General features: G+C 42.8%; 1 long non-coding RNA gene across 1 annotated transcript; it reads left to right on the top strand.

Annotated features, from left to right (window-relative positions):
* Positions 1 to 23695: 23695 nt before the first annotated feature.
* LOC135525267 (uncharacterized) lies at positions 23696 to 40800 on the top strand. The gene is made up of 3 exons (XR_010453107.1): positions 23696 to 23761; positions 23865 to 23971; positions 39974 to 40800. It is a non-coding gene; the product is annotated as an uncharacterized LOC135525267 (long non-coding RNA).
* Positions 40801 to 72089: the final 31289 nt, after the last annotated feature.

Below are 72089 nucleotides of genomic sequence, written 5' to 3'. Positions count from 1 at the left end.
TCTCCACTGGTTTCAAAAACAATGATTGATAGGCAGCTTAAACTTTGAACTCAACCATTATTGGGTCCAAATACACAGTTAGATTTGTGAACAGCCATCCACAACAACCACAATCTGTAAGGCGCAAATAGCTAAATGAGAGAGCAGCAGTGTGATTCCATCAGTGCACTATGTAAATATCAATAAGTGATATCAGTATTGCTGTAGATTACACCACTGCTGTTGGATGCCGACAGCAGTTGCACCATTGGAACACAAAGCTTGGACTGTAGCCTACAAAAGCCTTTTCCTGCTCTTTTCCCATGATTCATCAAACACATTTGGTGTGTCATCATAGTGGTCTCAGACTTCTGGTCAGACTCGCCCAGGTGGAAGAAACTTAAACTTGCAATTTTGAATGCCATTGAGAAAAATCTGACACTTCTCTGTTTTCTCTCGCAGACATCCTTTCTGAATTTAAAAGTCATCTTCAAAGTAATCATCCAAATCATCAGTAATCTGATTACAATATTTTTACTGGTAAAATGTGTCCGTTTCTCTCCAACATTGCCAGGCGGTGAAGCAAACAATCAGGATGCTCTTGATGGGGCAGCTGTAGGACTTTTTCCTGTAGTCTACAATCAGCTCCTTTGTCTTGCTCACATTGCTCTGTACTGGTATTAGTGGTTAGCATATTATATTTTTTTGCCTATGCTTTTTTTGCCTATGCTCCCCGGTTCACCCTGCCAGCTGTTCTAATAGCTCAAATCAAATTTGCAATGACAGTGTTGACCTCTCTCTCTCTCTCTCTCTCTCTCTCTCTCTCTCTCTCTCTCTCTCTCTCTTCATCTTTCAGGGTTGATTTAGCACTGAACAAGCATGAAGTCAAACGCTTAGTAATAAAGCCTCTCCACTCCACATGCTCAACCTGTTAACATTCTCTTTCTCTCATTCTGCTCTCTCCCCACTCTGTCTTTCTTGTTTTCTCTCTCTCCCTCTCTGTCTCTCCTACCCTCTGTATTCAATGGCCTGAGGCATGGTCACTCAATGCATGCCTGACTAGGATCAGTAATGTTAAGTGAGTGTGTAGATGTTGGCCCTGAAGATGCTCTGCTTAGGCCCATCTTACACTGCACACATTTGACATGAGCATTGATCCATGTTACACATTTAGCTCAGCGTTTAATTAAAGCTAATCTGTATTACTTACATTGTCAAATTGATGATTGCATTGACTGTGTGTGTTCAATATTTCACATAATCCTCGGGCTTGATCTGATAGCTTGTAATTGATTCCTTTGTTCTCACCTAAGGATGATATATATTCAGATCAATGGATCAAGGGTTTTAGTAGGTTTCAGGAGTCAACTTGTAGTTCAGTGAAACCCAGTACAACTCTGTCCTCCCATTCATCTTTAGTTAATCCCAGGGGGAGGTATCAGGCCTTTTTAAGATGGCCACCAGCGACTAGGTTATGGACTTCCTCTGGGTAGGGCCTGTTCTGTTCTACACCAGACCCAGCTGTTGTCGTGGTGATTTGAACACAATGTTTTCTATCAAGAAATTTGTCCGCACAGAGTGTACCTGTGCATGCACGTTTCTGTGTGCATCTGTGTTTCTGTTCGGCACATTGACATTGGGACTCTATTGAGAAAAGCTCTTCCAAAATGTTGGCATGTGACTTTAAATAAATAATTTATCAGAGAAAGATTGTGCATCTAGAATTCTTCTCTAAATCCCTTGAGAATAGACCAGGAGTGGGAATACTGTGTACCTAGGCTTCAGTCATTTGGGTCCATGTTTTCCTTGATGAGAACACAATCTTTCTTCATGAACACTTTCAATTTGAAGGGAGGTAACTCGCCAGTCATCACACAACATTTTTATCAAGCTAGCTAAAATCTTATTGATTGAAGAATTGTTCCAACTTCAAATGCACTTTAACACAATCATGTTCGATTTACTGTATGACTAAAGCTTTCTGCTTTAGTTTCCGAGATGATTGATCTCTGTCAAGGGAGGAGCTGTTTTATACATATTGAGTATATTTATTTATTCTGATCACAATTTTGTTTGTTTGCAATGCCAATTCTTTCCCCATAAAATGTAAATACTTACTTTTATGTTTGCTAGCTGGACAGGCAAGCGCAGCAGAGTACTAAACTGTAATCCAATCAAAACATGTCTACTATCCATGTTACAATCTCTGCTAATCACGTCTGACAAACATGTTATCCCTATCTAAGGTAGAAGACAGCTGGTGACATCTCGAGAGAGATCTCTGTCCGACAAATTCTATTTGTAATGTAAATGTAGAAATGTGATACCATTAATGCAAGCTGTAAAATGACTCCCAACATAGAACACACCGTCCTTAGTAAATATAGCTAGCATGCTAGTTAGTTAGATAGTTACAACAGTAAATATGTTGCTAGCTAGCAGTAGTAGATAGCTTTATCACAAGCTAGCATGTCCTCCTGGGATGAGAGGCGTTTCAAGTAATAATTTTAAGTCTACAAAAATCCTTTGCTGTGACAATGGTCTATTCAGCTCTCCTGTGTCCTGCTCCCAGAGATCAACCAGATGCTATTAAGCAAGCATGGACTGATTCACTGACCTGCGAGTAGAGCCATTCTACTGCAGTTTGAATGAGTCTTACCATCACTATTTAGACATTGAGACCACAAAATGATATTAATTTTGTCTGTTGTCTTTTCTTTGTGGGTTTTGTCATATACAGTCAAGTGCATTTTAGACTTGAAGAACTCCAACTACAGATACACAAGCTTGTTTGAGCATCTTGAAGACTACATTCTATGTAGAATCAGTTTACCAGGGGCCAAACATATTATTTTACCATTGTAACGTGCAGTTGGGAGAATTCCAAATGCTCCTAGAAAGAAGGGGGAATACTGAAGCATGCGTTAATGACAGTTCTACAGTCTCCATCAGAGGCCCAGGCAATTGGCATAGATGGTAAAGCTCTCACTTCTGGACTGCAACATTGTAAGATTGTGACCTTCATGGCACTTGATATACATTGAGTGTACAAAACATTAAGAACACCTGCTCTTTCCTTGACAGACTGACCAGGTGAATCCAGGTGAAAGCAATGAAGGATTTTTAAGCCATGAGACAATTGAGACATGATTTATGTATGTGTGCCATTCAAAGGGTGAATGGGCAAGACAAAATATTTAAGTGCCTTTAACGGAGTATGCTAGGTTTTTCATGCTCAACAGTTTTCTGTGTGTATCAAGAATGATCCACCACCCAAAGGACATCCAGCCAACTTGACACAACTGTGGGAAGCATTGGAGTCAACACGGACCATCATTCCTGTGGAACGCTTTCGATACCTTGTAGAGTCCATGGCCCAACAAATTGAGGATGTTCTGAGGGCAAATGGGGGTGTAACTCAATAACAGGAAGTTGTTCCTAATGTTTTTTACACTCAGACATTGATTGATTTGTAGTTTACACTATATTTAGATACTTCAAATACTGCCTAAGACACCTTTTGATATTTCTCTCCGTACTCAATAAATGGTGAAACACTATTTGTGATGGTGTTCTTTGTTAGAATGCATATGCATAAAATGTACATTATGGAAAACATGTCTCACACTCATAGTTAGTAGAATAATTAATAGATTGGCAAGTTTGGCACCATCAACTTTTTGGTTAGTAGGAAAGTTTATAATTTAAACCACCGGAATATACTCACATTCACTGAACACTTAGTATTTCAAACTTAAACATTCCATTTCCCAAATGCCTTTTCCATAATCCTACAGCCTCTTTATCGTTCTCCATGCCGTAAATGCAAGCCCACCATGGTATTGGGCAGTTGCTATTTGAGAAATCAAACTCTGGCTATCTTATGTATGCATTTGCAGCTATTGTTTTTAAACCTCCATTCTAGCATACAGTACACGACACACACCTTTCTATCTACATGCTTTTATTTGTGTTTCTATGCAAAATATGTCATTTAATGTTTCTCTAAGCCTGCAGCTGGTTACATGAAATGAGACACAGTGTATGATCGTGCCAAAACCTTATTCAAAACATTATATTCACTGAAGAGAGCTGGCTAATGAAAAGCAAATGGACATTTACAGTAGCTGGCTAGGCTAGTCTAACTGTAACATTGTCAAGCTTTCAATAAATTGTCTAATTGGTCAACAGAGTTGCCTCTTCATAAGATCAAGACAATGGGTATTGCATTGCATGCTGCATATTTCAAGTGCACTCGAAAACAGATATGTATCTTATTTCAGTTTTTGGGAGTAAGCTATATATGTTCCTCTTCACCAGACAGCAGCTTGTGTTTTCACAAGAGGCCGTGTTTGCATCATAGATAGAAGCAGGCCATTGGCTGCCTTTATCCCGAGGGGTATGTATGGGAGTTCTGATTGGTTCCATGTTTAGCAATTTGGCAAATATGCTTGAGCAGTGTTGAAATATACTATTATGAGAAAAAGGTGGCAACACATTTTATAGTCATAGGAATGTTTTACTGTTATATACAAAAAATCTGCACCACCCTCGACAGGGATCGATCACGTTTTTTTCTGATTCGACCCACCACTTACTCCCAGATTCTGATTTCCCACGAGCATGTGAAGCCAGCAACAGTCTCAAGTCGAGAGTTTCTTGTACCACAAAAGCTGGTCAAGTTCTTGACAATCTTAGTTATTGTGTTGATTCATTATCACAAACCCCCTCTGATCCCAGCAGGGTTCCACTCTTAGGTACCAGCCCCAGTATAATAACAAAGAATCGCAGAAACCGCAATGGAGGTTTTGAGCCGTCAAAGAGCTGATGGTGCAGCCAGTCGCAGGGTTAACCTGCTGGTTTGCATGCAAAGAGGAGTCAATAGCTGCACTGCGGTGAGGCTGGGAGCAGAAAGGTCCAGCCTGACATTGATTGAGGAGTTGCTATTTACATGCTGGAGAGAACAGGAGGAAAGGTTCCTGTCTGTATCTCTCAGCCAACTGACTCCTATGTTTTTATAGTAATACAAATAGATTGTCTTCTGCATGCAGACAGTGACAGGCAAACAGGTATACAGGCAGGCAGGAAGACAGACACACAGGTCATACATAGACAAAATTATATCTAACTATGGGGGGGGGGGGGGCAGAAATAAAGGCATGGTTGTTACAGTTACAAAATAAACAATTCCTTAGCATCACGAATGGAAAATAACGATGGAGATAATGCATTTTAGATTACCCTCCAATCCTCTCTATACAAGTTAATGGAACTACTGATTGAATTTTTGTTGAATTTTAATATAAGAAGGCTCTCGTCCTAATGACCAAGATGCTGCTGCTGCGAGGCTCAGGCTTTGTCTTTGAAGTTTAGGCTGTCCCTCTTAAACAATTTTGGAAAATGTTTCATGAAACGAGTCATCTTGAAAACATTTAATTTCCTACAATGTGTTCTCTTAGTACGCTGTCTCTGTATTTGGCTGACATCGTAAAGCAGTGATTCTGCTGTAAACCACAAAACAAAGAAAGCTTAGCAAATCATAACTGCAGTAACACTGACGACCTTCTAGTCAGGTTAGCAGAATAATGGAGCGAGGGAGATTGAAATGTGAGAAACTGTGTGTGTGTGTGTGTGTGTGTGTGTGGATCGATGAAGATACTGTACAATAGCCCCCTCCCATCTTTGTTTAGCATGGAGGGGCAGACCTCCTTGTCAATTTGTGAGAATGTGCAAGTTTTTGTGTGAGCATCTGATTATGCTCAAAACCAGTGGAGGCTCCTCAGAGGAGGAAGGGGAGGACCATCCCCCTCAGTGAATTTCCCAAAAATTACAATTGTAAAAAATGTAAAAAGTTATTGTTTTTAAATTAAACTACACAAAATATAAGCATGTCAACAAATAATTAATTAACACACTATTTTGCAAAGAATATTTGAGTATCATGTGGAAGCCTAAACCTATCGCTGTTACATTGAACTTGGGTGAATGGAACATGAATGAGAGTCATCCAGCATGCTGTAATAGAAATAAGGCCATGCTTATGAAAAGAAAAATCATCCTCCTTCATCTTCAACAGCACTGACCGCCACTGTTCAAAACACTATTTAATCCATACATTTTCATGAGCTAATGTTGTATCCACTATGCTAATCTTTAAAATGGGCAACAGAAACACACAGTGGTCCCAGTGGCTCCTGCCGTAGCCCTTTCCTCATATCTCTATCTCTGAAGCTCTCTAGTATAGTTAACAGTGTTGTGTCACTGAGGAGTCCGCACAGCCTGCCACTGTGTGTGCGTCTGCTATTGAAAGGGCCAAAGTAATTGCTCCATCTGCAATGTGTTTGTCCCTCCTGCCTCTGGCTGCTGGTGAGTCCCCAACACAGGCATCAGCAGCACAGGGGGTTGGTGGCACCTTAATTGGGGAGAACAGGCTCGTGGTAATGACTGGATCGGAATCAGTGGAATGGTATAACATCTATCAAACACATGGTTTGATGCCATTCCATTTGCTCTGTTCCAGCCATTATTATGAGCCGTTCTCCCCTCAGCAGCCTCCTGTGCTCTGCAGTGGCATTAATATTCAGTGAGAGAAGTAGGTGATGCGTCACACACAGGCACACACACAGAGACAGTCTGCGTAGCCCAATATCCTAAGGCTTAATTAGAAACAGTATTGGCCAGACAAAACATTGGAGAAATATAGAGGAGATGATTCACCTTGACTGACTGACCGGGCCAGGCACAGAGGGCTGATACACACACCTCATTAGAATTTTGTGAAATCATGCATTGATGTCATCTCTTTATGACATTCATTAAATGTGTTCATATGAGTTCATCCTGGCCTGTCTGTGTGTGTGTTTGCTTCAATCAGCTGGGTTGTATCAAGTTGACAACTGTTCTGTAATGGCTTGGGACTGTGGTGAATGTGCGAACTAACCAGAGCACACTGGATCTCGTAAACTCCACTAAACATACAGAGTTTGCAATTACCAATGTGCAGTTGAGCACATGTCTTAAAGGGGGCTAGACTTACTGATTAGGCCTTAACCCTAATTCTGTGTTCCCGGTCCAAAATGACTGCCCCAATATAGCTGATTAGGAATCCATAATAATTCATATTATTACCTACATTGTGTTAGATCTTTTTATCAACTTACGTACTTGTGAACATTACACATTTTGAACTTCTATTTGCTATTTATGGCTATGAATGACCTGAGCTCATACATAAAAAAAGCATAATTGTCACGTTTTAAGGTGGGTGGAATCAGGCGCAGAGAGCAGATAGTGATATGACAGTTTATTCTCCAGCGAACAAGAAACACGGTCAACCCAACACACACAGGGTGAACAATCCAACACAGGATTAAAGACAGACCGGAGAATATAAACACAAAATACACCGACTGACATGAATACACAAATAACAATCCCGCACAAAACAAGGGCGGGACAACCTACTACATATACAGACACTAATTAACTAAACAACACACAGGTGAAACCAATCAGACAAAACCAACAGATACACGAAAAGGGATCTGTAGTGGCTAGTAGGACGTTGACGACGACCGCCGAGCACCGCCTGAACAGGCAGGAGAGCCAACCTCGGCGGAAGTCGTGACAATAATGTATGGATTATTTTGACTATAATAAATACTCAGATGACACATATTGTGCTATTTATCACAGACTACTTTGTGTCAAAGTTTAATAAGGACTCTCTCCTCACCAGTGTCATGATCGATATGGGTCCATATGATCAAGGGCCTCACATACAGTATATAATTTGGTCATTGTGCTGCCACAGAATGAATTGAGAGCAAGGCCTCAAAAAATCTTTATATACCAGAGCTGTGAGAAAAGTTCTATATGTTATTGAAACAATATTGCAATTTTCTTTTGTGTGAGAATGCCAACAGGTGAAAGGTTCCCGTGGGGGTTGCAATGGAAGCCAAGAAGGGGAGTGAGGTGTGTGTGTGCTCAAACCCACATGCATGTGGCGGTCTGGGAGAAGAAGTGTGTCCGTCTGATGAATGGGCATGTGCCTGAACTCAATTTTCTACTCTAATTGTAGTCTCACCTATTCATTTCTAAGACCCGGTCATGTTTGACTGGGAACACCTCAAGTGTACAAAAGTTAAATAAAACACCCAGAATGTAATGACAATCAACATAATGTATTTTGTGTGTTCAGATGCCCTGTGTGGACAAAGTCATGGAATCTTATGACAATCAGATTAAATTAACTACAGCAGGAGGGTTAAGGAAAAAAATGTTGAATCATATCATGTAAAGACATGTTAACATGGAAACGGTATCAACTGAGAGTTGAATGCCCGGTCTTCAGTCAGCTGTCCTACAACTCAATGTAAAACTGGCTAGTCTTGTCTCGTCTCTCCTTATGTCCGATGTTAGATCTTTCCCATGGGACAAATCCCAGAACTACTAATAACCCTACAGGTGTAGGCTATATGTGGACATTGCACAAATATTGCCCAGCTTGAGTGTACTATCAACTTAATTGATAGTTGTGTTTGTGTTAAAAGGACAAAAACATTTTCTTCTGTAAATATCATATTGATGTGCTTATAAAGACAGTATGTATGCCTACAGTTTACTGAGCAAATAAAAATAAGTTGTGTGTAGAGTACAACTTCAGCTCTCTAACCAGAACTAGAATTGCATTCTATTTATTTAGTCTATTTTGCCAAATGGGTCTAGCAGGCAGAGTTCCATAACAACAGGCATTTGTGAGATGCAGGAGGACGGCACTTTTCTCATACCACTCTGTAGGCTACTGACCAATTCAAAGCTTCCTCCAGGGGTAAGCTTTGAATCTGCCAGTAGCCTACAGAGTAATATGAGAAGAGTACAATTGCTGCACTTATGTAGTAGGTATTCTAAATAAAGTACTTTGATAACTTTCAAGTGTAACAGGTCCATGTACAATAAAGCATCCTTCACATAATACTGTAGAAGCAGAGTTCTGCTAATATAACAATTGGCAAATATTACACTTGTCTTTCATGCACTATTGTCATTCACAGCCAATACAGATACTGTACCGATAAGCATTTTGTCTGGTGGTGCTGGCGCTACCTTGCCAAACATGTCAGTTGTCATACCTTCCTGTATGGTGTCCCATATGCTAATTTCCTTTCGTAGGATAGACTGAGGCAAAGTCATTCATATTTAAGAGTTACGTTGGGTGATTGGTTGAGCCTTCTTGCGTGTGTGACATCACACAAATGAGCAGGTTATATCGTAGTGTATAGTACGTGGACACGGATCTCAAGAAAGCATTTCTGTATGGACCTCGCTTTGTGCATGGGGCCATTGTCATGCTGAAAAAGGAAAGGTCCTTCTCCAAACTGTTGTCACAAAGATGGAAGCACAGAACTGTCTAGCATGTCTTTGTACACTGTGGCGTTAAGATTTCCCTTCACTGGAATTAAGGGACCTAGCACGAACCATGAAAAACAGTCCCATACCATTATTCCTCCTCAACCAAACTGTACAGTTGGCACTATGTATTGGGGCAGGTAGCGTTCTCCTGGCATCTGCCAAACCCGGATTTGTTCGTCGGACTGCCAGATGGTGAATGTGATTTATCACTCCAGAGAGCGCATTTCCACTGCTCCAGAGTCCAATGGCGGTGAGCTTAACACCACTCCAGCCAACACTTGGCATTGCGCATGGTGATCTTAGGCTTGTGTGCGGTTGCTCGGCCATGGAAACCCATTTCATGAAGCTCTCGACGAACAGTTCTTTTGCTGACGTTGCTTCCAGAGGCAGTTTGAACTCAGTAGTGAGTGCTGCAACTGAGGACAGATGATTTTTACGTGCTTCAGCACTCGGCTGTCCCGTTCTGTGAGCTTGTGTGGCCTACCACTTTGTGGCTGTGCAGTTGTTGCTCCTAGACGTTTCCATTTCACAATACCAGCACTTAAAGTTGACCTTGGCAAAAATTTTACGAACTGACTTGTTGGAATGGTGGCATCCTATGACGGTGCCAGGTTGAAAGTCACTGAGCTCTTCAGTAAGGTCATTATACTGTCAATGTTTGTCAAAGGAGATGGCTGTGTGCTCAATTTTATACAATTGTCAGCAACGTAAATAGCCAAATCTACTAATTTGAAGAGGTGTTCATGTACTTTTGTATATACAGTTGAAGTCTGAAGTTTACAAACACCTTAGCCAAATATATTTCAACTCAGTTTTTCACAATTTCTGACATTTAATCCTAGTAAAAATTGCCTGTCTTAAAAATTCCAAATCATGTCTACAATGGACACAACTTGTATCCCGTCGTGTGGATGATTCTGAAGAACAAGAAACAACTAAATCTAAGATTTTACTCTTTGTTTGAAACACATTTAATTGTTACGTATCATATTTGTTGTTTATGTACTTATATAGCGGATGTGTGTGTTTTAAAAATTCTGCGACACAAGCCTGTAAATCTAGACCAAATATACATGGTGTTGCATGCTGGGATTGTTGAGAAAACGGGGACATTTATCCTGCAACGAATCCTGAATTGTCTGTATACATATACATAATACTTGATGTTTGCATAAAATAAAAATTCTAAAATTCAATGTTTGTAACGAACTTCTTCTTCGTCTGATGATGAGTAGGAAGGATCGGACCAAAATGCAGCGTGGCACGTGTCCATGTTAACTTTATTAAATCAGAACACGAGAAAATACAAAATAACAAAATGCAGGAAAGAAATGAAAATCGAAACAGTTCTGTAAGGTGAAAACACAGACACAGAAAACAACTTACCACAAACACCAGGTGGGAACAGGCTACCTAAGTATGGTTCAGAGACAATGATTGACAGCTGCCTCTGATTCGGAACCATACCAGGCCAAACACATAGAACTATAACACAGAGAACAAACATAGAATGCCCACCCCAACTCACGCCCTGACCAAACTAAAATAGAGACATAAAAAAGGAACTAAGGTCGGGACGTGACAATGTTGTTGTTATTTGAAAGTGGCTCATGAACGTTATTGTACCTCAGAGAGGCAAGAAGGATGGCAGAGCAGATGTTGAAAAACATTTCTTATAACCCCTCTAACCCCGGGTCTTATAGGGGTAAGGAGCATTTACAGAGCGCTATAGCCAAAGAAACAGGTAGCTGGTGAAGTGCTGCTAAAGTGAATGCGTAGTTAGCAGAGCAGGATCCTGCATCTGGCATGAACCTGTACGAAAACAATTTCCAAGAAATAGAGTTTTTTCTACTCATCCCTTGTCACAATTTCAGGCGGATCTATGTGACATGCAGGCCCATGCAGATAAAAATTATGGAAATCGCTACATGCTAACGGTTATAGATATTTTCTCTAAATTAGCCTTTGTAAGGGTCTTAAAAAATAAGAGCGGGACAGAGGTGACCCGGGGATTTGACTCTTGAAGGAAGGAGGAGCCCCCAAGAAAGTGCAGACTGATGGCGGGAAAATATATTTTTTTATAATACTTTTCAGAAACTCCTGAAGCACAATATAGTACATTTTGCTACAGGCTCAGATTTGAAAGCTTCAGTTGTTGAACGCTTTAACAGAACTCTGAAGGAGCGGATGTGGCGATATTTTACAGCTCACAACACACATAGATATATCGATATAGTTCAATATTTAGTAAAGGGGTACAACAACAGCTACCATAAGTGTACGGATGAAGCCCTCCGAGGTCTCTTCTGAAAACTCTTTTCAAGTCTTTAAAAATCTGTATGGTTTGTTCCCCTTTCGCCGTAAGAAAAAAAATGATTTTAAATTCATAGTGCGGGACTTGGTACGTATATCCAAAAATATGAGCAAGGTTACAGCGATGATGTGTTCACCATTACCGAATGTCTTCCCCCGGTCTACAAATGAAAAGATTATGACGGGGACCTTATAGAGGGATCTTTTTATGAGAAAGAACTACAGAAGGTACAGTGGGGTAAAGACAAAGTCTTTCATGTGGAGTAGATTCTAGATCAAAAGAGAGAAAAGGGTAAAAAATGGGTGCTGGTCCGCTGGAAAAACTGGCCCCAAAAGTTCAACAGTTGGGTATTAAAGCACGATGTGGTGGAGGCATCGGGGGTTAACTTAAATCCTCATGCATGACAAATACAACATCATTCACATGTACACAGGAGTGCATCAGGGAACACAGCAGCTTCTACCTGACTCTCCCCAGTAATGCGTTTGCACAGATATATCGTAATAATCAGAGTTCGACTTATACAACCAATTTTCCAAAGCCTATAGAGTTATCAGAGGCCTGGGAAGTAGGTGTCAGCGAGATTACATACCCCCATAGTTGGTATAATATCAAAGATAAGGACCGTGATTTTTATTGCAAAAGGCTATCGGAACTGCAAAACTTATTAAGCTTTAAAAAGTGTTCTATAGAACCGTCGACAGGATCGTCTCAGAGTTGAATGAACTCCTAACCCTGAACAATATGGAAATACCCTTGATCAACAACCCTATACATAAATGTGTACAAATCTCAGGGGATGCTGGTGGTGGTAAAAAGACCAGTGGTAATTTAGCCTACATGTTCGGGATGGGTCCCAATAAATGGACGTATGTGAAAGATAAATTATTCCCATTCCCTGCGGATATACATGCAGGATTTTACAACATATTTGTGTATACCAACATCATATCATATCAAAGGGTCGGAGACAGCTGTGTTCCCCTCCTGAGAACAGTTCATATAGACGGAGAGGACAGCGATATAGTCACTGTCAACTATGACAAGCCACACTACGTACCTGTAAACAAGAAATATATTGAAAACATTCTGGTTGAGCTTAAAATGGATCAGAACGAAAACATCAAATTTACTTATTGTAAAACTCCACTTTAGACCCACCACTTCGCTACATATATAATATTAGTATTATATATTTTTAGAAACATAATATAAATAAAATAAAAGGGTTATGGACCACCAATATCTCTACCCTAACCGCTGTCTCATACTATGTTGCCAAAGTGGGTAATGGATTACCCGGCTATTATGGATCCCCGACCATGTACGGTTCGGGGATAGGAGGTATATTTCGTAACCTCTTTAGGATGGTTTTACCGTTTATGAAGAGAGGCCTCAGCATAGCCAAACCACATTTAAAATCAGCGGCTAAAAATATAGTGAGGTTGTAGCTAATGCTATGACCAGAAGGGCGTCACCAGAAGCCAAGCATCAAGAAGGCTCTGGGCTTATGATGTTGTCTCGAAGACCAAAAAAGAGACCTCCGGGTATAAGGCATATGCTTGCCCCTAAAAAGTGGAAGTTAGCAGTTAAAAGAAACTCAGTAAGTCAAAGATGTGGTAAAGTGAGGAGGTCTGGACCAAAAAATGACAAAAAGAACACTCCGCATGTCCTCTGAAGCTATAAAGACAGGCCCCCTTAACGGCCCCCTTAACCCAACATTCAATAGAGAGATCCAGTTATGTGGAGATAGCCCCACTCTCTGCCATTACAGACAACGGTCCTATAGAATTTGTCATACCAGGCCACGGTGACAACTATCTGGACCTCAACAACACCTTGGTGCATTTACATCTAAAAGTGACCAAAAGAGATGGTACTAATATTGCAGATGATGCCAAAGTGAGTCTCATTAATTACCCAGTGGCCACCATCTTCTCCCAAGTGGATGTGACTTTGGGTGAATGCCTAATCAGTCCAAGCAGTGCCACGTACCCTTATAGGGCCATCATGGAGTGTTTACTCAACTACTCCGAATACACTCTCAAGACACAATTCAGCGTCGGGCTGTTTAGCAAGGATATTGCAAAAGTCTCTATGGAATCGACAGACCCTTCCACCGGTGAAAACAAAGGACTGGAGGCACGCGCTCGCTACTGTGCTCGCTACTGTGCCAAATCTCGAGATTTTCATCTGCTAAGGCCTATACAGTCTGACATTTTCTTTCACGTTTACTCTTAAATTCTGTTGATTTTAGAATAAAATTAACCTGGGCCAAGGATGAGTTTTGCCTGATGTCTGCCCAAGTGTCTATCTCCGGCAGTTCGTCTGGGTCACTCACAGGCTTTGATGAAAGGAAATGCCCTTTACCCTCTCCAAAGAACTACCATGAAAACCTTTAGCATACCTGTGGGAAGTAGAATCTGCAGTCAAGAAAAACTTTTTCTAGGCCCTTTACCCCGATACATTTTTATAGGTTTGGTTGATCACGCCTCCAATACGGGCAGCTTACATAAAAACCCATTTCCTTTTCAACAGTTCAATGCAGAGTATGTAGCTCTCTGTCAGGACGGACGTCAGGACCCTGATAAGGCTTTCCAACCGCAATTTAATAACAACATATCTGTGCGAGAATCTTACAATCTATTCCTGGCTACCGGGAGGCATCTAAAAGATCTCTCTTTACCTATTGACAGAAATGATTTTGCAGAGGGTTACACATTGTATGCTTTCAAATCAAATCAAATCAAATTTATTTATATAGCCCTTCGTACATCGGCTGATATCTCAAAGTGCTGTACAGAAACCCAGCCTAAAACCCCAAACAGCAAGCAATGCAGGTGTAGAAGCATGGTGGCTAGGAAAAACTCCCTAGAAAGGCCAAATCCTTGGAAGAAACCTAGAGAGGAACCAGGCTATGTGGGGTGGCCAGTCCTCTTCTGGCTGTGCCGGGTGGAGATTATAACAGAACATGGCCAAGATGTTCAAATGTTCATAAATGACCAGCATGGTCGAATAATAATAAGGCAGACCAGTTGAAACTGGAGCAGCAGCACGGCCAGGTGGACTGGGGACAGCAAGGAGTCATCATGTCAGGTAGTCCTGGGGCATGGTCCTAGGGCTCAGGTCCTCCGAGAGAGAAAGAAAGAGAGGAGAGAATTAGAGAACGCACACTTAGATTCACACAGGACACCGGATAGGACAGGAGAAGTACTCCAGATATAACAAACTCACCCTAGCCCCCGACACATAAATTACTGCAGCATAAATACTGGAGGCTGAGACAGGAGGGGTCAGGAGACACTGTGGCCCCATCCGAGGACACCCCCAGACAGGGCCAAACAGGAAGGATATAACCCCACCCACTTTACCAAAGCACAGCCCCCACACCACTAGAGGGATATCTTCAACCACCAACTTACCATCCTGAGACAAGGCTGAGTATAGCCCACAAAGATCTCCGCCACGGCACAACCCAAGGGGTTATCACCTGATGATGACACCTCAGGAAATCTGTCGGTGGTGTCCCAAGGTAACCTCAAGGTGAAAATGTGTTTCCATACACCTTTAGCCTGTACCGTTAGCATGATTGTTTATGCATGCTCTGAATCAATCTTGGAAGTGAATGCCCGAAGACAGGTCAGTGGATTATTATTAAGGATCTTTGAGCAAAGACATGAATACCCAAGAGTTGGAAGGGCTCATGAACCAATTGATTGGAAAACAATTTTGTGGAGTGTTGGCTTGTGATGACCTATTGAGAAATGGCCGGAGCGGCCGGCCATGTTTATTGTCAATACCCACCCTAAACACATGCCAGGTGAACATTGGCTGGCAGTGACATTAGAAGACGAAGGAGGAAGAAAAATCACAACTTTTTTTCAGTCCTACGGCTTTCTCCCCGGTTTTTCACATTTCCCCAAATCTATTAAAGAATTTGACCAAAAACGGATCAAAGATATACTACAGCATAAAACAAGTGTACTACATGCGGTCACCACTGTCTATTCAACCTATGCCAAAGAGCCCGGGGAGTTTCTTTTGAAGATGTTATGTCTCTTTATAATGATGATTTAAGAAGTAATGATAACGTTGTAGCTTGTTTTGTTAGAAAATATCAAGTGTTCAAATATGTGTCCTTTTAAGACTGTGTAATCAAGGCGGATGCTCATGTCAATGTCTCAAGAATGCCACAAATGTTACATTTCTTATTTTTTTCAAATAAAATCTATTGAATTTAATCATAGTCAATCAAAAGTCCAGAGACGTTCAGGGGGGTAAATTAGTTATCATCATCCCTTTTAAAACCTCTTACAGATCGTGCTACTTTTTACAAAATTCTGTTAAAAATCGCGCAACATTTCAACGTCCTGCTACTCATGCCAGGAATATAGTATATGCATATGATTAGTATGTGTGCATAGAAAACACTCTGAAGTTTCTAGAACTGGTTCAATGGTGTCTGTGACTATAACAGAACGAGTTCCGTTGTCAAAATCGCAAGAAAACCTCATCACAAAATCTACAAAGAAAAATCCATCCGCCAGTGTTTGTATTGTCTAAGGCTTGTCATAAATGATGGAACTGTGTTTGTAATTCCTACAGATTCCACACGATGTCGGCAGTGTTGTGATTACCAGGGCCATTTTTCCTTGGTTAGATTAGTCAATAGCACATCCGGTCTTCAGGTGCGCAACTGAAAAAAACGTCCGTGAGGAACTGGACTTCGTTTTGTAAACGTCTAGTTATTGAATACAGATCGCTCCGTGATCAATTTGATCGTTTATTAACTTTTACTAATATATAAACTTGGATTACAGAAGTAGGTTGAAGTGTTTTGTCAAAGTTAATAGGCAACTTTATGAATTTAAAAAAATTACGTTGCGTTGGGAAAGGTGCCTTTTTCCATGGATTTCACAGTGTTCATAAATGGACATTTTGGGTATATATGGATCGATTTAATCGAAAAAAGACCCAATTGTGATGTTTATGGGACATATAGGAGTGCCAACAAAGAATCTCGTCAAAGGTAATGAATGTTTTATATTTTATTTCTGCGTTTTGGGTAGCGCCGGCTACGCTAATTCTTTTGTTTACGTCCCCTTAAGGTATTTCGGGGTGTTGCATGCTATCAGATAATAGCTTCTCATGCTTTCGCCGAAAAGCATTTTAAAAATCTGACTTGTTGGCTAGATTCACAACGAGTGTAGCTTGAATTGAGTACCCTGCATGTGAGTTTTAATGAACGTTTGAGTTTTAACGAGTGCTATTAGCATTTGGCGCCGCGCATTTGCATTTATTGTTGGCAAGGTGGGACGCTTGCGTGTCGGGTTGCCCAGAGAGGTTAAATGAGGATAAAGGGATGTAAAATCTACATATCCTATTGTCTCGTCGGGTTGCGCTACATACCGCAATGTCAAAGCATTGGCACTGTAACGATCGTCGTCGGGAGAAGGAGAAGAGGACCAAGGTGCAGCGTGGTAGGTATTCATAATACTTTTGAATCAAATACGAATACTTGAACAAAAACCAACAACTCGACAAACAAACAGTTCTGCAAGGTGCAATACACACAAAACAACTACTCACAAACCCTAATGGGAAAACAGGCTGCCTAAGTATGGTTCTCAATCAGAGACAACGATTGACAGCTGCCTCTGATTGGGAACCATACCAGGCCAAACACATAGAACTATAACACATAGAACAAAAACGTAGAATGTCCACCCCAACTCACGCCCTGACTCAACTAAAATAGAGACATAAAAAAGGAACTAAGGTCAAGACGTGACAGGTACGGCCTCCATACAAGGCTTGTCGTGGTTCCAAGTGTTCTGGTGTGTCAAAGCTGGAAAGGAAGACTCGAACATAAGAACCAGACTTTTTGAGTACAATCCATTCATGCTCCCACATCACATCCTCTTTTAACCCGTAAGTAGCCTGTAAAGAATCCAATTTGTCTTGAAACTCTTGGTACCTTTCCCCAAAAGTCTTTTGGGTTTGGACACACATGACCTGGGGCACAAAGCAAGATTTACAACCGAGGAAGAAACAACTTTTGTACTCAAACACGGTCTCAACCCCATCAATCTGTGTGTATCCATCTACACAGTAGGGTACAATATTATTTTCTCCTTTGTTCAAAGCATGTTGAATAAAAATGTCTTTATCCTGGGCCAAGTACTCCAACCATTGAATGGACCCACTAGATTATGACTTACCGAATTGGCGTCGGTAGTTGTAAGGCGAGGGGATAGCTATAGATGCTGTAGGTAGAAAGTGTGTACGATAGGTTTTCATGCATGCCGATGCAATAGTTGTACAACTCCAGGGGTCAATGCCTGCATCTTTGATTACCTCTTCTCTGAATCTGAGGCATCCTTCATGAAGTATAACCACATCATTGTCACAGTATGATTCCATCTCTTTATGGAAATCAAAGGTGCTTTGTCTTACTGTCTCATATCATGTCATGAATCTCTCACGCTCTTTGGGAGACATTTGATCACACCCGTACACTTCGGGGCTGGGATAAGATCCAATATAATGTAGATTCTCCTCTGTGAAAGGCTGGGGAAACCAGCCTTTCACAGAGTTTTCAAAACCCAAGGCCTCTGGCATATGAGCCAATCTCATGGGTTGAAGGCGGGGTCTACAAAACACAAGATTTTACTACCTTGAGTTATGACACTGGGTGCAATGCCTTGCTGTATCAAGGGGTTCAGAAGAAGGTAGGAGTCATAGGCTCTAGAATTGTGCGCTATAAACGTGAAGTTTCTGTACTGGGGTTTTCTAAAGTGTTTTAGAAAGAGCAGTGCACAATTGGGTCCCTCTGCCGAACACTTTTCACCCTTGAAAGTCATGGTTGATACAAAAATAGGCAAATTAACCCCTGATTGCTGATTTGTTTCAAAATCATAGAACACGTATTTCTCTGAATGTTCATCTTCAGCCAAGGGCTGAATACAACACTTGTGTGGCACTTCTTGAACAACTTCAGCATCTCTGCTTTTCAAAGGCCCTTTTCAAAGGTCCTTTTTGGACAATGTATGATTCCACACACATGCGGTTTAGGGCTGTCTATTTTAAGGTTCTAACTGCATTGGCATTTTGGACATTTCTTGTTAATGTCACAACTGCTTACAGATTTACAGGCCTTGGGGTGCCATGTTTCAATGTTGTGTTTTTCGTAACAGTAGGCCGAACGACATGTGAGGTGGCAATCCGCACAGGGTGTCAGGTTTAAGGGCTGCATTATAACGGCACGTGTTGCACCCCTTTCTGGTGTAGCCGGTATGGCAGGATGTACACACATATGGTGCACCTAAAAAAACTGTGATGTTAATAATAGCATAGTAATGTTCATTTTGCACATAAAGGTACAGAATCTGAGGATGAGGTTGGGGGTTGTTTTGGAATTTCAAGAGAACTGCATTAGATCTACTGTGGTACAAAACCACAATCTTGATGTTCAGAAAGTTTTCAAATTTGACTATGTCCGAGAAATTTGACCATACCTAGACCCACTGTCATGTCTTGTTATGTCTGTTCCTGTCCTTTCTCTTCACTCTGTCTCTCTCTGCTGGTCTTTTTAGGTTACCTTCTCTGTCTCTCATTCTTCAGCTGTTCTACATCTCCCCTAACTAGCTCATTCACTCTTTCCCACCTGTTCTCTCTTCCCCCTCTGATTAGGTCTCTATTTCTCTCTCTGTTCCTGCTACTTTCAGTGTCTGATTCTTGTTTGTGTTTTTGATGCCAGAAGCAAGCTGTCGTCTCGTTTGCTTCCACCTTGTCCTATCCTGTCGGAGTCTGCCTGGCAGGTGCATCCTGCATTATACTACGTTCTTTTTGTTCCATTGACTACGTTGGAAGAGGATTTATGCCATTCCTGTTTTTCATTAAAGAACTCTGTTTTCTGTTAAAACCGCTTTTGGGTCTTCACTCAAGTACATAACACCCACAGCCGTTTGGAGCTCTCTAGCCTTGTGTAACACCGCTAGATCCGTACATCCATGGTTGAGAAAATGTGCTCGACCTATTACAAAGCATAGCTTATTACCAGAAGTGTGAAGGTTTGAGGTAGGCCCTTTGATTGCTTATGATTTCGGATTGCATAGGCTATCTAGCTTCCTTCTTTGACCCCGCCAACCTGGGGTTGACGTATTATTTGCACTACAAGCTCGAGGGTCCTATCGGCTATGACAGTTAAATTTGACTGAACAAGTTGTTCTAGCAAGGCTATAAATTGTTCAAGATCTGCTTCGCCATTGGGTAAAATAAGAGAGCCTACAGAACACTGTATATCTCCACATACTTGCCCTGTCTAACAGTTCGTTCAGAGTATCCAATATCATCACATAAAACACAGCACAATCAAGATTCTGATTCACCAATGTGAAATTTAAAAACTGTCAAATCTCTGTTTTGAATTTATTTCGGTACACAACCCGGACACTTCTATCAATATCATCTCCCTCCTGATTTATTAGACCATTTTCCAATTCCTCAAAAACATCGTATTGCGTTTCAGACTCATCTGACCTGGGCGTTAATGGCTGGTTTTGGGGCGTGTCCGGTGTAGAAGATCTTAGGCTCTCATTCATCTGGTTAGTTAGTGAGGTGAGGGCTGTGATAACAGGTTTTCATCCGTCGTCCCTGACTCATTCATATGATTAATAATTTCTATGAGTTCGGCTGGAATCTGTGATAATATGCTTTCATCTATCGGTATTATGTCTGTTACCCCCGCCTCATTCATATGTTTAATTATAGCTTGTAGTTTGGGCGGTATCTGTGGTAAGAGGCTTTCAACTGTCTCAATTATATCTGTTGTTCCTCCATTTGGATAATTAATGATGTGTGTTCTTGTGGTATTCTGGAAGGATACATGTTACATATATGTTTTTAGCACCTGCATTTGCGTTTTTAACCAGATTGCTGTTTAACAAACGTGGCATTGTTCTATGCCAGAAGGATAGATCCTGACGGTATCGTCGCTCGAGTAAAGCCCCCATTCGTTTGTGGAGCAAAACCTTTCGGGATTTTAGAGCCCTGGAAAAGGCGGTGAAAAGCCTAGCTTGTTCAATTTCAGGTTTGGGTGTTTCCACCAAAGAATTGTCTGAATCAAGAAGGTTGGCGGCATCCCATAATAGCCGGTCGTCTGCCTCTGAAATGACATTTAAAACGGTGAAATCCTCTGGTTTCGTTGTTTCATTGTGAATATTCGGGGCGGAATCCTCCAAGTGCTCGAGATGTGTGAGGTCTTCTGTGCTGTTATATGCCGGGGAGGAGTCTGAAAGAAAATAATACATACAAAATAGGTTAGATAAAAAATGTCAAACACATTTCAGATATAATGCTATAAATATATAAATAATAAATATATAAATAATAACTAATATATATATATATATATATATATATATATATATATATATATATATATATATATAAAAATAATAACATATGTATAACTAATAAAAATATAAATAATAACTAATAAATATATAAATAATAACTAATAATATATATACATATAATGGCTTCATACCGTGTCCATGGAGCGCCGTTTCGTGAAGCAGTAAGTTCCCTGCCCAGTAGCACTTTTCGGGAGGGGATGATTCTGAGCAATGTACTTGCGCCCGAGTTGTGCATTGCTTATTTGGGTCTGGAATATGGAGCGAGCGGGTGGAGGTTCCCGGGGGAGTTGGCAGGGACGTTTAAATCCTCTGTTCTCAATGTTTTTGAATTTTTTTTCGTACAGAACGGGAGAATAGGATCTGTGTCATCTGCTCCTCCGAAGTCGTTCACGGTCCATAAGGAGGCCGTTATCCTTCTTGGCGGTATGTCAGCTGTAAACACAAAAACAGCTTTTAAAGTATGGTGCACACTCTTTTGTTTTGAATGAATAAATATTATTGTGTATGTGATTATTGGACTTACGTCTACAATAATGTGATGGGGACTGGCTGCAAGCGTTTTGCTCCTCTGAACCCCCTTCTAATGAAGGCTCTTCCAGATCATTTATCCCTCTGAGCAACTGCGTAAAGGATGGATACCCTACAAACTTTAGATAATAATAACATATATTTATCCTATATATATATATATCCTATATATATATATATGATATATATATATGATATATATATATATATATATATATATATATATATATATATATATATATATATATATATATATATGATATATGATATATATATATATATATATATATATATATATATATATATATATATATATATATATATATATATATATATATATATATGATATATATATATAGATATATATATATAGGATATATATATATAGGATAAATATATGTTATTATTATCTAAAGTTTGTAGGGTATCCATCCTTTACGCAGTTGCTCATATATATATATACACACACACACACACACACACACACACACACACACACACACACACACACACACACACACACACACACACACACACACACACACACACACACACACACACACACACACACACACACACACACACACACAGTGGGCAAATTAAGTATTTAGTCAGCCACCAATTGTGCAAGTTCTCCCACTTAAAAAGATGAGAGAGGCCTGTAATTTTCATCATAGGTACACTTCATCTATGACAGACAAAATGAGAAAAACAATCCAGAAGATCACATTGTAGGATTTTTAATGAATTTATTTGCAAATTATGGTAAAAATAAGTATTTGGTCGCCTACAAACAAGCAAGATTTCTGGCTCTCACAGACCTCTTCTTTAAGAGGCTCCTCTGTCCTCCACTCCTTACCTGTATTAATGGCACCTGTTTGAACTTGTTATCAGTATAAAATACACCTGTCCACAACCTCAAACAGTCACACTCCAAACTCCACTATGGCCAAGACCAAAGAGCTGTGAAAGGACACCAGAAACAAAATTGTAGACCTGCAAAAGGCTGGGAAGACTGAATCTGCAATAGGTAAGCAGCTTGGTTTGAAGAAATCAACTGTGGGAGCAATTATTAGGAAATGGAAGACATCCAAGACCACTGATAATCTCCCTCGATCTGGGGCTCCACGCAAGATCTCACCCCGTGGGGTCAAAATGATCACAAGAACGGTGAGCAAAAATCCCAGAACGACATGGGCGGACCTAGTGAATGACCTGCAGAGAGCTGGGACCAAAGTAACAAAGCCTACCATCAGTAACACACTACGCTGCCAGGGACTCAAATCCTGCAGTGCCAGACGTGTCCCCCTGCTTAAGCCAGTACATGTCCAGGCCCGTCTGAAGTTTGCTAGAGAGCATTTGGATGACCCAGAAGAAGATTGGGAGAATGTCATATGGTCAGATGAAACCAAAATAGAACTAGAAATATAACCATATCACGCCGGTTTAATATTACAATAATATCAGTAATATTCAAAGAATACCTAACGCCTCCAAATCTAATATATTATTCTCACTAACTCACCTTCAGAAACCTCAATTAGGATGGATTCACAGATGATCTTTTAGCTGTTCTGGGCTGATAACTCTTCTGGGCTGTTGGACTGGTGTCTGGAGTTGCGCTTTTGCCATTCGTACAGAATGGATAGTATCTGTTGTCACTCGCTCTGCGGTCGGTCGTGTCTCTAATGAGAGATAGGCTGAACAGCATACCCACACACGTCTTTTCAGAAATTATTTTTCTCCGAGACATAAATGGTTATAGAGCGAAAAGACAGAACACCTTCGTTAAAGGTGAGATACCTCTTTAAAAACATTTATTTAATTCATAATATTTAGTACAGACCTTTTTAAATCATCTTATAATTAATCCAAAACTATTTTACTGCGCAATATTGACACATGCACGGATGTTTTATGTATAAACATACATACAGTTGTACATCATTGCCAGACAGTACTAAACTTTTAATAACCTTTAATGTTTAGAACATAACGTCGTAGGAAAGACTGTATTCGTATAAAATAAGAGATTGTTTTTTTTAAGACCTTGCATTTGTCCGGGACAGACTGGGGCGAGAGAACACGAGAGATTCCCATTCGTTAAAGGGTGAGATACAATTTTAAATTCCTTTATTTCATTCTAAATCTTTAGTACATACAGTTTAAAACATGTTATAATTGATTAAACATTTTTAATATTCATTTATTAGAAATAGAGGGCCTGGTTAGCCCTGACCGGCATCCATCTCCAATTCACCCGCGTCAAGAAGGGCTCTCTTGCTCGCAGGATATCCCACACACGACCCGTCAAGGCTCCGTAAGTTTTCACTCCAGGGATAGATCAAACGTCTGGCATGTAGACCCTGGGTATGTCTTAAGGATAGAAGCAGCCAGCGCCGTAATTGTTCACGATTTTGAAAAGACTGTCCAGCTTATTCATCAGGGTTATGAAAATGGGCTAATCAATCCATTTAAAGCTAAACACTGGCTTAAAAAAAGTTTACATACTTGCAGGCTTTGGAAAATACATATGAACTGACAGACTTCGTCGCATTTGTACTATCAAATTGTTCACATGCTAAAATTGTTACTTTGGAGTCGGGGCTTTACGCCATTGAAGCGATTCTTAGGGCCTTCAGATCACTGCGGCCGCACACTGTTCTTTCATTGCATATCCAGGCAGGGTTGTACCACTCAGGGCCTGTTAAATTTTACAGAACGCTAGCCTTATCTTAAGCCATTCTCTCATCCGCAGTGCAGGATAAAAACTGCATGAAAAAGGGCTTTGGATCCTCTGTCTGCAAATATCTTAACCGTAGAATTCTCATGTTGGAATATGTAAGACATACAGTATGTCCCTCACTCGTACCCAAAACTCCTTGAAAACATTCTGGGGCCTCACCCAAAACTTCCTCTATGCTTTTGTCATTGGGTTCATGACAAGAGATGTATAGCACTCCGAGAACTGACTGAGGAGACATAATATTTTGTTTAATGTTCTGGTTTTTATTTTAAAAATCGTGTTTAGTGTTCTGGGGTTGCATGTCTTGTTCTGGGCTTCATTTATAATGTGTCTGCCACAAATACACCCCCCCCCCCGGATATTCCTACTTCATAGACAACAACCCTAAGGGCAATAAAAAAGGGTGGGTGTGGGGTCACCCTCTTTGAAACACATCTTTAAATGGCCCCACACACCACACAGGGCAGGCGGAGGGGCAGGTTTCGGGTCGGAAGCCAGACCCTTAACCCCGGTGTGAACACGAGGGCCTCACTGCGGTGGCGGTCAGCGCTCACCTTCTGCCGCCCACCAGCCTGTTGGAGAGATTCCTGGATGGCTCTCCAGGTCTCCTTTGAGCGCTGCACCCACTCCTCCACCGCAGGAGCCTCAGATTGACTTTGATGCCTCGGTGCCAGGACCGGCTGATAGCCCAACATGCACTGGAAAGGCGACATGTTCGTGGAGAAGTGGTGGAGTGAGTTTTGAGCCACCTTCGCCCATGGGACGTATCTCACCCATTCTCCTGGTCAGTCCTGGCAATATGACCGCAGAAACCTACCCACATCCTGGTTCACGCTCTCCACCTGCCCATTGCTCTCGGGGCGAAAACCTGAGGTCAGGCTGATCTAGACCCCAGACACTCCATGAACGCCCTCCAAACTGGGGGCGTGAATTGGGGACCCCGATCAGAAACGATGTCCTCAGGCACCCCGTAGTGCCGTAAAACAGGGCCTCTGCAGTCTGCCGGGCCGTAGGGAGACCGGGCAACGGAAGGAGATGGCAGGACTTCGAAAACTGATCCACAACGACCAGGATCGTAGTGTTCCCCTTAGACAGGGGAAGGTCGGTGAGGAAATCCACCGACAGATGTGACCAAGGCCATTGTGGAACGGGGAGGGGCTATAACTTCCCTCTAGGCAGGTGTCTAGGAGCCTTACTCTGAGCACACACCGAAGAGGAGGAGACATAAAACCTCACGTCCCTCGCTAAAGTGGGCCACCAGTACTTCCCCCTAAGACCCACTGGATCAATTTGTCAGGAACACCAAGCGGCACGTACTTACGACCCGCTGGACACTGTGGGGGAGCGCGGGTTCCAACCGTGACGCCCGCTCGATGTCTGCATCCACCTCCCATACCACCAGTGCCACCAGACATGAAGCTGGAAGTATGGGAGTAGGATCGATGGACCGCTCCTCTGTGTCATAGAGACTGGACAGCGCGTTGGCCTTAGTGTTAAGGGCACCTGCTCTATAGGAGATTGTGAACCTAAATCTGGTGAAAAACATGGCCCACCTTGCCTGACGAGGATTCAGTCTCCTCGCTGCCCGGATGTACTCCAGATTACGGTGGTCAGTCCAGATGAGGAAAGGGTGTTTAGCCCTCTCATGCCAATGTCTGCACACCTTCAGGGCTTTTACCACAGCCAGCAACTCCCGATCCCCCATGTCATAGTTTCGCTAGCTTCCTCAAAAAAGTGCAGGGGCGGAGCTTCAGTGGCATGCCCGAGCACTGTGATAGCACGGCTCCAACACCAGCCTCGGACGCATCCACCTATGTACGCCAAAGAGGAGTCCAGATGAGCCAATACGGGAGCATCGGTAAACAGCGCCTTCAGATGACTAAAAGCCTCCGCTGACCACCGCAAACGCACCGGCCCCCCCTTCAGCAGTGAGGTAATGGGAGCAGCCACCTGGCCAAAACCCTGGATAAACCTCGGGTAGTAATTGGCAAACTTTAAAAACCGCTGCACCTCCTTTACCGTGGTCAGAGTCGGCCAATTACGCATTGCTGCACAGCGGTCACACTCCATCACCACCCCAGATGTGGAAATGCGATACCCCAGGAAGGAAATGGCTTGTTTGGAGAACACACATTTCTCAGCTTTGACGTACAGGTCATGCTCCACCAGTCGCCAAAGTACCTTGCGCACCAGAGACACATGCGCAGCGGGTGTGGTGGAATAGATCAGTATGTCATCGATATACACCACCACACCCTGCCCGTGCAGGTCCCTGAGAATCTCGTCTACGAAGGATTGAAAGACAGCTGGAGCATTCTTCAACCCCTACGGCATGACGAGGTACTCATAATGGCCAGCTGTGGTACTAAACGCGGTCTTCCACTCATCACAAAAAAGAAAAGAAAACTCGAGGAGACTGGTGACGTGGAGGGCCGAATGTACCTCTGTTCCAGAGATTCGCTGACGTAGCCACTGTCACCTCCTATGACAGCTGGTACACAAGACTCCTGGGAAGTGCTGCGTTTACCTGGAGGTTTATTCCTCAATCCCCTCGTCGATGAGGCGGTAATTGGGAAGGCGATAGCCAAATCGAAGGCGATAGCCAAATCGGCATATTCTGAGGGAATGCGCACATTAGAAACCTGGTCTGGACTCTCCACCGTCGTTGCACCGATGGAAACTCCTGTACACTTACTTGAACACTCCTCTGACCACCCCTTTAGAGCCCCCTGTTTCCATGAAATCTGAGGATTTTGAATAGCCAACCAGGGAATCCCCAGCACCACTGGAAACTCAGGCGAATCAATAAGGAAGAGACCAATCCGCTCCTTATGACCCCCCTGCTTTACCATGTCCAGTGGAACCGTGGCCTCCCTAACCAGCCCTGACCCTAACGGTCGGCTATCTAGGGAGTGTACGTGGAAGGTTTGGCCTATCTGCAACTGCGAAACCCCTAATCTAAGAGCAAGTCCGCAATCCATAAAACTCCCAGCTGCACCTGAATCGACTAGCGCCTTATGCTGGATAGAGGGGGAAAACTCAGGAAAAGAGATTAGTATGAGCATGTGACCAACAGGGAGCTCTGGGTGAGTCTGGTGCTGACTCACCTGGGGTGTCCGAGAGGGACTCTGCATGCCCTCTCAACTCCCAGACAAGCTCCTCCAGCACTGATCGACAGTGTGCCCTCTCTCCGACCACAACTGGTGCAGGAGGAGACTCCTCCTCTGGTTCCCCTAGATGCGGCCCCCCTAACTCCATGGGTGTTGGAGCGGGAGGGCTGGGGGGCGGAACAAACAGGACCCGCTCTGGACGCCTACAGGCAGCTAGCAGGTTGTCCAGTCGGATCGACATGTCGATGAGCTCGTCCAGGGTGAGGGTGGCGTCTCGACAAGCTAGCTCCCTGCGGAAGTCCTCCCGGAGGCTACACCGGTAGTGGTCCATCAGGGCCCTGTCGTTCCACCCCGCCCCAGCGGCCAGGGTCCGAAACTCCAGAGTGAAGTCCTGCACGCTCCCCGTCTCCTGCCTAAGATGGGACAGCCGTTCACCCGCAGCTCGGCCCTCCGGTGGGTGGTCAAATATAGCCCGGAACCGGCGGGTGAACTCAGGGTAGTGGTCCCTTGCGGAGTCTGGACTCTCCCAGACCGCGTTGGCACACTCCAGGGCTCTGCCCGTCAGACAGGAGACGAGGACGCTCACACTCTCCTCTCCAGAGGGAGTCGGGAGAATGGTAGCCAGGTACAGCTCTAGCTGGAGCAAGAATCGCTTGCACCCGGCAGCCATTCCATTGTACTCCCTCGGGGGCGCGAGCCGAAGAGCGCTGGGTCCGGACGCCGCCGGAGAAGTAGGTAGAGCAGGCAGAGGAGGAGCTGGAGACGAGGTAGGGATTCTCTCCATCATCTGGTCCATCGCCGTCCCTATTCGGTGTAAGACACGCTCCTCCATGGATGGGAGGGGGGGGCACAGCTGCTCCTGCTGACTCCATGCTTAAGGTGCGGGCTTCTGTCACGTTAGCCAGGAGTGGTGGGTGTGGAGTCAGGCACAGAGAGCAAAGGTTCCAAATGAGTCGTGTTTATTCCAAATGGGTCAAGCCAAAAACAACAGGCACAGTGACCACAAAAACGGAACAGCAAACGATCCGTACAGGAACAAAACACAAACATCCACTGACAGAATAGAAACAAGCTCGCACAAAAGCAGGAGGGCCCTGAAGGCTTAAATAGCCCAGAATTAACAACAAAACAAGGTACAGGTGAAAACAATCAAGACCAAATCAACAGAAAAGGGAAAAGGAATCGGTGGCAGCTAGTAGACCGGTGACGACGACTGCCGAGCGCCGCCCGAACAGGGAGAGGAGCCACCTTCGGTGAAGGCATGACAGAAATAGCCCTTACACAGCCGGGAGGTGTGTTGAAAAACAAATGATAGTCCCACTAAGCGCAAACCAGATGGGATGGCGTATTATTACAGAAACAGTGGTAGCCATGCTGGTTAAGTGTGCATTGAATTCTAAGTAAATCACAGACAGTGTCAGCAGCAAAGCATCCCCACACCATCACAACTCCTCCCGGAAATCATCAAATCTCAAGTTTGCACTCACCAGAACAAAGGACAGATATCCACCAGTCTAATGTCCATTGCTCTTGTTCTTGGCACAAACAAGTCTTTTCTTATTATTGGTGTCCTTTATTGGTGGTTTATTTTCAGCAATTCGACCATTAAGGCATGATTCAAAGTTTGGACACACCTACTAATTCCATTTTTTTTAATTTGTACTATTTTCTACATTCTAGAATAATAGTGAAGACATAAAACTATGAAATAACATATGGAATAATGTGGTAACCAAAAAAGTGTAAAACAAATCAATATATTTGTATTTCTTCAAATTATTATACAAAATTCTTGCCACCAACAGAATTATATACCGTGCATTCGGAAAATATTCAGACCCCTTGACTTTTTCCACATGTTACGTTACAGCCTTTATTCTAAAATGTATTAAATCCTTTTTTTCCTTCATCATACATCTTTGAAAATTTATAAAAAATACAAAACTGAAACCACATTTCAGACCCTTAACTCACTACTTTGTTGAAGCACCTTTGGCAGCTATTACAGACATGAGTCTTATTTATTTTACCTTTATTTAACTAGGCAAGTCAGTTAAGAACAAATTCTTATTTTCAATGACGGCCTAGGAACAGTGCGTTAACTGCCTGTTCAGGAGCAGAACAACAGATTTGTCCCTTGTCAGCTTGGGGATTTGAACTTGCAACCTTTTGGTTACTAGTCCAACGCTCTAACCACTAGTCTACCCTGCCGTTTGACGCTACAAGCCTGGCACACCTGTTTTGGGGAGTTTCTACTATTCTTCTCTGCACATCCTCTCAATTAATCTGTCAGGTTTGATGGGAAACGTCGCTGCACAGCTATTTTCAGGTCTCTCCTGAGATGTTCGATCAGCTTCAAGTCCAGGCCCTGCCTGTGCCACTCAAGGTGGCAGAGACTTGTCCTGAAGCCACTCCTGCATTGTCTTGGCTGTGTACTTAGGGTAGTTGTTCTATTGGAAGGTTAAACTTTGCCCCAGTTTGAGGCCCTGAGCGCTCTGGAGCAGGTTTTTGTCCAAGATATCTCTGTACTTTTCTCTGTTCATCTTTTCCTCGATCCTGACTAGTCTCCCAGTCCATGCTGCTGAAAAACATTCCCACAGCATGATGCTGCCACCACCATGCTTCACCATAGGGAAGCATTCACCACCATACATCAGCTGATGTCGCAAAGTGCTATACAGAAACCCAGCCTAAAACCCCAAATAGCAAGCAATGCAGATGTAGAAGTATGGTGTCTAGGAAAATTCCCTAGAAAGGCAGGAACCTAGGAAGAAACCTAGAGGAACCAGGCTCTGAGGGGTGGCCAGTCCTCCTCTGGCTGTGTCAAGTGGAGGTTATAACGGTAAATGGCCAAGATGTTCAAACGTTCATAGATGACCAGCAGGGTCCAATAATAACAATCACAGTGGTTGTAGAGAGTCTAAACAGGTCTGATCCTCAGGAGTAAATGTCAGTTGGCTTTTCATAGCCGAGAATTCAGAGTTTGAGACAGCATGTGAAAAGAGAGAAAGAGTCGAGAGACACTGTGGCCCCATCCGACGATACCCTCCGACAGGACCAACCAGGCAGGATATAACCCCACCCACTTTGCCAAAGCACAGGTTCAGCTTGAAGGTTTAGAGGTCTTGACTATTTTCATGAATGTGTCAAGAAATATAGGATTAAAAAACTTATGTGTCTCCATTTATCCTAGGTCCTGGCAGTGTTGTGCAGACCCAGGACAACTGAGCTTTGGAGAAATATGCACATTCTAAGAGGAGGTTAACTTATTTTTGTACTCCGACATCCTTGGGTAGGTGAAGGGAGTCTGGAAGTGCATCTAGGATTCTTTGTGTTGTCCAAGAATGTATTACACTGCTTTTGATGATCCTTGGTTGGGGTATAAGCAGTTTATTTGTTGCAATTGCAAACATAATAAGATGGTGGTCCTGTAGTCCAGGATAAGGAAAAACGTTAAGATCCACAATATTTATTCCACAGGACAAAACAAGGTCCAAATCAAATCAAATCAAATTTTATTTGTCACATACACATGGTTAGCAGATGTTAATGCGAGTGTAGCAAAATGCTTGTGCTTCTAGTTCCGACAATGCAGTAATAACCAACAAGTATTCTAACTAACAAGTCCAGGGTATGACTGTGGCAGTGAGTAGGTCCAGAGACCTGAGTCGATGATGGCTCTGAAATATGAAAGTTACCAAAAATTGGAATATTATCTGCCATGACTACAAGGTCCGATAGGAATTCAGGGAACTCATTGAGAAACGCTGTATACGGCCCAGGAGGCATATAAACAGTATCTATAAAAATTGAGGCTGCGTACATTTCACGACTAGAGCATTATAAGACTAAAACAGTCATTTTTGGGGGGGGGGTAAATTGACATTTGCTATCGTGATTGTTAGCAATACCTACGCCTATGTGGGATGAGCGGGCGATATGGTCTTGTGTAACCAGGAGGAGAGGCCTCATTTAACACAGTAAATTCATCAGGCTTAAGCCATGTTTCAGTCAGGCCAATCACATCAAAAGTATGATCAGTGATTAGTTAATTGACTATTGAAGTGAGGGATCTAACATTAAGTAGCCCTATTTTGAGATGTTAGATATCACAGGTCTTTATTCCAGTGAGATTGCTATAGCAAACACTGCCATGTTTTGTTTTGCACAACCTATTGTAGATCGAGTCACCGGCACGGTCTTAATGGTGATAGCTGAGCTGACTGCACTGACTATGCTAGTGGCAGACTCCACTAAGCTGGCAGGCTGGCTGACAGCCTGCTGCCTGGCCTGCACGCTATCTCATTGTGGAACTAGAGGAGAGAGAGCTCTGTCTTTGTTGATAGAAAAGATGAGAGCACCCCTTCTGCTAGGATGGAGTCTGCCACTCCTCAGCAGGCCAGGCTTGGTCCTGTTTGTGGATGAGTCCCAGAAAGAGGGCCACTTATTTACAAATTCTGTATTTTGGGAGGGGCAGAAAACATTTTTCAACCAGTGATTGAGTTGTGATGCCTAGAAGGCCAACATCCCAGAGTCTCCTCTTCACTGTTGACGGTGAGACTGGAGTTTTGAGGATACTATTTAATGAAGCTGTCAGTTCAGGACCTGTGAGGCGTCTGTTTCTCAAACTACACACACTAATGTACTTGTCCTCTTGCTCAGTTGTGCACCGGGGCCTCCCACTCCTCTTTCTATTCTGGTTAGCGCCAGTTTGCCCTGATTTGTGAAGGGAGTAGTACACATCGTTGTACGAGATTTTCAGTTTCTTGGCAATTTCATGCATGGAATAGCCTTTAGTCCTCAGTACAAGAATAGACTGACAAGTTTCAGAAGAAAGTTATTTGTTTGGGGCCATTTTGAGCCTGTAATGGAACCCACAAATGCTGATGCTCCAGACACTCAACTAGTCTAAAGAAGGCCACTTTTATTGCTTCTTTAATCAGTACAACAGTTTTGAGCTGTGCTAACATAATTGCAAAAGGGTTTCCTAATGATCAATTAGCCTTTTAAAATGATACACTTGGATTAGCTAACAAAACGTGCCATTGGAACACAGGAGCGATGGTTGATGATAATGGCCTCCGTACGCCTATGTAGATATTCCATATAAAATGTAGTCATTTACAACATTAACAATGTCTACACTATTTCTGATCAATTTGATGTTATTGTAATGGACATAAAATTAGCTTTTCTTTCAAAAACAGATCAAATCAAAGTTTATTTGTCACGTGCGACAAATACAACAGGTGTAGACCTTACAGTGAAATGCTTACTTACAGGCTCTAACCAATAGTGCAGAAAAGATGTTAGGTGAACAGTAGGTAAGTAAAGAAATTAAACAACAGGCTATATGCAGTAGCTAGGCTATAGAAGTAGCGAGGCTACATACAGACACCGGTTAGTCAGGCTGATTGAGGTAGTATGTACATGTAGATATGGTTAAAGTGACTATGCATATATGATGAACAGAGAGTAGCAATGGCATGAAAGACGGATTGGCGGATCACATTGCAGCCCGGTTAGCCAATGTGCGGGGGCAATGGTTGGTCAGCCCAATTGAGGTAGTATGTACATGAATGTATAGTTAAAGTGACTATGCATATATGATAAACAGAGAGTAGCTGCAGCGTAAAAAGAGGGTTTGGGAGGGTGGGGGAACAGAATGCAAATAGTCCGGGTCGCCATCGATTACCTGCTCAGGAGTCTTGGGGGTAAAAACTGTTGAGAAGTCTATTTGTCCTAGACTTGGCACTCTGGTACCTCTTGCCATGCGGTAGGAGAGAGAACAAGGACATTTCTAGGTGACCCCAAACTTTTGTATTTAAATAAGGTATTTCTGCTTTGTATTTTTGATACATTACATATTGTCTTTATGGGCTATTGTGTGTAGATTGATACATTTAGAATAAGGCTATAACGTAATAAAATGTGGAAAAGTCAAGGGGTCTGAATACTTTCTGAATGCACTGTATATATGGGGCATATAACAACCTCAGCTCTATTGATTTTTTTTCTGCAAAGAGACATAATCAGTAGATAATTTATTTTGGTTTTGTCCCTATTTAACTTGTTTCTGGTCAAAGGTTCAGGAATGGTTAAAAAAATCACAACATTCACGTAAAATTAACATTTCAATTAGCAGTGTTGGAGCGATTTGGAATGCCTGACTCAATCAATCAATCAATAATATATTAATACTCATAGGAAAGGTTTTCATCTTCAGCTCACAATCTGTGGATACTATGCGATTAGAAAGGTTCAAAATGTATGTAAAACATGACAGCACAATTGGGAAATATATGGCAAATGGAAACCAAATGAGGGTGGTCTATGGTGATAGGTGGGATGGGCTGAGAGTGTCTGAGGGGTGGCATTATTAAAGAGTTTATCTTCGGTAATGTATTAATTGTTATGTTATTGCTGTATGTAAAAGTATCATGTATGTAAAATGTGTTTGTAAAATGTATGTATATGTAGCATAAAATCTGTAAAAAACAAAAAATATGTGTCCTCTGAAGACAAGCAGTGGTGGATGGGTAAAAAATACACTGCTCAAAAAAATAAAGGGAACACTTAAACAACACAATGTAACTCCAAGTCAATCACACTTTTGTGAAATCAAACTGTCCACTTAGGAAGCAACACTGATTGACAATAAATTCCACATGTTGTTGTGCAAATGGAATAGACAACAGGTGGAAATTATAGGCAATTAGCAAGACACCCCCAATAAAGGAGTGGTTCTGCAGGTGGGGACCACAGACCACTTCTCAGTTCCTATGCTTCCTGGCTGATGTTTTGGTCACTTTTGAATGCTGGCGGTGCATTCACTCTTGTGGTAGCATGAGAGGGAGTCTACAACCCACACAAGTGGCTCAGGTAGTGCAGCTCATCCAGGATGGATAATCAATGCGAGCTGTGTCTGTCAGCGTAGTGTCCAGAGCATGGAGGCGCTAGGAGACAGGCCAGTACATCAGGAGACGTGGAGGAGGCCGTAGGAGGGCAACAACCCAGCAGCAGGACCACTACCTCCGCCTTTGTGCAAGGAGGAGCACTGCCAGAGCCCTGCAAAATTACCTCCAGCAGGCCACAAATGTGCATGTGTCTGCTCAAACGGTCAGAAACAGACTCCATGAGGGTGGTATGAGGGCCTGACGTCCACAGGTGGGGGTTGTGCTTACAGCCCAACACCGTGCAGGACGTTTGGCATTTGCCAGAGAACACCAAGATTGGCAAATTCGCCACTGGCGCCCTGTGCTCTTCACAGATGAAAGCAGGTTCACACAGAGCATGTGACAAACGTGACAGAGTCTGGAGATGCCGTGGAGAACATTCTGCTGCCTGCAACATCCTCCAGCATGACCGGTTTGGCGGTGGGTCAGTCATGGTGTGGGGTGGCATTTTTTTGGGGGGGCCGCACAGCCCTCCATGTGCTCACCAGAGGTAGCCTGACTGCCACTAGGTACCGAGATGAGATCCTCAGACCCCTTGTGAGACCATATGCTGGTGCGGTTGGCCCTGGGTTCCTCCTAATGCAAGACAATGCTCGACCTCATGTGGCTGGAGTGTGTCAGCAGTTCCTGCAAGAGGAAGGCATTGATGCTTGGGACTGGCCCGCCCGTTCCACAGACCTGAATCCAATTGAGCACATCTGGGACATCATGTCTCGCTCCATCCACCAACGCCACGTTGCACCAGACTGTCCAGGAGTTGGTGGATGCTTTTTTCCAGGTCTGGGAGGAGATCCCTCAGGAGACCATCCACTACCTCATCAGGAGCATGCCCAGGCGCTGTAGGGAGGTCATACAGGCACGTGGAGGCCATACACACTACTGAGCCTCATTTTGACTTGTTTTAAGGACATTACTTCAAAGTTGGATCAGCCTGTTGTGTTTTTTTCACTTTAATTTTGAGTGTGACTCCAAATCCAGACCTCCATGGATTGATACATTTGATTTCCATTGATAATTTTTGTGTGATTTTGTTGTCAGCACATTCAACTATGTAAAGAAAAAAGTATTTAATAAGAATATTTCATTCATTCAGATCTAGGATGTGTTATTTTAGTGTTCCCTTTATTTTTTTTGAGCAGTGTATATATTATATTTATTTATAAAACAATATATGTATTTATATATATTTCCTCAGAATCCACTGATTCGGTCACTCATCTGTAGAATGTTTTTTGTATTTCCCCTGCATGCTGCGTTCTGTTCGTTCAGTTTTCCAAATATGTCTGTTGCACAGGCAAGGAGAAGCATTTTCTTTTCACAACACAGAAAGTCAACAAAGTCCGTATGTGAATGACAACAGCTCCTCGATATATGCAATTTATTTTCTCCAAAACTCCCCTCCAGAACCACCAAGCATTGGTGTGAAATAAAACATTGTCATGCTCTGATCCCCTCTATCCACATAGTTTTGCGAACAGGCATCCGCACAGTGGATGTGGTTTGATGTACTTTACAATCGAAGATACATGCTGCAGTTTATCTCAGAGTTCTGTGCTCAGCTCTTTTGCTGTCAGTTGCTCTCGGTGTATCAGACAATGCCTTCATACGGAAGAGGGAGACACATTCATTTATTTTTATTTGACCTTTATTTATACAGGTTTTTCTCATTGAGTTAACATCTCTTTTCCAAGAGAGACCTGGTCCAATAGCAGCAGGGGGAACAACGTTTCAGACAAAACAACATCATATCTAGAGAGCAGAAGCCTGCCCGCCACAGATGGAACCCCATCTGTGCAAAAGCCCACCATTCGATCCCATGGAATCTTTTTCTTCAGATTCCATGGGATCTGTGTTCAGTGTGACGCACACTGAACACCCCTGGGATATTTCATCCTCAGGAATCGTGAGACAGAACAACATGTTCTTGTGAATAGCATCCCCTGACATGTATAGTGAACAAAAGTCAATACATAGGCATATCGGTCCTCACAGCTAACATCCAGTTGGAGAGCATAAACTGGGATGTTTTTGAGTTATTCAGTCAGAGTTACTTCTTGATTGCTAGCAATAGCATAAATTATTTGTTTAACAGTGTTATCTGACAAAGGTATTAATGTGAGAACGCTACACAGTACCTGCCTGAATGCATAGTGCCAACTGTAAATTTTGGTGGAAGAATAATGGTCTTGGGCAGTTTTTCATGGTTCGGGCTATGCCTCTTAGTTCCAGTGAAGGGAAATCTTTATTCAACAGCATACAATTACATTTTGGACGATTCTGTGCTTTCAACTTTGTGGCAACAGTTTGGGGAAGGCCCTTTCCTGTTAAGCATGATAACTCCACCGTGCACAAAGCGAGGTCCTTAAAAAAATGTTTTGTTAAGATCGGTGTGGAAGAACTTGACTGACCTGCACAGAGCCCTTACCTCAACCCCATCGAACACCTTTGGGATGAATTGGAACGTCAACTGCGAGCCAGGCCTAATCCCCCAACATTATTGCCCGACCTCACTAATGCTCTTGTGGCTGAATGGAAGCAAGTCCCCGCAGCAATGTTCCAACATCTAGTGGAAAGCATTCCCAAAAGAGTGGAGGCTGTTATAGCAAACAGGGAAACAACTCCATATTGATTTCCGTGATTTTGGAATGAGATGTTCGACGAGCAGGTGTCCACATACTTTGGGTCATGTAGTGTATGTTTGTACATACAGTACATTCAGAAAATATTCAGACCCTTTAACAAAACGTTGAAAAAGTTAAATGGATTATTTTTTAATTTGTTTTTCTCCTCATCAATTTACATGCAATACCCCATAATGACAAAACAAAAAACAGGTTTTTAGAAATGTTGGCAAATGTATAAAAAGAAAAACAAAATATCACATTTACATAAGTATTCAGACCCTTTACTCAGTACTTTGTTGAAGCACCTTTGGCAGCGATTACAAACTCAAGTCTTCTTGGGTATGACGCCAAGAGCTTCGCACATCTGTATTTGGGGAGTTTCTCCCATTCTACTCTGCAGATCCTCTCAAGCACTGTCAGGTTGGATAGGGTGCATCGCTGCATAGCTATTGTCAGGTCTCTCCAGAGATGCTTGATCGGGTTCAAGTCCGGGCTCTGGCTTGGCCACTCGACAATCAAAGACTTGTCCCAAAGCCACTCCTGCGTTGTCTTGTCTGTGTTCTTAGGGTCGTTGTCCTGTAGGAAAGTGAACCTTTGCCCCAGTCTGTGGTCCTGAGCGCACCGTAGGGATGGTGTCAGGTTTCCTCCAGACGTGATGCTTGGCATTCAGGCCAAAGAGTTCAATCTTGGTTTAATCAGACCAGAGAATCTTGTTTCTCATGGTCTCAGAGTCCTTTAGGTGCTTTTGGCAAACTCCAAGTTGGCTGTCATGTGCCTTTCACTGAGGAGTGGCTTCCGACAAGCCACTCTATCATAATGGCCTGATTTGGTGGAGTGCTGCAGAGATGGTTGTCCTGCTGGACCATTCTCCTATCTCCACAGAGGATCTCTGGAGCTCTGTTAGATTGGCCATCGGGTTCTTGGTCACCTCCCTGACCAAGGCCCTTCTCGCCCGATTGCTGTTTGTTTTTGCTCTGACATGCATTAACTGTGGGACCTTATACAGGCACCTGTTTTGAGCCCCCCACTTTTAGGTAAAATACGTGTCACATATCAGTTTGAAAACAATGTAAAAAATATATGTAAGTTAATAAAGCCACATACAAACATGGTCTCTTTTTTGCATTCTTGAGTTAGGCAGCTCCAAAATGTAGGTGTTTCAGCCTAGCCTAATGCTTTCTGTTGTGGTGGGGCTAGCCAGCAGAAAATACAGAGCATTTGAGACAGTACGTCATCCCCAATTCTATGGTAGAGTTCTAAAATATTAGACTTTGGGTTCTTCCATAGAGTTATATTAGAAGTGCTAATCCAAGAAGGCTCAATGTCATTGGCCACAGAATGACATCAAATCACATATCTACAGTAGCATTGATTGGACGGCTCATGCCAACATCATACTTTCAAAATCTTAGCTAGGAAGCTAGCAGCCGTCACCATAAATCAAGTTGACAATCAAATCCTTTTTAATCCTTGTCAAATGAAGAGAAATTATAGATAAAACGTCTCGGTGTTCATCGGCCATTGGACATAAACATTACACAACAAGTTGGAAATCGCAAATTCAACAATTAGTGGTTTGGGAAGGAATCAGTGGGTAACTGTGAGTTCAAGACAACTGAGAACCCAGGAAAAACGAGCTACGACTGGGAAAATACGTTTTGAATGGTCATTCAACTCGGAATTGTAAATCCGGCATCTTTCTCTTTAATGACAAATTTGGATGACAAACCGCCATGCCACTTTCCTGTTCAAGCACATCACAACGTGAGTCCAAAAATGTCTTATGCTGCTTCATAAATTATATAGGATGCCAGAGAGATATGCACACTGTAGCTAAAGTAATACTAAGTGTATGTTGTGTAGTAAGCTATTAGTAGCCCATGAGCCACACCCAAATAATTTGGTCTATTTTTAGCAATGCGGTATTGTAAACACATCATTCATGGCCGGTGTGTGCTTGAGAGAAATGTAATCATTGAATATTGTAAAGGCCTTCATTGTCTGTTTATATGTAAGAATGGCCCATGTTCTGAATTCTGTTGCTGTACATTTCAAAAGTGCTGAACAAATAGTTATATTGACTTTCCGAAAGCGCTGTATTACATTTTTTCAGGATTTTGGAAGTTCTCTTGCGACCCCATTTTAATTTCAGGTGACCCCTAGTTTGGTAACCGCTGCACTAGAGGTTGGCACAGGATTTTAGCAATGAAGGCAGCTGTTACGGATACGGGTATCCTGTGTGTGTGTGTGTGTGTGTGTGTGTGTGTGTGTATCCTGTGTTCTTTTCTCCCCTTCTCCTCTCACAGATGAAAATCATTACTCCCCAATCAGTCACCAATCAATCATCAATCAGAAGACACACCTCCTGTTTCCTACCCAATCACAATTCCTTTCCCTTGGTTTAACCTGTTGAATCTAGGGGTCATTTTTTTTATTCTTGGAAAAATAACGCTCTCAAAATAAACGGGCTGTTCTTCAGGGCCAGAAAATAGAATATGCATATAATTGACAGCTTCTGATAGAAAACACTCTAAAGTTTCCAAAACTGTAAAGATATTGTCTGTGAGTATAACAGAACTGATATTGCAGGCAAAATAATGAGAAAAATCCAATCAGGAACGCAGCGGTTTCTAAATAAGAGTCCCTTCCTATGCTTCCCTATTGAGCAGTGAAGAGGATATCAACGAGATTCCTTTTTCTATGGCTTCCTTAATGTGTCTAGTATCACAAGACATAGTTTCAGGCTTTTATTTTGAAAAATGAGTGTGTACAACAACAGTTTTCTTATTTTGTATATGTATATTGTTCACATTCTTTATTAAAGATGTTCAACCATAACCACGCTGCATTTTTGTCCTCCTCTCCTTCCAATAATACCGCAAACAGGACCAAGGGGTGTGGTGACAGGCAGCGGCGGCAGGAGCCGCCCAAAGGCAGAGCTGGAGGCAGCCAAAGTGGAGAGGCGCAGGTTTGAGGAGGCAGCACGATGGCGTGGATGGAAGCACGAGAGTCAGCTCCAAAATTCTTGGGGGGCGGACAGGGAGAGTGTGGCAGAGTCAGGAGTCAGACCTGAGCCAACTCCCCCTGTTTATCGTAAGGAGCCAAGGAGGAAACCAGAACCAGAGTTGAGCGAAGCAGAGACCGTGAAGGAGTTAATGGGGAAATTGGAGGAGAGGAGTTATGAGGGAGTTGTTGTGTTGGTGCATGAGGCACGGAATTTGCCCGACGGAGCGTGTCGGGATTTGATGGCACCTGGGTCAGCTCTCTATACTCGTCCTGAGGTGCGTGCTAGTCGTCTGGTGAAGATTGTGCCAGCCTCACACACCAGGCCCCCTGTGCACCTCACTAGCCTGCTCTTAGCAGTGCTAACTGTGGCGGGCATGGTACTGGTCAGGCACCGTGTAATGCTGTGGAACACACGGTGTCCCCAGTACGCATGCTTAGCCTAGTACGCTACATCCCAGCACCCAGACCCTCCCCTATTTTTAATTTTACCTTTATTTAACTAGGCAAGTCAGTTAAGAACAAATTTTTATTTTCAATGACGGCCTAGAAACAGTGGGTTAACTGCCTGTTCAGGGGCAGAACGGCAGATTTGTACCTTGTCAGCTCGGGGATTTGAACTAGCAACCTTTCGGTTGCGAGTCCGATGCTCTAACCACTAGGCTACCCTGCCGCCCTAAAACTATGGGTTTAGGTGTGCGGCTGGGAGTCAGCACCTTTGGGGGGGGGGGGGGCAGGGTGTGACATTCTAGGTAAGTCTATGGTTGCCTAGAGTGGTTCTCAATCAGAGGCAGGTGTTTATCGTTGTCTCTGATTGGGAACCATATTTAGGCATCCATATTCTTTGGGTATTTCGTGGGTGATTGTTTCCTGTCTCTGTGTTTTTCACCAGTTAGGACTTTTTCGTTTTTTCCACGTTTTCTTATTTTGTATATGTATATTGTTCACGTTATCATCTTTAATAAAGATGTTTAACCATAACCATGCTGCATTTTGGTCCTCCTCTCCTTCCCAGGAAGAAAACCGTAACAACTAGTTAGAACTGGGCGGACCACCCAATGTATTTTTGGTTAGTCAGTTAGCTGTTGTTGAAATAGGCTAGTCTAGCTTAGGGGTGTTTTTGAGTACTTATTATTTCTTTCCTTGGGTCCAGCTCAGCCCCTTTCCCTGCTCCCCCCATTACCGTGTGTTTTCTAATAAACCATGTATTTGACGGTAATTTAGTTGTCTGTGGTTATTTCGTTCTCACTTTTACTTTTTCAATATTATAACTTGCATGAGTTATGTTACGGGTCTCGTTACCATCTCCCCTATACTGTCGGGCCAAAAGGGATTCGTAACAGCAGCCCTTCTACTTACTTAGAGTTGGATAAACTCATGGATATGGACGTGTGTAATTGTGTGACTCCAAGTGCATTGGAGGTAAAGTAGTGACTGGCTACAACTGGAATGAGGCACCACGAGAGTGAGCAGATTGTCCTGTCCCGAATATGACTCTAGGACTTCACTCCCTTTCCTGCCCGAATCCCACAGGACCCACAAGATCAACGGTAGTCCTGTTCCTGTGTCATACTCTAGTTGCCACCACATGTTGATGGGAAAAAGGGGCATGATTGTTAACATAATATTAATCATAACCACCCCTCAAGTAAGCTGTGATTAACTACTCAAATCTCACAAAACTTAGTTTTGAAATATAATGATTTTATAACAAGTTCTACTACTTACACTTTTTTAGCAATTTCACAACTAGTACAATAGTTTACTGGGACCAGTAAATGATGCCACATAGGCCATTTTCAACCAGAATAGTCCTAGTTTTATTTTATATGTACTGCACAAATTACACTTTTTGTAATGCTTTTATCAGAAATCCCCAGATGGTTTAGGCCTACACACTATTCCAAGGGTCTCAAAGTCAACTCCTCGAAAGTCACAGCACTTATAGTTGTCCCTCATTCCTTTTAATCAGTGTCTGATTTGTCTCTGGGAAACCAGGTATGTGGACTCCCAGTCAGTGAAATTAAGTGATCAATCAAGTGCAGTGGAGAAACTAAGCTACAGCCTATTCTCTGCTGTGGTGTAGCAGCTCCCCAAGGTTCCTCTGGTCCCAGGACCCCAGACACCCAGCCAAGTAAAACATCTCTAGTCACACTGTTAAGTGGTTTTGCTCCCCAAGCAGCTGATGCATTTACATTCATTGACACTGGCAATTAAACACGACACACTGGGGATGTGTGTGATTAATTGATAACCTGTACCTTTTGGCCTGATTCTGTGTGTGTGATTAGATTTACTTTCTTCCTATGAGTGATGATGAAAAGTGAGGTAGATTGAGTGTGCGTGTATGCATTTGTGTTTGTGTGTGATCGATAGCCTAACCCAGGGTTTTCCAAACTCGGTCCTGGGGCATCCCAGGTGTTCACATTTAGTTTTTTTGCCCTAGCATTACATAGCTGATTCAAATAATCAACTCATCAAGGCACAGAGTACAGCTAAAGCCAGCTGAATTTAGAGAACTCATTGATGGGTTTGTTGTCAAACCAGAGCAGCAGGCAAGGAGTTCGTTGAAAGGGAAAGATGGATAAAGGAGAGAGGGTGGGACAGAGTGTGATGGAGGTAGAGATGGAAGGAGAGAAGAGGTGCGTCAAACCTGTGTTGCCATAGCAACCAGAGCACCATTGAGGAGAGGGGGTTTTGATTGTGGAGAGATTGGACATAAGCGGCAGGCATACACACACAGAAAGCAGGGCACTGATATGCTCTAGATCTGAGAGTGAGCCGGGGGCTTTGGGAGCATCCCCGGCCACCACCCAGGTCCAAACTCAATCCCAAACATCAGAATCGCAAGATTACGTTGCCCATACAGCTGATGTTAATGTTGATGATAATGCAGCCGAGATTTGGATGGCGGGGAGTTCAAGGGCGGGCATGATAGTGACTGAGCTTTCGGCAGTGGTTACTTAAGGCAGAGAATCCCTGACTCCAAGGCTGATATGCCTGTCTCACAGACAAAAGAGAATCATGCACCCAGTGTAAGCACAGACATGCAGGTAATGGTTTGAGGCAGTGTGGGGGAGCCAGTGTGCTCTGGTTTTGGTGGAGCTGCTAGATGAGGATGGAGGAAGAGAGAGATCCTCTGTCAGATATCCCCAGCAATGTAATGTAGAATCTCAGGATGAGCCCCAGTCAGGTTTACCACAGTACACATTACAGCAGATTAATACTTTTTTTTCCTGATGTAGAGACATTTGTCAGGGCAGTCATTTTTTGATCACATTAAAACATCATTGGGATTGGATAATGTTAATCAGAGGGTACATTGATGTTTAGATAGCCATGTTGCATTATTAATAAAGAGGAAAGGTCCAGAAAATGGAATGAAAGTGGCAGAAAATAATAAACAATTGATTTGAAAATAATTGGTATGATCATTTATCAGAGGGTGATTTCTTTCACTTGTCTGTTACCTATGCTGGTTTTCTTACTTTCCATTTCAAATATTTGTATGGTGGATTTAAAAGTGGGCTCTTAAACATACACTTGAAGTTTACATGCACCTCGGCCAAATACATTTAAACTCCTGACATTTAATCCTAGTAAAAATTCCCTGTCTTAGGTCAGTCAGGATCACCACTTTATTTTAAGAATGTGAAATGTCAGAATAATAGTAGAGAGAATGATTTATTTCAGATGTTATTTCTTTCATCACATTCCCACTGGGTCAGAAGATTACATAAACTCAATTAGTATTTGGTAGCATTGCCTTTAAAACTTGAGTTAAACTTGAGTCAAATGTTTCGGGTAGCCTTCCACAAGCTTCCCACAATAAGTTGGGTGTATTTTGGCCCATTCCTCCTGACAGAGCTGGTGTAACTGAGTCAGGTTTGTAGGTTTTTTCAGTTCTGCCAACAAATTTTCTTTGTGATTGAGGTCAGGGCTTTGTGATGGCCACTCCAATACCTTGACTTTGTTGTCCTTAAGCCATTTTGCCACAACTTTGGAAGTATGCTTGGGGTCATTGTCCATTTGGAAGACCCATTTGCAACCAAGCTCCTGACTGGTGTCTTGAGATGTTGCTTCAGTATATCCACATAATTATCCATCTTCATGATGACCTCTATTTTGTGAAGTGCACCAATCCCTCCTGCAGCAAATCACCCCCACAACATGATGCTGCCACCCCCATGCTTCACGGTTGGGATGGTATTCTTCGGCTTGCAAGCCTCCCCCTTTTTCCTCCAAACATAACGATGGTCATTATGGCCGAACAGTTCTATTTCTGTTTCATCAGACCAGAGGACATAGAGGACCAAAAAGTATCATCTTTGTCACCATGTGCAGTTGCAAACTGTAGTCTGGCTTTTTTATGCCGATTTTGGAACAGTGGCTTCTTCCTTCCTGTGCGGCCTTTCAGGTTATGTCAATACAGGACTTGTTTTACTGTGGATATAGATACTTTTGTTCTTGTTTCCTCCAGTGTCTTCACATGGTCCTTTGCTGTTGTTCTGGGATTGATTTGCACTTTTCACAGCAAAGTACGTTCATCTCTAGGAGCCAGAACGCGTCTCCTTCCTGAGCGGTATGGGGGCTGCGTTGTCCCATGATGTTTATACTTGCGTACTATTGTTTGTAATTCTGATTCTGATTCTACTGCTTGCATCAGTTACCTGATGTGGAATAGAGTTCCATGTAGTCACGGCTCTATGTGGTAATGTGTTTCTCCCAAGTTTGTTCTGCACTTGGGGACTGTGACGAGACCTCTGATGGCATGTCTTGTGGGGTATGCATGGGTGTTCAAGCTGTGTGCTAGTAGTTTAAACAGACAGCTAGTGTATTCAGCTTGTCAACACTTCTTACAACAATAAGTAGTTATGAAGTCAATCTCTCCCCCACTTTGAGCCACGAAAGATTGACATGCATATCATTAATGTTCGCTCTTAGTGTACATTGAAGGGCTAGCCATACTGACATGTTCTGAGCCAATTGTAATTTTCCTAAGTCCCTCTATGTGGAACCTGACCACACGACTGAACCGCAGTCCAGGTGTGACAAAAGTAGGACATGTAGGATTGTTGATTGTTTTGTTAAGAAGACATAGTAGCGCTTTATTATGGAAATAATTATCTAAATCTTAGCTACTGTTATAACAACATGTTTTGACCTCAACTTGCTCAATTTCCACATAATTCATTATAAGATTTAGTTGAAGTTTAGGGTTTAGTGAATGACTTGTCCCAAATACAATGCTTTTAGTTTTTGAAATATTTAGGATAAACATATTCCTTGCAACCCACTATGAAATGAACTGCAGCTCTTTGTTAAGTGTTGCAGTCATTTCAGTCGCTGTAGTAGCTGACGTTTTTCCAACAGCAGACTATGATCGGGCACTATGTTAAAGGGCAAGAAGATGTAGAAGAGGTTAGCAGGGTTTAAATGTTGTTTGAGGGGGCAGCATCAGCTAAGGTGAACTGGGAGAAGAGTGAACGTCTAATTATGGGGAGATGGGTCAGAGCAGGATCTCCTAGTCTTCCTGGGGTACTACAGAAGATGTTTTTGGGGACCTCAGAGTTTCCGGAGAGAAACTGGGAGGGGATGGTGGACAAGGTTGCGGCTAAGTTGTCTAAATAGCGGTAGTTGTAGCCAAGAATGTCTTTCAGGGAATGGGTCCTGGTCACTAACAGCTTGGCCGCTTCAATGCTCTGACACGACACGGCACAGGCTGATGGTTTTGGATCCCCCACAGAGTCTTATCAAGCAACTGTAGAGGTCAGTGGAGAATTGATTTTGTTCAACACTGGACATGTGTGGCAGTGTTGCACCTCCGTTTGCATGAAGGGGGCCAAGGGCTGGTGGACATTGGGTCCAGAGTGATAGCTTTCTGTCACTTGTTCTTGTTGGATCTGGAGCAGGTCGACATGTCAGCCATTACTCAGTTCTACCGCTTTGGCCTTGGAAAAGACTCTATATGTTGGAGGACCTATGTATAGTGTAGCCAAAAGGTGAAGGTACTGCCTATTAAACAACCTGTTTAGGCAGGCAAAAATGGCAGTGTGGAAGACCAGAATGTATGAGATGCTATTTGTGTTTACAAATTTGTGTACGGACCCCAGAGCTGTGCCGCAGGTGCTGGTGTGTGCTTGGCTCCTACTGGAGCATTTACAGAGTGCACAAAACATTAGGAACAAAACATTAAGCTCTTTCAATGACAGACTGACCAAGTGAATCCAGGTGAAAGCTATGATCCCTTATTGATGTCATTTGTTATATCCACTTCAAATCAGTGTAGATGAAGAGGAGATGACAGGTTAAAGAAGGATTTTTAAGCCTTGTGACAATTGAGACATGGATTGTTTATGTATGCCATTCAGAGGATGAATGGGCAAGACAAATATTTAAGTGCCTTTGAACAGGGTATTGTAGTAGGTTCCAGGTGCATCAGTTTGTGTCAAGAACTGCAGCACAGCTAGGTTGTCTCTGTCTGTGTCTGTCTGTCTAAGGCCCTAATCAGGGTAGTGACTGAGGAGCCTACAGTCAGCCTGCCAATATAGGTTGTAAATATATGAAAGTTTATACATACCCACACACTAAGCCTTGGAGAGCTCTCAGGGATTTAGTTTATCTGTCTCTGTGACAGGCCACTAGAGAGATTTTTCAGAGCACAGTGTCTCTCTTTCTGTAGTGTAGGATCCCCTCTCTATCTCTCTCCTAGATTGCAATGGTTCAGAGGCTTGTGATGTGATCTGTGAGAAAGTGATATAATTGGTTGTCCTAAGATTAGGCTGTTACCTCTGGTTGGTTAACCATTCTTAAGAGGCAACTGTACAAATGACTCATTGATTTCTTCCCTCATTTTGCTTGGCTAAACCAGGGTTTTCCAACCCCTCTCCTCAAAGTTTCACATTTGAGTTTTAACCCTAGACTGGTACACCTGATTCAATTAGTCAACTGATCATCAATCCAACATGTGAAATGTCTGGGAAGTGTGTGTGGGGGGAGGGACTAAGTCTTCTCTCTCAGGACCAGACAACACTCATGCAGGCACGTAGACCAACAGACACACACAGTGACAACACCCTGATTGACAGTATAGAGACCCATCAGAGTGTACTTTGGCGTGATAGTGTAAAGAGATGCTGGAGTAGACGCTCAACATGAATCCCACAGTAAATACTCACTGTCTCCTGCACTGTTTGTGCATGTGTGTGAGTTCTAAGAGAGAGAGAGAGAATAATAAAACGTTTGTGGAGTATACCAGGTGCCTGTATCTCAGCAGGGCTTGCTCACAGGAAACAGTTCCTACTCCGACCCTGCTGCTTCCTCGTTGGCTGTGATATTGTTACTGTAGGCCCAAAGTTTGGGACTAATCTCTGTTTGTCAGTGTTGGAGTGTTAGAATGTTTTATTTATCTCCGCATCCACTTCTCTCTCTTTTTGTGTTTACCTCCAGTGGATTAGGTGGAGTAAGGAAGAGGAGAGAGGGAAGAGGGAAGTGTAGTGAAAATGTTTGTAAAAGCTGATACATCATGCATGCAAATTACCTTGTTAGATGGTTAATTGTTTGATTTGACATTATATCTCAATAAGCTATATTACACTAAACCAAAATATAAATAGAAATGCAACATGGAACATTTTCAAAGATTTTACTGAGTTACAGTTCATTGAAGGAAATCCGTCAATTTAAATAAATTAATTGCGCCCTAATCTATGGTTTTCACATGACTGGGAATAAAGAAATGCATACCTTAAAAAAAGGTAGGGGCATTGATCAGAAAACCAATCAGTATCTGCTGTGACCATCATTGCTAATAAAATCAAAATCAAATCAAATTTTACTTGTCACATGCACCGAAAACAGCAGGTGTAATGCTTAGTTTACAAGCCCTTAACCAACAATGCAGTTCAAGAAATAGAGTAATGGAAATATTGAATTGTATTAATTGTTCAGCAGTCTTACGGCTTGATGGTAAAAACTGTTAAGGAGACTTTTGGAACTAGACTTGGTGCTCCGGTACCCTTGCCATGCAGTAGCAGAGAGAAAAGACTGACTCAGTTGACTGGAGTCTGTGACATTATTTTGGGCCTTCCTTTGACACTGCCTAGTATATAGGTCCTGGATGGCAGGAAGCTTGGCCCCAGTGATCTAACCAAAATCAAATCAAATGTATTAGTCACATGTGCCGAATACAACAGGTATAACAGGTTCACCTTACAGTGAAATGCTTACTTACGAGCCCCGAACCAACAGTGCAGTTTCAAAAAAGTACAGATAAGAATAAGAAATAAAAGTAACAATATATACAGGGGGGGTGCCGGTACAGAGTCAATGTGCGGGGGCACCGGTTAGTTGAGGTAGTATGTACATGTACGTAGAGTTATTAGTGACTGTGCATAGATGACAACAGAGAGTGGCAGTGGTGTGGAGAGGGGAGGGGGGGGGCAATGCAAATAGCCTGGGTAGCCATTTGATAAGATGTTCAGGAGTCTTATGGCTTGGGGTAGAAGCGGTTTAGAAGCCTCTTGGACCGAGACTTGGTGCTCTGGTACCGCTTGCCATGTGGTAGCAGAGCAAACAGTCTATGAATAGCGTGGTTGGATTCTTTGACAATTTTTAGTGCCTTCCTCTGACACCGCCTGGTATAGAGGTCCTGGATGGCAGGAAGCTTGGCCCCAGTGATGGACTGGGCCGTATGCACTACCCTCTGTAACGACTTATTGTCGGATAACTAGCAGTTGCCATACCAGGAGGTGATGCAACCGGTAAGGATGCTCTTGATGGTGTTGCTGTATAACTTTTTGAGGATCTGGGGACCCATGCAAAATCTTTTCAGTTTCCTGAGGGGGAAAAGGTATTGTTGTGCCCTCTTCATGACTGTCTTGGTGTGTTTGGACCATGACAGTTTGTTGGTGATTTGGAGAGAAAGGAACTTCAAAATCTCAGCACACTCCACTAACCAAAGTGAATTGGGGCGTGTCCGGCCCTCCTTTTCCAATAGTCGACAATCAGCACCTTTGGCTTCCTCCGCTGGGGAAGTGATTGTTGTCCGAGCACCACAATGCCAGGACTCTGATCTCCTCTCTATAGGCTGTCTCATCGTTGTCGGTGATCAAGCCTACCAGCATTGTGTGATCAGCAAACTTAGTGATGGTGTTGGAGTCGTGCTTGGCCACACAGTCATGGGTGAACAGGGAGTACAGGAGAGTACTGAACACATTGTTGAGGATCAGCATGGCAGATGTGTTGATGCCTACCCTTACCATCTGGGGGTTGTCCATCAGGAAGTGCAGGATCCAGTTGCAGAGGGAGGTGTTTAGTCCCCGGGTCCTTATCTTAGTGATGAGCTTTGAGGGTACTATGGTGCTGAATGCTGAGCTGTAGTCAATGAACAGCATTCTCACATAAGTGTTCCAGGTGTGAAAGGGCAGTGTGGAGTGGAGTGCAATTGAGATTGCGTCATCTGTGGATCTGTGGCAATATGCAAATTGGAGTGGGTCTAGGGTTTCCGGGATGATGGTGTTGATGTGCTTTGAAAGGCTGGTCATGGTTCACTTCATGGCTACTGACGTGAGTGGTACGGGCCGGTAGTCATTTAGGCAGGTTACCTTCACTTTCTTGGAAACAGGGACTATGGTGGTCTGCTTGAAACATGTAGGTATTGCAGTCTCAGTCAGGGAGAGGTTGAAAATATAATTGAAGACACTTGCCAGTTGGTCTGCGTATGCTCTGAGTACACGTCTTGGTAATCCGCTCCACGGCCTTGTGAATGTTGACCAGATTAAAGGTCTTGCTCACATCGGCTACGGAGAGTTGTGATCACACAGTCGTCTGGAACAGCTGTTTCTATCATGCACTCTTCAGTGTTGCTTGCTTTGAAGCGAGCATAAAGGGCAATTAGCTCTTCTGGTAGGTTCGCTTCACTGGGGAGCTTGCAGCTGCTTTTCCTTTTGTAGTCCGTAATTGTTTGCAAGCCCTGCCACATCCGACAATCATCTGAGCCGGTGTAGTAGTATTCAATCTTAGTCCTGTACTGACGCTTTGCCTGTTTGATGGTTTGTCTGAGGGCATTGCGGGATTTCTTTTAAATGTCCAGATTTGTGTCCCGATCCTTGTAAGGGGCAGCTCTAGCCTTAAGCTCAGGGGGATGCTGCCTGTTATCCATGGCTTTGGTTGGGATATGCAGTTACCGTAACTGTGGGGACGACATCGTCAATGAACTCATTAATGAAACCGGTGACTGAGGTGATATTCTCCTCAATGCCATTGAATGAATCCTGGAACATATTCCAGTCTGTGCTACTAAAACAGTCCTGTAGTGTAGCATCCACGTCATCTGATACTTCCATATTGAGCGAGTCACTGGTACTTCCTTGTTTAGTTTTTGCTTAAAAGCAGGAATCAGGAGGATATAAATATGGTCAGATTTGCCAAATGGAGGACGAGGGACAGCTTTGTATGTATTTCTGTGTGTGGAATAATGGTGGTCTACATTTGTTTTCTCTGGTTCAATATGTGACATGCTGGTAGGAATTCGGTTAAATGGATTTAAGTTTGCCTGCATTCTTGTCCCCGGCCACTAGGAGCGTTGCTTCTGGATGAGCATTTTCTTGTTTGCTTATGACCTTAGACAGGGTTGGGTAGGTTACTAAATGTAATCTGTTACAGTTACTAGTTACCCTGTCCAAAATTGTAATAGGAAACCTAACTTTTAGATTACCCAAACTCAGTAAAGTAATATGACTACATGTGATTCTTACAGGTGAGTTAGCTGTTGAGTAATAGACAAATACATTTTGTTTAAAAAATTGTATCTCGGTAAGGGATTTTTTCTTAATGTTAACGTCCCAATTTCGTTTAAACATTCTAACGTTTAAAACGTTCACACCCGTAAAGGCTGCTGTGTAAATGCAGAATAAAACAACAACTTGACCATTTGACTATTGAATGACCATTGATCCGAGAGAGACAACATTTTCAGGAACTCCCCATATCCCTGTGCACACCCTAGGCTCTGTCGTTACCATACTAGTGCAAGCAGATCTTTGTCTCTGACAGCCTGAGAAAGAGATTTCTCCTTTATCTTCCTTCCTTCTGGAAGTTCCTTTCCTTTACATGGGTTTCCATGGTGATGCCTCAAACGCGTACAGTTGCGGTAAGTGGTCTCTGAGTGAGTGTGTGTGTGTGTGTGTGTGTGTGTGTGTGTGTGTGTCTTGCTATGCTGCTGTGAGGCTTGAGTGTGATTTGACTGTTCATGCAGCTTTTGCATTCTGATCATTGAGTTTTGATGATGGAATTCCAAACACATCATGCATCTACAATTACATTCAAAGTGCCTTCCGAAGGTATTAACCGGAAGGTTGCAAGATTGAATCCCCGAGCTGTTGTTCTGCACCTGAACAAGGCAGTTAACCCACTGTTCCTAGGCTGACATTAAAAATAATAATTTCTTCTTAATTGACTTGCCTAGTTAAATAAAAGGTAAAAACAAAAATCCAAATTTTGTTGTTACAGCCTGAATTCAAAATGGATTAAATATTTAATTTCTCACCCATCTCACTCCCATAATGACAAAGTGAAAACATGTTTTTAGAAAAGTGTGCAAATGTATTCAAAATGAAATACAGAATTCTCTCATTTACATAAGTATCCCCACCCCTAAGTCAATACATGTTAGAATAACCATTGGCAGCGAACCTAGTTGTGAGTATTTCTGGGTAAGTCTCTAAGAGCTTTACATATCTGGATTGAACATTATTTGCATATTATTATTTTAAAATTCCATCTTAAGTTGGTTGTGGTCATTGCTAGACAACCTTTTTCAAGTCTTGCTATAGAGTTCAAGTCGATTTAAGTCAAAACTGTAACTAGCCCATTCAAGAACATTCACTGTCCTCTTGGCAAACAACTCCAGTGTATATTTGGCCTTGTGTTTTAGGTTACTTTCCTGCTGAAAGGTGAATTTGTTTTCCAGTGTCTGTTGAAGCAGAGTGAACCAGATTTTCTACTTGGATTTTGCCTGTGCTTAGCTTTATTCCTTTTATTTTTATCCTAAACTCCCTAGTCCTTGCAGATGACAAGTATACATATAACATGATGCAGCCACCACCATGCATGAAAATATGATGAATAGTACTCAGTGATTTGTTCTTTTGGATTTGCCTCAAACATAACACGTTGTATTCAGAACATAAAGTTAATTTGTTTGCCACATTTTTGTCCATTTATTTTTCTTTAGTGCCTTCTGGCAAACAGGATACATGTTTTGGAATATTTGTATTCTATACAGGCTTCCTTCTTTTCACACTGTCATTTAGGTTAGTATTGTGGAGTAACTACAATGTTGTTGATCCATCTTCAGTTTTCTCCTATCACAGCCATTACACTCTGTAACTGTTTTAAAGTCACCATTGGCCTCATTGTGTGAAATCACTGAGTGGTTTCCTTCCTCTCTGGCAACTGAGTTAGGAAGAATGCTTGTATCTTTGTAGTAACTGGGTGTATTGATACATAATTGAAAGTGTAATTAATATCTTCACCATAATCAAAGGGATATTCAATGGCTGTTTTTCTCTTCTTCCCATCTAACAATAGCTGCCCTTCCTTGCGAGGAATTGGAAATCATCCCAGATCGTTGTGGTTGAGTCTGTGTTTGAAACGTTCTGCTCGACTGAGGGACTTTACACATAATTGTTTGTGTGGAGTACTGAAATAAGGCAGTCAAAAAAGTCATATTAAATCATTATTGTACACAAAATGAGTCCATGCAAATTATGTGACTTGTTAAGCATATTTTTGCTCCTGAACTTATTTAGGCTTGCCATAAGAAAAGGCTTGAAAACTTATTGACTCAAGCCGATTCAGATTTACGTGTTTTATTAATTTGTAAACATTTCTAAAAACATAATTCCACAATGATTTATGGGGTAGTCGGTGGAGACCAGTGACACAATCACAATTCATTTTTAATTCAGGCTGTAACACAACAAAATATGGAAAAGGTCAAGTGGTGTGAATACTTTCTAAAGGGACTGTAAATGTCTAGCATAATTATCCACTGTGTCCAGATTCCCTTTTCCCGCTCTATATTCAAATGACAGTATGCATTCTGCAAATGGTGGAATAGGCTATATATGATAATAATCACAACAACAACTTGATGGCAGTCAGTTAGCCAACTACTGCAGCTAGCTAGCCAGTTAACCTATTTAACTAGCCAGCAAAGGTAAAGGGATTGCAAAGAAGTTAGCATAACTCCAGATAAACACATTTATTTTTCTAAATAAGCTAGCATTTGAAGCCAGCAAACACTTTCCCCACACACTAGGAACCTATTTCCTCCAAAGATTCCTCTCTCCCAAAATACACGTTTTCTGGAGAGTGCTGATGACGTCTCCCATTGTGTGCGCTTTCGGTAGTCTTATTGCATCCAGACTGAGGAGAAATCTGCAGACAATGTGTCCCTGACCACCTTCTGAAGTGGTCAGACAGATCTGAACACAATCTGACCACAATGCAACTTGAGTGTTTAGACCTGTCTTTTCAATGTGACAGTAGTCTGATAGCAGAAGTCTTATGTAAGTGTCAAGTGTAGACAGAGTGTGACGTAGAAGTCCGTCACTGGCCGCGGGCAGCATTTGGTTCTTTAACGCACACACATATTCATCACTCCTCCCTGCGCCATTATAAGATAAGTTAACAATGTGGGTCGACACACAAATTAACTTCTGTCTTGGTGCATGCATTTCACACTTGACAATGTTCATATTTGAGAGATACAATAATTATTATACTTATCAATGTTGTGGATGAGCGCATTGTTTGTTTGTTCTGTTCCTCTCTCTCCATCTCTGTAGCTTCCGGGTATGCTGGAAAAGGACCCGAGCTAAGGGAATTGGGTTGGCTTTATAGTGCCTGTCCCAAATGGCTCATTAATGCATATGGGCATATTGAAAGACATTGTCAGCAGTGATGTAATGTTGTAAATGTTATGTTGTGATGTGATATTGTTTAAAACCGTGTTGCAATGTATATCCTTTAGTATGTTTAGTTCATGGAAAATGTAGGTTTGTATTGTTAATTGATTAATTAATTAGGGTTAATTGTTCTGAGGGGAGGGGCTAGCCCTACAAAAGGAGCCTCTCTTTCAGTCATAGAGAGGCAGTTTGGATTGAGCTGTGGATGGGGCAGCATTGGTTTTAAGCTGTCCCATAAGGTAGCCGTTGATGGCAGTACTGTTGTTTTTTTGTTCCGGAATCACTTGTAAATAAACACCTTTGCACAGAAGAACTTTTGCGGTTCCGCCATCTTTTTATTTTGATAGAGGTTAGGTTATCCAGTTTAGCCTTCTGGCCTACTCTACGTGACACAGAGGTTCTCTGTCCCGGCCAGAATTGCTTCTGAATCTCCATATTTAACTTAAGGCCTGCTTCTCTGTCCTGTCTCCACTGAAACACTTGGTCTTCTTCTGAGGGTAAGTTACACAAAACGCTCTCATCGCTTTTGCGGATTAGTCACAACACAATTTACAGCATGTATAAAAGGGGCAGTGAAATGCTTAATCTTAGGGCTAGGCCCCCTTTTTTCCCTCAATTTCCACCTAACTGACATGTCCAAAGTAAACTGCCTGTTGCTCAGGCCCTGAAGCCAGGATAGGCAAATAATTAGTACCATTGGAAAGAAAACACTTTTAAGTTTGTAGAATTGTTAAAATAATGTAGGATAATATAACAATAGACATGGAAGGAGAAAATCCAAAGAAAAATCAGGCAGAATAATGTTTTTAGAACGTCCTCTTAAAATGGCAAGTATAAGGTCCCTGGATGCAATTCCTATGGCTTCCACAGGGTGTCAGCAGTCTATGTTCCAGGTTTCACGATTGTAACTTCAAAAAAAATAAGAAACATCAGTTTTAGTACTTTAGTACTTTAGTTTTAGAACTGAAAACTGCTGTTCACAAATGCTCTCCATCCAACCTCACTGAGCTCGAGCTGTTTTGCAAGGAGGAATGGGGAAAAAATGTCAGTCTCTCGATGTGCAAAGCTGATAGACATACCCCAAGCGACTTACAGCTGTAATCGCAGCAAAAGGTGGTATTAAGTTAAGGGGGCTGAATAATTTTGCACGCCCAATTTTTCAGTTTTTGATTTGTTAAAAAAGTTTAAAATATCCAATAAATGTCCACTTCATGATTGTGTCCCACTTGTTGTTGATTCTTCACAAAAAAATAGTTTTATGTCTTTATGTTTGAAGCCTGAAATGTGGCAAAAGGTCGCAAAGTTCAAGGGGGCCGAATACTTTCGCAAGGCACTGTAGCACCATCCATCATTCCTTCAATTCTGACCAGTTTTATTAACAGTCTCTGCCGATGAAAAACATCCCCAGAGCATGATGCTGCCACCACCATGCTTCACTGTGGGGATGATGTTTCAGGGTGATGAGATGTGTTGGGTTTGCAACAGACATAGCGTTTTCCTTGATGGCCAAAAAGCAACATTTTAGTCTCATCTGAGAGTACCTTCTTCCATATGTTTAGGGAGTCTCCCACACGCCTTTTGGCGAACACCAAATGTGTTTGCTTATTTTTTTCTTTAGCAATAGTTTTTTTTCTGGCCCCTCTTCTGTAAAGTCCAGCTCTGTGATCCCTTGAATTGTTCAATAACTGTCTCACCTCTTGATTTTTGAACACTGACATCCATTTTTGACGCCATTTCCGGTCACAACTTGCAGACTTGTTTACGTGTTGCTGTGCGTTTTGTTGCCAACCTTACTTTGCTACCTGACAACTTTACGGTTTTTACTTTTTAATTACCGTTTATTTTTGTTTATTCCCTCCCCAAAAAATTGGTTAATTCAAATTTTTCACTCCGGAAGCTTTATCTGGACATGGTTCGTCAGGACCTCCAACACCCGAAGCTAAGTAGTAACATTAACATAATGCCTTCTAATTGCAGTCGCTGTTACGGCGAGGATAGCTGTGCTACAAGCCCAGCTTCATACGCAATCGTTAGGCAAGGGTCATTTCAGTGTAGGAAAGGATGAAACAGTGTCTGTGCCACCAGTAAGTACAGATAGTAACGTTAGTATAAATCCCCTCGCACAGTCCCCACAGCCGGACAACTTTCTCACGGTTGCTGGAGGGAAATGCTGTAAGAATGCTCAACCGGTGTCGCTCATTCAGCCGACAAACTTTCAACCGGTTTTCCCCATTAAGCAAGCCTTCTCTTGTCTCTACTCCTCCCGTTACGGGGTCTGAGACGCCGAAGCTTCCCACCATTAGCTCTGACAAATTGAAAACTCTAGTCATTGGCAACTACATTACCCTCAGTATTAGACTTAAAACGAATCATCCGGCGATCATCCACTGTTTACCAGGGGGCAGGGCTACCGACGTTAAGGCTAATCTGAAGATGGTGCTGGCTAAAGCTAAAACTGGCGAGTGTATAGAGATATTGTTATCCACATCGGCATCAATGATGTTAGGGTGAAACAGTCAGATCACCAAGCGCAACATAGCTTCAACGTGTAAATCAGCTAGAAAGATGTGTCGGCATCGAGTAATTGTCTCTGGCCCACTCCCAGTTAGGGGGAGTGATGAGCTCTACAGCAGAGTCTCACAACTCAATCGCTGGTTGAAAACTGTTTTCTGCTCCTCCCAAAAGATAGAATTTGTAGATAATTAGCCCTCTTTCTGGGGCTCACCCACAAACAGGACCAAGCCTGACCTGCTGAGGAGTGACGGACTCCATCCTAGCTGGAGGAGTCCTCTCATCTTATCTACCAACATAGACGGGGCTCTAACTCCTCTAGCTCCTCTGTTAGCCAGCCTGCCAGCATAGTGGAGTCTGCCACTAGCACAGTCAGTGTAGTCAGCTCAGCTATCCCCATTGAGACCGTGTCTGTGCCTCGACCTAGGTTGGGCAAAACTAAACATGGCGGTGTTCGCCTTAGCAATCTCACTAGGATAAAGACCTCCTCCATTTCTGTCATTATTGAAAGAGATCATGATACCTCACATCTCAAAATAGGGCAACTTAATGTTAGATCCCTTACTTCAAAGGCAATTATAGTCAATGAACTAACCACTGATCATAATCTTGATGTGATTGGCCTGACTGAAACATGGCTTAAGCCTGATTAATTTATTGTGTTAAATGAGGCCTCACCTCCTGGCTACACTAGTGACCATATCCCCCGTGCATCCCGCAAAGGCGGAGGTGTTGCTAACATTTTTGATAGCAAATTCCAATTTACAAAAAAATTACGTTTTCATCTTGAGCTTCTAGTCATGAAATCTATGCAGCCTACTCAATCACTTTTTATAGTTACTGTTTACAGGCCTCCTGGGCCATATACAGCGTTCCTCATTGAGTTCCCTGAATTCCTATCGGACCTTGTAGTCATAGCAGATACTATTCTAATCTTTGGTGACTTTAATATTCACATGGAAAAGTCCACAGACCCACTCCAAAAGGCTTTCGGAGCCATCATCGACTCAGTGGGTTTTGTCTAACGTGTCTCTGGACCTACTCACTGTCACAGTCATACTCTGGACCTAGTTTTGTCCTATAGAATAAATGTTGTGGATCTTAATGTTTTTCCTCATAATCCTGGACTATCGGACCACCATTTTATTACATTTGCAATTGAAACAAATAATCTGCTCAGACCCCAACCAAGGAACATCAAAAATCGTGCTATAAATTCACAGACAACACAAAGATTCCTTGATGTCCTTCCAGACTCCCTCTGTCTACCCAAGGACGCCAGAGGACAAAAATCAGTTAACCACCTAACTGAGGAACTCAATTTTACCTTGCGCAATACCCTAGATGCAGTTGCACCCCTAAAAACGAAAAACATTTCTCATAAGAAACTAGCTCACTGGTATACAGAAAATACCCGAGCTCTGAAGCAAGCTTCCAGAAAATTGGAACAACTCACTGCCTTCCTGAAGACAAACAATGTATACGAAATGCTTCAGTCTGGTTTTAGACCCAATCATAGCACTGAGCCTGCACTTGTGAAGGTGGTAAATTACCTTTTAATGACATCAGACCGAGGCTCTGTATCTGTCCTCGTGCTCCTAGACCTTAGTGCTGCTTTTGATACCATTGATCACCACATTCTTTTGGAGAGATTGGAAACCCAAATTGGTCTACATGGACAAGTTCTGGCCTGGTTTAGATCTTATCTGTCAGAAAGATATCAGTTTGTCTCTGTGAATGGTTTGTCCTCTGACAAATCAACTGTAAATTTCAGTGTTCCTCAAGGTTCCGTTTTAGGACCAGTATTGTTTTCACTATATATTTAACCTCTTGGGGATGTCATTTGAAAACATAATGTTAACTTTCACTGCTATGCGGATGACACACCTGTACATTTCAATGAAACATGGTGAAGCCCCAAAATTGCCCTCGCGAGAAGCATGTGTTTCAGACATAAGGAAGTGGATGGCTGCAAACCTACTTTTAAACAAAACAGAGATGCTTGTTCTAGGTCCCAAGAAACAAAGAGATCTTCTGTTGAATCTGACAATTAATCTTAATGGTTGTACAGTCGTCTCAAATAAAACTGTGAAGGACCTCGGTGTTACTCTGGACCCTGAGCTCTCTTTTGAAGAACATATCATATTTTTTCCATTTACATAACATTGCAAAAATCAGAAACTTTGTCAAAGAGTGATGCAGAAAAATGAATCTTTTATTTTGTTGTCACTTCTAGGTTAGACTACTGCAATGCTCTACTTTCCGGCTACCCGGATAAAGCACTAAATAAAATTCAGTTAGTGCTAAATATGGCTGCTAGAATCCTGACTATACTGGCTTCCTGTCAAGGCAAGAGCTGATTTCAAGGTTTTACTGCTAACCTACAAAGCATTACATGGGCTTGCTCTTACCTACCTCTCTGATTTGGTCCTGCCATACATACCTACACGTACGCTACGGTCACAAGACACAGGCCTCCTAATTGTCCCTAGATTTTCTAAGCAAACAGCTGGAGGAAGGGCTTTCTCCTATAAAGCTCCATTTTTATGGAATGGTCTGCCTACCCATGTGAGAGACGCAAACTCGGTCTCAACCTTTAAGTCTTTACTGAAGACTCATCTCTTCAATGGGTCATATGATTGAGTGTAGTCTGGCCCAGAAGTGTGAAGGTGACCGGAAAGGCTCTGGAGCAACGAACCGCCCTTGCTCTCTCTGCCTGGCCGGTTCCCCTCTTTCCACTGGGATTCTCTGCCTCTAACTGTATTACAGGGGCTGAGTCACTGGCTTACTAGGGCTCTTACATACCGTCCCCAGGAGAGGTGCGTCACTTGAGTGGGTTGAGTCATTGATGTGATCTTCCTTTCTTGGGTTGTGCCGTGGCGGAGATCTTTGTGGGCTATACTCGGCCTCTCAGGAAAGTAAGTCGGTGGTTGAAGATATCCCTCTAGTGGTGTGGGATCTGTGCTTTGGCAAAGTGGGTGGGGTTATATCCTTCCTGTTTGGCCCTGTTCGGGGGTGTCATTGGATGGGGCCACAGTGTCTCCTGACCCCTCCTGTTTCAGCCTCCAGTATTTATGTGGCAGTAGTTTATGTGCCGGGGGGCTAAGGTTAGTTTGTTTAAATCTGGAGTACTTCTCCTGTCCTATCCGGTGTCCTGTGTGAATTTAAGTATGCTCTCTCTAATTCTCTCTTTCTTTCTCCCTCTCAGAGGACTTGAGCCCTAGGACCATGCCTCACGACTACCTGACATGATGACTCCTTGCTGTCCCCAGTCCAGCTGGCCGTGCTGCTGCTCCAGTTTCAACTATTCTGCCTGTGATTATTATTATTTGAGCATGCTGGTCATTTATGAACATTTGAACATCTTGGCCATGTTCTGTTATAATCTCCACCCGGCACAGCCAGAAGAGGACTGGCCACCCCACATAGCCTGGTTCGTCTCTAGGTTTCTTCCTAGGTTTTGGCCTTTCTAGGGAGTTTTTCCTGGCCACCGTGCTTCTACACCTGCATTGCTTGCTGTTTGGGGTTTTAGGCTGGGTTTCTGTACAGCACTTTGAGATATCAGCTGATGTACGAAGGGCTATACAAATCAATTTTATTTGATTTTGATGTACGACTTAAAGTGGTCCTATGGACAGCTACTCCAATCTCTGCTCTGAAGCTTTGCAGCTCCTTCAGGATTTTCTTTGGTCTCTTTGTTGCCTCTCTGATTTGCGACCCCCTCTTGGCAGGTTTGTTGTTGTGCCGTATTCTTTCCATTTTTTAATAATGGATTTAATGGTGCTCTGTGGGATGTCTCTGACCTGTTTGGAGAGCTCCTTGGTCTTCATGGTGATGCTTGCTTGGTGGTGCCCCTTGCTTAGTGGTTTTGCAGACTCTGGGGACTTACAGAACAGGTGTGTATATATACTGAGATCATGTGGCACTTAAATAAAGTCCACCTGTCTGCAATCTAACTAATGATGTGACTTCTGAAGGTAATTGGTTGCACCAGATCTTATTTAGTGGCTTCATGGCAAAGGGGGTGAAGACATATGCATGCACCACTTTTTGTTCATTTCACCTCACCAATTTGGACTATTTTGTGTATGTCCATTACATGAAATCAAAATCAATTTAAATTACAGGTTGCCATGCAACAAAAGTCAAAATGCCAAGGGGAATGAATACTTTTGCAAGGCACTGTAAGATATTAATTTGAGTCAGTTTGCTACAGCAAGAAAATAATCCTGCTGCAACAGGTAATGTTATTTATTATGTGGATCATAATTAATGGACATTTTTGTATGGGTTAACTCGTTTTTCGCAAGGTAAAATGAAGTTTGACATTTCAAAGTGGAAATTAAACAACAGAAGCCTTTTTATATCTGAAATACACTACATGTTTTACATTTCCTGCATTGCTGCAAAAGGCTGATCAAATTAAAATCCTACGTCTGTACATTAATCAATATATAAATAACAATGAGTACAAAATAACAAGTAATAAGTAATTGAGGTAGTATGCATAATATTTACAATGTATTCATAAATATTAAGTGGGTAGTAACTTGGTCACGCAGTGGAATAAATAGCATATAATATAACAGCAGCGTTGACTGTGTGCGTATGTATGTTTTGAGGGCATGTGCGTGCATATGGGTGTTTGTAGGTATTCAGTGCAAATATCTGTAAGGTGCCATTTAAAATATTTGTATTTTATTTAATATTTTATTTATTTGGAGAGCCCAATTGAGAACAGATTCTCATTCACAATGGTGCCCTGAGAACAAGCAAACACCTCTGTCACGGCTTTCGTTGTGGGAAGGAGGAGCGGACCAAAATGCACCGTGGTTGTTATTAATTTTATTTTAATAAAGAAACTATACACGATCAAACTAACAAACGTGCGAAAACCGAAAACAGCCCTATCTGGTGCAAAACACAGAGACAGGAACAATCACCCACAAACACAGTGAAACCCAGGCTACCTAAATATGGTTCCCAATCAGAGACAATGACTAACACCTGCCTCTGATTGAGAACCATATCAGGCCAGACATAGAAATATAGACAAACAAGACATCCAACATAGAATGCCCACTCAGATCACACCCTGACCAACCAAAACATAGAAACATACAAAGTAAACCATGGTCAGGGTGTGACGGTACCCCCCCCCCACCCCCCAAGGTGCGGACTCCGGCCGTAAAACCTGAACCTATCGGGGAGGGTCTGGGTGGGCATCTGTCCGCGGTGGCGGCTCTGGTGCTAGACGTGGCCCACACTTCACCGTAGTCTTCCCCCACCTTGTACGCTTCCGTGACCACCTAGACACAGCAACCCTACTGAATAACATGGGACAGAGGGGCAGCTCGGGACAGAGGGGCTCCTCAGACTCTGGCAGCAGCGCCGTACAGGCGGGAGACTCCGGCAGCAGCGCCGGACAGGCGGGAGACTCCGGCAGCAGCGCCGGACAGGCGGGAGACTCCGGCAGCAGCGCCGGACAGGCGGGAGACTCCGGCAGCAGCGCCGGACAGGCGGGAGACTCCGGCAGCAGCGCCGGACAGGCGGGAGACTCCGGCAGCAGCGCCGGACAGGCGGGAGACTCCGGCAGCAGAGGAGAGGAGGAAGGCCCTGGCAGATCCTGGCTGACTGACGGATCTGGAAGAGTCTGGCTGACTGGCGGATCTGGAAGAGTCTGGCTGACTGGCGGATCTGGAAGAGTCTGGCTGACTGGCGGATCTGGAAGAGTCTGGCTGACTGGCGGATCTGGAAGAGTCTGGCTGACTGGCGGATCTGGAAGAGTCTGGCTGACTGGCGGATCTGGAAGAGTCTGGCTGACTGGCGGATCTGGAAGAGTCTGGCTGACTGGCGGATCTGGAGAGTCTGACTGACTGGCGGATCTGGAAGAGTCTGGCTGACTGGCGGATCTGGAAGACTGTCTGGCTGACTGGCGGATCTGGAAGAGTCTGGCTGACTGGCGGATCTGGAGAGTCTGACTGACTGGCGGATCTGGAAGAGTCTGACTGACTGGCGGATCTGGAAGAGTCTGGCTGACTGGCGGATCTGGAAGAGTCTGACTGACTGGCGGATCTGGAAGAGTCTGACTGACTGGCGGATCCTGGCAGACTGACGGCTCTGGCTGCTCCATGCTGACTGACGGCTCTGGCTGCTCCATGCTGACTGGCGGCTCTGGCTGCTCCATGCTGACTGGCGGCTCTGGCTGCTCCATGCTGACTGGCGGCTCTGGCTGCTCCATGCTGACTGGCGGCTCTGGCTGCTCCATGCTGACTGGCGGCTCTGGCTGCTCCATGCTGACTGGCGGCTCTGGCTGCTCCATGCTGACTGGCGGCTCTGGCTGCTCCATGCTGACTGGCGGCTCTGGCTGCTCCATGCTGACTGGCGGCTCTGGCTGCTCCATGCTGACTGGCGGCTCTGGCTGCTCCATGCTGACTGGCGGCTCTGTCGTCTTCTTGCAGACTGACGGCTCTGGCGGCTTCTTGCAGACTGGCGGCTCTGGCTGCTTCATGCAGACTGGCGGCTCTGGCAGCTCCTTGCAGACTGGCGGCTCTGGCAGCTCCTTGCAGACTGACAGCTCCTTGCAGACTGGCAGCTCCTTGCAGACTGGTAGCTCTGGCTGCTCCATGCAGACTGACAGCTCTTGCTGCTCCATGCAGACTGGCAGCTCTGGCTGCGCTAAGCGGGCAGGAGACTCCGGCAACGCTGTAGAGGTCAGAAGGCTCTGGCAGCGCTAAACAGGCGGGAGACTCCGGCAGCGCAGGAGAGGAGGAAGGCTCCGGCAGCGCTGGAGAGGCGAGGCGCACTGTAGGCCTGATGCGTGGTGCTGGCACTGGTGGTACTGGGCCGAGGACACGCACAGGAAGCCTGGTGCGGGGAGCTGTCATCGGAGGGCTGGTGTGTGGAGGTGGTACTGGGTAGACCGGACCGAGCAGGCGCCCTGGAGCTCTTGAGCACCGAGCCTGCCCAACCTTACCTGGTTGAATACTCCCGGTCATTCTGCCAGTGCGGCAAGGTGGAATAGCCCGCACTGGGCTATGCAGGCGAACCGGGAACACTGTGCGCAAGGCTGGTGCCATGTAAGCCGGCCCAAGGAGATGCACTGGGGACCAGAAGTGTAGAGCCGGCTTCATGGCATTTGGCTCGACGCTCAATCTAGCCCGGCCGATACGCGGAGCTGAAATAGAACGCACCTTGCTATGCACCCGCACTGGAGACACCGTGCGCACCACAGCATAACACGGTGCCTGCCCGGTCTCTCTAGCCCCCCGGTAACCACAGGAAGTTGGCATAGGTCTCCTACCTAGCGTCTCCATACTCCCTGTGAGCCCCCCCAAGAAATCTTTGGGGCTGACTCTCAGGCTTCCATCCGCGTCGCCGCGCTGCCTCCTCATACCAGCGCCTCTCAGCTCTCGTCGCCTCCAGTTCTTCCTTGGGGCGGCGATATTCTCCAGGCTGATCCCAGGGTCCTTCTCCTAATAATTCCTCCTCCCATGTCCATTCCTCCTTTTGTTGCTCCTTGGGGCGGCTACACTCCCCTGGTTTAGCCCAGGGTCCTCTCCCGTCGAGGAGTCCCAAGTCCAAAAGTCCTTTTTACGCTGCTCCTGCTGCTGCCTTTGCTGTTGCCCGTAACCCCGCCGCTTGGTTCTGTTGTGGTGGGTGATTCTGTCACGGCTTTCGTTGTGGGAAGGAGGAGCGGACCAAAATGCAGCGTGGTTGTTATTCATTTTATTTTAATAAAGAAACTATACACGATCAACAAACATCTGAAAACAGCCCTATCTGGTGCAAAACACAGAGACAGGAACAGTCACCCACAAACACACAGTGAAACCCAGGCTACCTAAATATGGTTCCCAATCAGAGACAATGACTAACACCTGCCTCTGATTGAGAACCATATCAGGCCAGACATAGAAATAGACAAACAAGACATCCAACATAGAATGCCCACTCAGATCACACCCTGACCAACCAAAACATAGAAACATACAAAGTAAACTATGGTCAGGATGTGACACTCACAATGTGATAATTCAATAAATCGATAAAACAGCAAAAAAAAACTAGGATACAGCAGACACTCCACAACACAAATAAACCACCACAATCAACCAAAACACTTGTAAACCTCAGTGAATTCATCCCTAGTCGGTGTTCTAAACTGCCCTATTGGCACCAGGGATTCAAGATTTAATAAGGTTTGTTATTTATTCCAAACATGGGGGCCATCAAAACCAAAAGCTAATTTATCTGTTGGTAGAGACACGAGGGACCTCAAGAGTTAACGAACCCTATTTGCGGGTTTGGAGGCCCATAAAAAAAAAACATATCTTTAGCTTAAACTGCTAGATGTTAATGCTGATTTTTTTTTTTAATTATTTTACTTAGACTGACGCAACAATACGTCAGACTCAAGGATTGTTTTTGGCAGATCCGGGATTGAATGTCATTAGAAAGCTTTTTCTGGAAGCTTGTGCGGAAGATTTTCAAAATATGCTTTGTCAACAAAAGTATGGGAGATGTGAGGTGATCATACAAAAGCCAGATAACCAAATAAATACGAAGAGCTTCTGTCAAGGCCGACCTTCCGATAAAAATCGGATGCAGTGAAACGAAAATTAAAATAAAACTCACACCATAAAGCGGCAAACGTTGTTTGCTATGCTAACACTGCATCCTATTGGTTTTTGAAATAGTGGCTGCTGCATTCTGATAAATGGTGTCATTTTTCGTAAGGGGAGAATTTAAGTCAAAAATCGTCAATGTCAAAGTGGAAATGACACTTCCGAAGATTTTTTACAAGGCCCAGTGCAGTCAAAAATATAAAATATTTCCTGTGTTAAGTGTGTATAATTTCACACCAGGAGGCCCAGTGCAGTCAGAAAAATACTATAATACTATTGTAATTGTGAAAATAATGATAATGCCCTTTCAGTGTAAAGAGCTGTTTGAAAGACCATCTGAAATTTCAGCCTGTTTTGGTGGGAGGGAGTTTTGGACTTCAATAGTGATGGAGGGGAGAGAAAATCAACATAGTTACATATCGCAATATTATTTTTGGACAATATTATATTGATATGACTCAAAATAAATATATAAATATATATATTATCGTGGAGAAATTACATTATGTATATTACGTATATTACGTATTGTTATAATTCTGTTATTGCATCAAATGATTGTTTTATGTAACAGAATAGGGTTCTTAGAAATCTGTGTCTCTATGTTATTTCTAAGTTTTGAATAAAGTAATATCCTGATTGTTGAACCTCATGAAGCTGGTTGAGAGAATGCCAAGAATGTGCAAAGCTGTCATCAAGGCAAAGGGTGGCTACTTTGAAGAATCTCAAATATATTTTTATTCGTTTAACACTTTTTTGGTTACTACATGATTCCATATGTGATATTTCATCGTTCTGATGTCTTGACTATTAAGGGCTAGGTGTCCCGTCACCTGTTGACAACATCCGGTGAAATTGGAGGGCGCGCAATTCAAATAAATAATCGTAATATTAAACATTTATGAACATACAAGCATTTTATATCAGTTAAAAGCTTACATTTGTGTTAAACTAACTGCATTGTCCTATTTACAATAGATGTTACAGTGAAAGCATACCATGGGATTGTTGATGCAGGCGCCACACAGCAATATACATTTCAACCAGCACAGGCTTCATAAAATCACAAATAGCAATTAAATTATCACTTATTTTGGGGAAATCTACCTCTGTTTGCAATCCCAAGGGTCCCAGCTACAACATGCATGTTCGTTTTGTTAGATAAAATCCTTCTTTATATCCCAAAATGTCAGTTTAGTTGGCCCCATCGATTTCAGTAAACAACTCGTTCAACATGCAGACAAAGGAATCCAAAGAACTACCACTAAACGTGTATCTATTTAATCCTCTGGTACCTTAAAATGTAGGTAAACTATAATATTTAATACGAATACCAGTATCCTGTGTGTGTGTGTGTGTGTGTATTCTGTGTTCTTTTCTCTCCTTCTCCCCTCACAGGTGAAAATCATCACTCCCCAATCAGTCACCAATCCAATCATCAATCAGAAGACACACCTCCTCCTGTTTCCTACCCTATCACAGTTCCTTTCCCTTGGTTTAAAAACCCTGTCAGTTGTTTGCTCTTGAGATCAATCTCTCTGTAAATGCCATGTCTGTAGGTCTCTGTGTGTCACTCTCTCGTTGTGTATTAACCTCTCTTTTGTTTGAGCACCTCCATAGCACTTTGTCATCACCTGTGAGTATTGTTTTGGTTATGGTGTTTGATTGCTGGTGGGAAAAGGGGAAACCAAGACAAGTCGCCCATGGGCATACATTACCCGTAGGTGGACTTTGTTAAATACACTAGTTTGAACTGGGCGGACCACCCACTGTATTTTTGGTTAGTTAGTGGTTTAAAGTAGGCTAGTCAGTTTTAAACTGGTGTTAAAGGCTAGTCTAGCCTAGGTTTTTTGAAAATACTTATTGTTTCTTTCCTTGGGTCCAGCTCAACCCCTTTTCCTGCTCCCCCATTACCGTGTGTTTTCAAATAAACCTTGAGTTTGACGGTAGATTTCAGTTGTCCTGGTTATTTCGTTCACACTTTTGCTTTGTCACTATTATTTGCGTGAGTTATGTTACAGGACTCATTACCATCCACCCCCTAGACTGTCGGGCCAAAAAGGGATCCGTAACACAGAAATAAGTATGTAAAATTCGCAAGTGTGCGTCCTCTTCGTCGCACTCACAGACTGATTTTCAACTGTGACTCCCGGTACCAAAACTCAAAATTCTTCCTCGTTTTGGAAGAAACAAGCCTGAAACCTTGAACAAAAACTGTAGAATCTAGTAGCAAAATCTAGTAGAAGCCATATGAATTGCAATCTGGGAGCTGAAATTACATAGAACCCATAGCTTTCCATTTAAAGAGTATGGGATTTCAACAAAACATTCTGGTTGGTATGTCTTTGGAGTTTCGGCTACCATATCAATTGTGTTATAGTCTCATACATTATTTTAACATTTCTACAAACTTCAAAGTGATTTCTATCCAATGATACCAAATATATGCATATCCTGGCTTCCGGGCCTGAGTAACATGCAGTTTACTTTGGGAACGTCAGTCAGGCGGAAATTCTGCAAAAAGGACCCTAGCCCTAAGAAGTTTTAAAGTTTGTCCAAACTTAACTGGTACACATATATTTATAAAAAAAATGGGCTAATGTTGGTAGGGTTAGCTAGCGATAGTCTGCTGTGCCTGCACCAAAATTCTGGAAATTTTCCCAAAAGCTTGTTCTCAATCTTTTTAAATATTGAGCTAACATGTTTTCAGCACTTGTTTTCCTGACTGATCAAAACTCTTTCTCATGCTCTCTTTTGTCTCTGCAGCAGACATAAGCAATATGTTTGGAACATCAAATCACAATATCGTGTTGCAATACATATAGAACTATGAGAATCGTGATTATCACTATATAGGCTGTGGCAGGTAGCCTAGAGGTTAACTTTTGAAACTCCCCATCCCGGATCCGGGTTTTGTGACTAAAGCCTCATGCTCATTACATAACTCAACGTTAACGATTTCTGAAAATCGCAAATAAAATGAAAATAATGTCTGCTCTCAAGCTTAGCCTTTTCTTAACAACACTGTCATCTCAGATGTTCAAAATATGCTTTTGAACCATAGAAATTGACTAATTTGTGTAAGAGTATGCAAAGCTAGCAATTTTGAGTAGCATTTAGCACGCAACATTTTCACAAAAACCATAACCAAATAAATAAAATCATTTACCTTTGAAGAGCTTCTGATGTTTTCAATGAGGAGACTCTCAGTTACATACCAAATGCGCAGTTTTTCCTGAAAGCGTCTGTGTGTAGGAAAATCGTTCCGTTTTCTACATTGCGTCTGGCTACCAAACGAACCGAAAATTCAGTCACCTACAACGTAAACCGAAACATGGCAAACGTTGTTTGGAATCAATCCTCAAGGTGTTTTTTCACATCTCTTCATTGATATGCAGTTCGTGGAAGCTTGCTTTCCTCTCTGTATCCCATGGAAAAATACTGGCAGGTGACTTTTTGGGCACCAATTTCGGAGCAGGACACCGGGCGGACACCTGGTAAATGTGGTCTCTTATGGTCAATCTTCCAATGATCTGCCTACAAATACGTATAATGCTGCAGACATCTTGGGGAAACGACAGAGGGCAGGCTCATTCCTCTCGCATTCACAGCCATATAAGGAGACAATGGAAAACAGAGCCTCAAAAATCCTTGTCATTTCCTGGATGCCATCTCATCTTGGTTTTGCCTGAAGCTCACGTTCTAGGGCACTGCACAGAGAATATCTTGGTATTTCTGGACACGAAGATGTTTTCTTTCGAATGCTATCAATTATATGCATAGTCGAGCATCTTTTTGTGACAAAATATCTTGTTTAAAATGGGAACGTTTTTCATCCAAAAATGAAATAGCGCCCCCATAGATGTAAGAGGTTAAGTGCATTTGGCCAGTATGGAGGGTTGCTGGTTCAAATCTCTGAGCCCAATAGGTGAAATTGAGATTTTAAAAAAGGATGCCATTGGACATTTTATACACAAAGTTTAACATTTCCTGAAATCAAATAAACTTGAAGTTTTGTCATATGTTTGAAAGAGCACACTTGATGTTTGACCCCATGAAAAGATCACAAAATCTTTTTTCTCTCTGATATACCTGTGCATTTGTGGAAGACCCGCCAAGGAAAACATTGAAGCATCCTTTCCTGTTGTGACCCTAGACACACACACACAAAGAGGGAGCAGTGGATAATTGGCAGCTATTGTTTTCCTGAACAATAATTTTGTGTCAATCAACTTAACGAGGGTTCAGTCTATAAAGGCTAACAAGGAACTGTCTTGTTTGGCTCTGCTGATCTGACAATCCATCTGAGAAAAAAACCTTAACTCTAATCATAACACAGAATCACACACACAAACAGACAGACATAGACAATATAATTCTTCCTGTGCCTGCTTGCCTAGACAGTTGGATAGCAAAGTACTTCAGTCTAATGACTTCCTGAAGAGAGGCTATGTTCAACAAGTGCAAACTGAGCGAGAGCAGCATACTTTACATAGCTGTGGATTAGACCATTATTTTATTAGTTAAATTAATAGCTCAGAAATCATGATAATAATAACAGCTTGTGTGATTAGGAAACTGTTTTTCTTTAGCTTTAATCATGTTATATTTATAATCTCCCCCTCACACTTTTTTTAAATGAATCGCAGTACAGTGTGTCTGTCTACTATATGTAAACTTGGTATAAACAGTAAAATACTGTGAAATGTTTTACTGCAGCATACTGTTAATTATGGTGCATTGTGGGACAATGTTGTGGGCAGCAATTGCTGTATTTCAAATGGTAGTGTAATTCCATTTCACAGAATACAGTACCCCAGCAAAAACAGTTTATACGTGGAGTCAAAGTATCGATACAATATCATCAAATAATATTGCGATGTGTACCTCTAACGGTTCTCTCTTGAACAGACAACTTAGTGCAGTCAACACCTCTCAAAAATACAAGTAGTGACTACTTTGAGTAAGGAGAGATTGACATGCATATTATTATTGTTCACTATCCTAGTATACTGAAGGGCCAGCCGTGCTGCCCTGTTCTGGGGCAATTGTAATTTTTCAAAGTTCCTCTTAGTGGCACCTGACCACAAGACTGGACAGTAGTCCAGGTGTGTCAACTTGGGCCTGTAGGACCTGCCTTGTTGATAGTGTTGTTAAAAAGGCAGTGTAGCTCTTTATTATGGACAGACCTCTTTCTATCTTAGCTACTGTTGCATGAATGTTTTTTCCATGACAGTTTACAATACAGTCTCCTAAACTTGATACATTTTCACAGTATTCATTACAAAATTTAGTTGAGGTTTAGGGTTTAGTGAATTATTTGTCCCAAGTACAATGCTTTAAGTTTTGTATATTTATGACTAACTTATTTTTTGAAAACCATTCTGAAACTAACTGCAGCTCTTTGTTAAATGTTGCAGTGATTTCGCTTGCTCTCATAGCTGACATGTATAGCGTTGAGTCATCAGCAACCACAGACCCACAGGCTTTACTCAGAGCCAGGTCATTATAAGATTGAACAAAGTAAGGGGCCTAGACAGCTGTCTTGGAGAATACCGGAATCTACCCCATTATGTTGGAGAGGCTTGCATTAAAAAACACCCTCTGTTTTCTATTAGGTAACTCTCGATCCACAATATGGTAATCCCATTAAAAAATGCTGCAATGAAGGCTAACAAAACAGCTTCCACAATCTTTATATTATCAATTTCTCTCAGCCAATCATCAGTCACTTGTGTAAGGTTAGCAAACTTAGGCATGATATCCCAACCCCAAATTCTGAACCCACACGTCCATGCATATCTGATCAAATTATGAAAATTCAAAATATGAAAGATAAGCATTGTACATATTGAATGCCCTTCCTCATAAGCATGCTGAAAATGTTGTTAATTTGTTTACTATGAAATAGCACTGTATCTGGCCAAACACCATTTTTTACCAAAATGTACAAAGGATGGTAACATTCTGATTGGTTGGCTGTTTGAACCAGTAAAGGGTGCTTTGCTATTCTTGGGTATATTCATCCTGTATGGTTAGATTGAAGAGGTGGCAAATGGGAGTGAGAAAATCATTCTCGATTATCCAAAGTCATTTTCCATCCAAGTTCTCAGACCCAGGTGGCTTGTCACTGTTGATAGACAACAATACTTTTTTTATCTCTTCCACACTCACTTTACAGAAATCAAAATCACAGTGCTTGTCTTTCATCATGGGTAGCCTAGTGGTTAGAGCGTTGGACTAGTAACCAAAAGGTTGCAAGTTCGAATCCTCGAGCTGACAAGGTACAAATCTGTCGTTCTGCCCCTGAACAGGCAGTTAACCCACTGTTCCTAGGCCGTCATTGAAAATAAGAATTTGTTCTTAACTGACTTGCCTAGTAAAATTAAGGTAAAAAAAAATTGATCAGATATGCATTGACATGTAGGTTCAGAATGTTGTTGTTGGCATATCATGCCTAAGTTTGCTAACCTTGCCAATAAGACAATGCATTGAAGTAGTTGGCAATATCAGTGGGTTTTGATGAATGAGCCATCTGATTCTATGAATGATGGAGCCGAGTTTGCCTTTTTGTCCAACATTTCATTTAATTAAGGTGCTCAAAGGCATTTTATTATCATCCTTTAGTCACATTTCAAAATGTACAGTATGTTTGCCAATTGGCTGTGCAGCCAAACTTACTTGCCATTCATTTTGCCTCATCCCTGTCAACTATACACTTTTTCAATTCCTCATCAATCCACAGGGATTTAACAGTTTTTACAGTCATCAGAAAATCTTCCCACATACACTACACGACCAAATAATGTGGACACCCGCTCGTCGAACATCTCATTCCAAAATCATGGGAATTAATATGGAGTTGGTCACTTTGCTGCTATAACAGCT

The sequence above is a fragment of the Oncorhynchus masou genome, chromosome 31 (assembly GCF_036934945.1).
Source record: "Oncorhynchus masou masou isolate Uvic2021 chromosome 31, UVic_Omas_1.1, whole genome shotgun sequence".
Taxonomy (NCBI): Eukaryota; Metazoa; Chordata; class Actinopteri; order Salmoniformes; family Salmonidae; genus Oncorhynchus; species Oncorhynchus masou.
The sequence above is the reverse complement of the archived record's forward strand: the minus strand, read 5'-3'. Positions and strand labels throughout refer to the sequence as shown.